The 62,546-nt window shown below is 39.5% G+C and overlaps 1 protein-coding gene and 1 long non-coding RNA gene across 7 annotated transcripts; one reads left to right on the top strand and one right to left on the bottom strand.

The window, feature by feature from the left end:
• Nucleotides 1–1,847: 1,847 nt before the first annotated feature.
• pde7a (phosphodiesterase 7A) lies at nucleotides 1,848–53,637 on the bottom strand. 6 transcript variants are annotated; one of them, XM_017716790.2, is made up of 14 exons: nucleotides 52,669–53,637; nucleotides 18,349–18,409; nucleotides 15,454–15,486; nucleotides 14,811–14,900; nucleotides 13,389–13,540; nucleotides 10,818–10,881; nucleotides 10,276–10,371; nucleotides 9,084–9,184; nucleotides 8,855–8,986; nucleotides 7,937–8,028; nucleotides 7,400–7,544; nucleotides 7,086–7,182; nucleotides 4,351–4,431; nucleotides 1,848–2,964 (listed from the first exon to the last, which is right to left on the bottom strand). In XM_017716790.2, exons 1-14 carry the CDS (start codon nucleotides 52,804–52,806, stop codon nucleotides 2,756–2,758), a joined length of 1,491 nt encoding a protein of 496 aa, XP_017572279.1. In that variant the 5' UTR covers nucleotides 52,807–53,637; the 3' UTR covers nucleotides 1,848–2,755. The 6 variants fall into 6 exon arrangements, with proteins under 6 accessions (XP_017572279.1, XP_017572302.1, XP_017572293.1 ...); XM_017716813.2 differs by lacking the exon at nucleotides 52,669–53,637 and adding an exon at nucleotides 29,818–30,076; XM_017716804.2 differs by lacking the exon at nucleotides 15,454–15,486 and having other exon boundaries at nucleotides 14,811–14,897.
• LOC108438790 lies at nucleotides 53,405–54,255 on the top strand. Its single transcript, XR_001858718.2, has 2 exons — nucleotides 53,405–53,493; nucleotides 53,631–54,255. It is a non-coding gene; the product is annotated as an uncharacterized LOC108438790 (long non-coding RNA).
• Nucleotides 54,256–62,546: the final 8,291 nt, after the last annotated feature.

The raw sequence follows: 62,546 nt of genomic DNA on the forward strand, positions 1-62,546 counted from the left end.
GCCAAACCCAGACTCATCCATCGGATTGTCAGGCGGAGAAGCGTGATTTGTCACTCCAGAGAACACATCTCCACTGCTCTAGAGTCCAGTGGCGGCACTTTACACCACTGCATTCGAAGCTTTGCATTGCGCTTGGTGATGTTAGGCTTGGATGCAGCTGCTCAGCCATGGAAACCCATTCCATGAAGCTCTACGCTGTTCTTGAGCTGATCTGAAGGCCAAATGAAGTTTAGAGGTCTGTAGCGATCGACTGCAGAAAGTTGACAACCTCTTTGCACTAAGTGCTCAAGCATCCACAGATTCTGCTGTCATTTTATGTGGCCCATCACTTTGTAGCTGAGTTGCTGTCGTTCCCAATCGCTTCCACAATTCTCAGCTCCTGAGAGTGACCCATTCTTTCACTAATGTTTGTAGAAGCAGTCTGCAGGCCTAGGTGCTTGGTTTTATACACCTGTGGCCCTGGAAGTGATTGAAACACCTGAATTCAATTATGAGTATGTGTGAGTGAATACTTTTGGAAATATAGTGCATCTGTGAACTGGATTTAAGGCCTGGCAAATGGTGGCCAATTTGTATGTGATTAGCTTAGAAAATGCCAGTCTTGGAAATGAGCACTTCAAGACATTATTGGCTGAGGGCAGAAGAACCATGCTCTTAAACATGTGAGCAAAGTGAATGTGACTAACTATGACTACCACCATCCACAGGGGGCGACACTGAATGAAAGCATCTCTAAACAAACCACAAGGTAACGGAATCGTGTCGTCCAATAACTGAAACATTGTGTCAATTTTTATTCATCAAAAATGCAACTGAAACGAGCACGTATCAAAAAGTCTGTACGACAAAAGCCTTTACAAAATGGCTTGACACTGAAGTCTTCTCCCCAAAATGGCTGTTACAACAAATTGTAAACAGTTTTGAATCAACAGTCTTACAGCACTTACAACAGAAAATACAAATCAGCTAAAATAAAAAAAAAGCACCTGCTCTCTTTCGAACCTGAAAGAGGAGCACAAAAACACAACTGCGCCATCTGTACAGAGTAAAAAAATATACACAATACGCAAAACAAAAACAATGGAATGTTCAATGTTAAAAATCAAAATCAACTTATCCTCCATATATTTAAAAAAAAAAAAGAATCTTTTTGTTTGTTTTTTCCTTGCATGACAAAAGGCAAAGGGCTGGACAATGCATTAAACAGATGTGATGCACTTCAATGAAAAATACAAGCTGGTTTGGTCACTTAGCTTTGTGCATAGTTTTAAGGCATCATTTTTAGCAGTCTTCTGGAGAGAGAGAGAGAGAGAGAGAGAGAGAGAGAGAGAGAGCGAGCGAGAGCGCGAGAGAGAGAGAGAGAGAGAGAGAGAGAGAGAGAGAGAGAGAGAGAGAGAGAGAGAGAGAGAGAGAGCGCGATTGTGGTTGAGAGCGAGAGAGAGAGAGAGCGCATGATTGTGGTTGAGAGCGCGAGAGAGAGAGAGCACGAGAGAGAGAACGATTGTGGTTGAGAGTGAGAGAGACAGCAAGAGAGAGAGCGCGAGCGAGAGCAATTGTGGTTGAGAGACATTCTGAAAGGGAGTCTATATACTTTTACAAAATGATAAGGAAGGGGTCAGCTACCTATGAAAGGCACCTTTTAGCTTCCTCATTCACTCCCAGCTGATAGATAAGCAGGTTGGCAAGACCCTGAGCGAATTTCATGGAGATTCTGGTCAGCTACATGTCCCGTGTCAGGATGCTTGTTCCAGGGTTAGGAGGGTCGTCCCATTGTGGTGTGTGAGTTGGGGGGTTTGGGGGGCGGGGGGGATGACATGGGGCAGGGAGGGAAGCCGGTCCCTGGTCCTTTCAGTAGCTGCATGTCCGAGTGGCACCTTCTATGTTTAATCTGGAGTGCAGGGAGAGGATACACAACGGAGCACAAAATGGCATTTCGTATGGCATCTGGCGTGTGTCAGACTGACTGAGGTGCAGTCCAATTGTTTGTGTTTTTTTGTTTGTTTGTTGTTTTTTTTTTGTTCAGTACATCAGCAGTAGGACAACAGTTCAAAAACATGTAAAAGTGGTTCTTCACATCTGTGCTTAAAGGCAAAAAAATCACAGAACCAACATGATTCATTTATAACAATGACAACAAAAAAAGACATCTGTAAACAGTCTTTATAGAGGCAGCAAAATGACTGGGCTCTTCACATTTGTCTTTTTTTTTCAGTTGTGTACACAAGGAAGAAGATTCATTTGCAAAAAAGGAAAAAAAAAACAGACACACTCACGTGCACACACACAAACGCGCACACACCATCTCTGGGTGCAGTCATTAAAAAAAGAAAACAACTCATGAATACTCTTGGTGTTTACATCTCACTTGTGGAGCAATTCAAATGGGATGAAAATGGCACTTTTAACCCAACAAGAGGGGATCCTTCCTCTTTAGCACGTTTTCCAGTCTCTAGCTAAATGGCCAAGTTCAGTTTTCTTATCCGTAATGCTCCCTCAAAAAAAAGTTAAATAAATAAAAATACAATGACAAAAAAAAAAAAAAGAAAAGAAAAAAAAAAATGCAGCAGTAGCCGAATGAGGTATCCATGTATTGCTCTATGTCAAGGGGAAAACAAGGGGTTAAAATTAAATAAATTAAATAAATCAGTGGTTAGTTTAAGATGGGAGGCGAGCAACTCATATGTGGCTTAAGTTACTGGGATGGGCGGGGGCTGTAGGAGTGTTCCTGTCCCCGCAGCGTGTGAGTGAGGGGGTGTCAGGATTGCGGGCTTCCCTGAGGTAAGGCTCTGGAGCTGGCCTCTTGCTCGCTCTCCAGCTCCTCAGAGCTGCCCGACGCTTCGGGCTGCATGGCGTTCCAGCTGGCTTTGTTCAGGCACAGGTGGCCCAGCATGGTCTGAGAGAGCCGCGTGTCTGAGAAACGAGCCCACTCGGCAAACAGAGGCTCCACCACATAGGTCATGAAACCTGGAAAGAGAGATGATACGACTTACTGAGAGTGCTGGAGCTTAAAAGGAACATATGGGTGATTCCACTGAACTAGTTCAAACGGTTCCACTATTAAATATCCAAGACAGATATGATACCTTAGATATTACTAGGATTACGTTATGATTAAACCCAAGGCATTAATTAAGATAGTAACAAGCTAAATATATACAAAATCATCATGTATAAGGTGCTTTTTCATAGGGAGAAGGTTTTTAAGTTCTGCTCAAAATTACCTGAAATTCTAAAAACACACACTTCCCAAATATTTGATTAAATTTATGTTATGACTTTTGTTAGTGACAAAATGTTCAGTCATTTGTTTTAATAAAATAAATATAATTAAGGTGGGGTCACTCAAAGAAAAAGGATTTTAATGTACAGTCCAAGCCAGTTAAAAGTCTGTTGAACTCTGACTTTGTTTTGTTGATTTTCCAAGCAAAAATGTCCACACATCTTCTACAGAGAACACACTTTGTACACTTTTTTGTATTTGCTGAATTTAAGGTGCTGAAAGAAAAACTCTCTGCCCATAAAAACGGACTAACATTAGCAAAAAGACTCAATTTGGTTCATTTAAAATAACCACATGTGAAAACAATTCTAACATTTGGCAGCTGCATTAGCCTTGTAGCTCCAGTGCAAAAATAAAGAAGCAAATTTCATGGAGCTCTTCAGGGTGACTTCCTGTAAATAAAGTCTGAAACCGTCATTTCAATCTGCTGCCATACACCCTAATAAAAGTACAGGTACTGAGTGAAAGCTGTGATTATCTTTGCATTGAGTGTCAGTTGTTGTCTTTTAACTCATGTTCTTTTGACACTGTTTTCACTTAGTACTTTTAGCTCTTTGTTGATAAGATCCTTGGAACTCATGCAAGTCTTGATTCTGAAACACTTAGAGTATATAGCCATAACAAACATGACAGCCAGAGCTGGGTTAAACTGTGATAAGATCCCCCTTTATTATTATTGCTGTGTCTCTCAGCCAGTCAGAGAACGGTCTGTGCCATCTGACAATTGCAGGGCTGGAGGTTTTAGATTGTTGGTGTAGGCGCCAACAGCTTGATAAACAGGCCAGTAAAGTGGATTAATCGGATCACAGAAGATATATTCAGTGTCCCCTCCTGATACCTGAAATGTGAAGGACAATAACACAGCATCTCCTTGCCTTGTTAAGACCTATCTTTATCATCTAGACTGTCTGCGGTTTGTCGCTGCAAAGAACTAAACCTTGGTGGAAGAGTTGGCTCCTGCATTTTGTCAACATTCTTGAGTTCACCAAGTGAAAACACTGCCAAGAGCACTGCATTCGTCTTGAATGCGTGAGAGTGAACACCAGTAGTCCAGGAAACCAGAAGCTTACCAATCTGAACATCGGCTATCGAGTTAGTCTCGCTGTCACACAGTGGGCTGACTTCAAGTTTGTGCTTCTTCTCAATGTCTCCTAAACATTTGGAGTGAAAGGATAAAAGTTGTCACATTATCACATTTGCAAAAAAAACTGGTAGCACTGGCTGGTCAGACTTTGATGGTCCCTTTAATTTTGTCCACTGTGGCTCACATGTTCAACTAGCCAAAAGCTAGGGTTAGCATGAGAATTAGCATGAGAGTTCGAGCTAGGTTTATATTTATATTCTGAGTTAAAGTTTAAGGTTAGGGCTAGAGTGATCAGTTTAGGATTAGTGACATGTTAAATTTAATATACAATGTATTTAACTTAAATGTTTAAAAAAAGGTGAGCAGCAACAGCTGAGCACCAAAATAAAGTGTTACCTCAAGCTGTCAAAGTTAGTAAGTTCATAAGAAATTATGAAAATCCAAGGAAACAGTAAAATCTAAAAAAAAAAAAAAAAAAAAAAAAAAAAAGTTTGTATGATAGTAAAACCAAAATATGATAAAACAGGTTAAGAACTGCCATTCTGACATATTGGATAACTGTGTGGGCGTGGCTAATGATCAGTGTGAATGGCACTTGCCTGTCCAACACTTCTAGCCAGCTCTGCTGCTCAAACAGAACTAATTCTGTTATCTGCTAATTCTGTTCATTATTTAGTGCTTTTATATGATGCTAACTGGATGAAAAAAGTCACAAACAGGCAATACAGACGAAGGAAGGAAGGAAGCAAGCAACGGACAACATTGGTGTGTGGATAAAGGAATGAACGGAAAATGAATTTGAAATAAGTTTTTAAATGCTAACACATTTTCCTAGTTTGACCCTTCAAATCACTTCAATCTACACAGTGCTTGCTGAAGACGAGCAGTCAATTAACAAAAGCAGTAGCAAAGTGAAAAGCTCCAGTTCCCCTCGAGAGCCTCCCTGAGCTGTGTGAACAAGAGCGAGAGATTACGATCACTGAGAGGTGGAACCACTGACTGTATGTCTGCTATATGACTATATAACTGCTCAGTGAAACATGCAGCCACTGCTGCTCTCTCTGAACTTCGGTGATGAAAAAACTGTTCAGGCTCAGGAAATCTTGAGGCTTTACTGATCAGGTTCATGTGAACCCCCGTGTTCAGATGTTAAATGTTATTGATGTAACAAACACAATAAATACAGTGGGGCAAAAAAGTATTTAGTCAGCCACTGATTGTGCAAGTTCTCCTAATTAGAAAGATGAGAGAGGTCTGTAATTTTCATCATAGGTACACTTCTACTATGAGCGACAAAATGAGAAAAAAATAAATCCAGGAAATCACATTGTAGGATTTTTAAAGAATTTATTTGTAAATTATGGTGGAAAATAAATATTTGGTCAATAACAAAAGTTCAACTCAATACTTCCATGGTATTCATGGAGCCACTCCTTTGTTGCCCAAGCGGTGTGTTTGGGATCATTGTCATGCCGGAAGACCCAGCCACGTTTCAGCTTCAATGCTCTCACTGATGGAAGGAGATTTTGGCTTAAAATCTCACGATACATGGCCCCATTCTTCCCTTAACACGGATCAGTCGTCATGTCCCCTTTGCAGAAAAACAGTCCCAAAGCATGATGTTTCCACCCCCATGCTTCACAGTAGGTATGGTGTTCTTCTTCCTCCAAACACGATGAGTTAAGTTTTTACCAAAAAGTTCTATTTTGGTTTCATCTGACCACGTGATATTCTGCCAATCCTCTTCTGGATCATCCATATGCTCTCTGGCAAACTTCAGACAGGCCTGGACATGTACTGACTTAAGCAGGGGGACACACCTGGCACTGCAGGATTCGAGTCCCTCTCGGCATAGTGTGTTACTGATGGTAGTCTTTGTTACTTTGGTCCCAGCTCTCTGCAGGTCATTCATCAGGTCCCTCTGTGTAGTTCTGGGATTTTTGTTCACCGTTCTCATGATCATGTTGACCCCACAGGATTAGATCTTGCGTGGGGCCCCAGATCGAGGGAGATTATCAATGGTCTTGTGTGTCTTCCATTTTCTTACAATTGCTCCCACAGTTGATTTATTCACACCAACCTGCTTGCCTGTTGTAGATTCACTCTTCCCAGCCTGGTGCAGGTCTACAATTTTTGTCCTGGTGTCCTTTGACAGCTCTTTGGTCTTGGCCATGGTTGAGTTTGGAGTCTGACTGTTTGAGGCTGTAGACAGGTGTCTTTAAGGTCAAACAGGTGCCATTAATACAGATAATGAGTGGAGGACAGCAGAGCTTCTTACAGGTCTGTGAGAGCCAGAAATCTTGCTTGTTTGTGGGTGACCAAATACTTATTTTCCACCATAATTTACAAATAAATTCTTTAAAAATCCTACAATGTGATTTCCTGGATTTATTTTTTTCTCATTTTGTCTCTCATAGTTGAAGTGTACCTATGATGAAAATTACAGGCCTCTCTCATCTTTCTAAGTAGAAGAACTTGCACAATCAGTGGCTGACTAAATACTTTTTTGCCCCACTGTACATTCTGATGAATCCTATTATGTCTACTCAAATAGCTATAACATACAGCACTGCTTTCAAATGGAAAAAAGTATTTAGGGTCAAATTTGAAAATGTGATTAATTGCAATTAACCACACAAAACAATGTGATTAATCACTACTAATTAGTACTACTTTTTGACAGCCCTAATGTTTCCCATTGTCTTAGTAAGTATAACATACCTTGGTGGAAGAACTCCTCTGTCACCTTTTCACTCCACTGTTTACTGAGCTCCCACGGCCTACACGGGTTACAAATATCAGCACACTTCAGGGCCATCTGCACACAGAGAGATCACACACAGACACACACAGTTATTACTGTTTTGAAACTTGTTTATTAAAGCTGAGATGTTTGCAACTGTTGCAGCTGATTTTCAAATGAATTGCAGGACGCTTCACTTATTATTACACAACTCAAGTGTAATTTGTTTAATGTAGGTTTCAAACCGTGCTGCTCTGTCCTGTCAGTCAGAATCCTGTGGGTGCCTCCTCACCTGTAAGACGAAGTGACGATGCGAGGCGTTCCCCAGACACAGGTCCTCCTGGTCAAGGTGTGTCCTGAACTTGGACAGGTATTCATTCTGCCTGCTGATATCTGTGGCCAAAATCAGAGAGCCCAGCTGCCTCTCCATGTTCAAACTGACAAGAGGAAAAAGGAAAACTTTATTAACCAACTTAAATGTGAAAATGCTATTGACACAGTGAAAGTTGGAACACTAGAAGTGAGCAGGAGTGCAGGGATGTCTCCAACATGACAATGATTCCCAATTTTTGATTCAGCAATTCAAATTTCACCATATTGACTGTTTTGGCACAAATTAAAAATGAATGCTGTTTATACAGAATATGTATTCGCACAGTAGAATATGAGTAAAACGATACATGATGTATTTATTAGATTGGCCCTAATAGGCCTAATTTTAACTCATTGTAACAATCCAAAATCAGTGAAGATGATTTATTTGGATCTTCAGATCTATATTTCATTCGTTTTTACACACCTGAACTTGAAAGCATTTTGTGATACACACCTGTCCTCTGCAGGAAGATGAGAGAAGAGCTCGGTTTCTCGGAGCAAACCCACTGCAGACCTCCAGTGGTGGTTCTCCAGAACTGAGGTATTCTGCACAGTCAAACACAGCCAATTAGATAGTGCTGGTTTGAAATTTGGATAAATATGCTGAAAAATCAAATGTTCACTATTTTCCCCCCTCAGCCCAAGTAAAGTTGATCACTCAAGTGATAACTGACCTGAAGTTTGCACAGTTGGTACAAGGCTAATAAAGCCTTCAAAGTAATGAAAGCTTACACCCCAAAAATGTAAACTGTGCTAACCGCCTGTCTAAATCAACATGCACCTACTTCAGAGTTAACCACAAATAGACTTGGTTATTTGGCTCCTGACACTGTATGATATACATTGCTGTGCAAGAGTCAGAGATCCTTCAGTTATTTACTGTCCAGTCAAAACAGATATTATGTAGAAGCTCTTAATTTTTCAGGAAATATTTCTGAGGACATTAAAAGAGGAAGAATGGAAGCTATAATAAAAAGTGGACACAGAAAATACTGAAAAGGTGTATATTTAGTCTACAAAGCATCTATGCAATTTTCTTTTAAGTATACGTTTTCTGCTTTTTCACCTCATGCTTAAAAATGAATAACTTGTACATTTTGACGAAACAGATAAAGTGGTCTCTCACTTTTTGCGCAGTGCTGTATTACCTTCTAAAACATGGAAACTGGAACTGTGGAAAAGCTAAATGATACTATTTTTGGTTATATAACAATTTTCCCATTTTTACAGGCAACATGATAAACAGCGTCAAAAACCTGTGAGTGAGTCTATTTAAGATCTTCCTGATTGACTACATATGGCACAAGGGGGGAAATTTAATAAATTCGATGATTTAGTAAACAACCTCTAAAAATAAGAGTGCTGCTCTCACCCTGTACAAAGCGGCTAGGTAATGGTTGGTTTTGATGAGGAAAGGTTGATTGACCCCTGGGTGGTCCAGATCATGAGTGACCGCTGCCAGAAGGCCCAAGAGTATATCACAGGAAGTGAGGGATTTGGCAAGCTACAGAGTAAACACAAACAAAAGACACAGAGTAAGATCAGGTGAACAGCTCTGTAAAGTCATCCTTGGGGAGAGTTGGTTTCTCCTGCAATCGTACCTTGGGCTCTTTCAGGTAACAGTGCATCGCCTGGGTCACGTCCGCAGCGTGGACTGAATTATGGTAAGGATTATGATTGTGGTAGTCCTCTTGAACCAGAACTGAAAACAATAAAACATACAGCAAGATCAATTCAGGAAAAAAAAATCTGACTCTTTTGCTTGGCAACCAGAGAACACTGACTAATGCAATTAGCCTCTTCCTCAGCTTTAGTCATGCTGTATAACTGATATGGTATAACAATCAGAAGAGACAATCCCCCAAGATCATTCACCAGTTACCAAGAAACATACTTTCCAATCATCAATTGAAAAAAAAATATCTATATATTTTTCCACTTACACCAGATGTAGTCAAGACATGCTTAGAGTCCAAATTCTTTAAGTTTTGCACTGGACATATGGGGCTAACAAACATTACAAGTGTTTGGTCACCTGGATCTCATCTGAAAATGCATCCCCAAATGTTCCCTCACCTTTCATTTGGCTCTTCATTGAGGTTGTGCAGACTTAACCGTTTGGATTTAGGCCACAGTATGACTTACTGTGAACTATAAAATGGACCAAAATTCACTGCGTAGCTGACTGCAACAGTCAAACATTTTAGACATCAGGTGTTGCACCAAATTTCAATTCCCTTGCAGAATCTAACTCTTCTTCAGTACAGGGACTTCACCGAGGTACATGGACACTAGATTACTATCACATTTGTTGCTCCTATTTAGACTTTTATTTAGAATTTTAAAATTGGCAGATCTGCACACAAATTTCATTTGTCTAAAACAGCTGTCCACTGCGTCCAGCTACGCAGTTGTTTTTTTTTTTATGGTTCATAGAAAGTCAGACTGTGTCCTAAACCACATCAAGTCTAAGCAATATTAATGAAGACCTAAATGTTATCTGAGCTGGTTAGACAAGTACTAGGGATGTATTTGTGGAAAAAAAAAACTGGGTGACTATTGACTTCTATTGTTTGTTAGCAATGTTAGTCTCATATCTCCAGCATTAAACTGAAAAACTAAATTATTCTTGGCATGTCTTGTCTGATCTACCACATCTGGGGTAAATGGAAAATGATAGAAATTTGATTTTTCACAGCAGCATTCCTTTAACCTTAGTGATGGACTAATGTATGCTGGAAAACGTTTACATTGGAACTTGTGCAGTCTCAGATCATATGTACAATGACTCACCTAAAAAGCGATGCACTTTAACCATGTCTAACTGGAAGAGCTCAATTAAGCCATAATGACTCAGCAGATATAACGTCAAGGTGACAAGACTGTTTCCTGAAGACAGAGAGAACACGTTTCATGAGAATTAAAAACTGGGCTACTTATCATTCGCATATAATACAGTTCTTACATTAACGCTAAATCTTTACATTAAATCTTTATGTTTAATTTAAATCATATTAACATCACATGAGAAGTTGGAGACTGAAAATAACAGCAACATTTATTGAAAATGAATATAAATTTAACAAAACATACATCCATCATTCGGTAAGGTCTCACAGTAAAATTCAAATGCATTATCTGGCCAGCAGATGGCAGCGCCGACCACAACTCCAGCAGCAAATATTGGTCACGCTCAGTGCACTGCAACTCTTATGAGGGGAATACCAGCACCATGCATGGAACACACACTCACTCTCACTCTCTCTCTCTCTCTCACTTGCTCACTCTGGCGTGACAGACCTGAATGCTCTTCAAAGACACTTTAAAGCATTTACCATTCGTCAGCCTGTCGAAGAGGAAAATGTCAAAATTCCAGCTTCCAACCTTTTCCAACATGCACTGCAAAAGATACAAGAGGCGAATTAAAACACCTATAAAATACAAGACACAGAAAACTAGAAGACATAATATATCTAAATAACTATCAACATACGGCACTGTGCAAAACAGAGTGACTCCCCTCTCCCTCCCACTACATCCATTTCATTTCTAAAATTCCAAATGCTGTCGAGTTACTCATTTTTCTGCATCAGGAAAAAACAAATCACTACCAATCAAACTTTTTCAGTATTTAGTGTCCACCGTTTTTCTTTTATTACAGCTTCCATTCTTTTCAGGAGACTTGCACTCAGTTTGAAGAAATCTGCAGGAACATTTTCCCACATCTCCAAAGTTCACTTGGTTTTTCACATTTTCTGGCTTATCACAATCCAAATAATTCCAATGGTTTTTTTTTTTCACCCACTTATTTTACTTTGACCTTCTACTTCCTTATACAAGTAAAATATCTTGTATCTAATCTCCTGAAATATCTTCTGGATAACGAATAAGAAAATGGTCATTCTGATGGGAAATTACACAAACGAAGGATGAATTTTACACAGTACTGCACTTCTGGAACACACTGTAAACATAGTGGAGAAAATGTGCTAATATGCATAAGAAATAGCAACACAAGCCAACACAATATAATCACTTATTTTACATACACACAAAATGCATGGAGCTACAAATGTTGCTTCATACCTCATACATTTAGGCTGTTGTCAGTAGTAACTGTACTTTTATTTATCTGGTACTTTAGACTTGTTCACTATTCCTAGAAGTTGTTTCAACCAAATTAATGTTTGATGCTGGAAAAAAAAAAAAAGTTAAAACTTCAGCCCACACAGTGCTGCACACAGGATGTAGGACTGCTCAGCGTTATCTTTTAAAATGCAAAGCATCACTTCCCATAAGCTAACGGTCATCGGCTTTGCGTGAAATTTACATTACAGATAAGGAACATGTAAGAGTCAATGGTATAATGACATTTCAGTGTTATCTTGAAGGACACTACAAAGGTTAATCAAGGTTATTACAAAAGTGATAATGGGCTAGAGCTCACAGTTTAACAACATCAGTCCACTAAAAAAAAGTCTACCTTACGATGGTTCCCTTAATAAACCTTCAACATTACACTAAAATTAAGAACTATCCAGGTTTTCCTAATCTCAGATTTTGGTTTTCATGCTTATTCAGTAGAAAAGTCCAAAACAATTGCTTCTGTTCGAAAAACTTGTTTTTCTAGCTAGAGAATGGGAGAGAGCCTACTGTGTATAAAATTTAGCCTCAATGACGTTTCCTGCTTGTGCGCTTGAGCTGGCACACGCAGGGAATGGATAAAGCAGTCACCACAAAATATATTATCGACTGAGATATATAGAAATGAATCATTGGTGCATTCCTAAGCTCTATATATATATATATATATATATATATATATATATATATATATATATATATATATATATATATATATATATATATATATATATATATATATACACACACACACACACACACACACACACACACACACACACACACACACACACACACATTATATATATATATAGCTTAGGAATGCACCAATTATTCATTTCTATGGCCAACGGCTGATTATCATCAGCCCTTCATTAAACTCTAAGCTCACACTGTGTGAGGTAAATGATCACATGAAACAAATTTGCTCACATATTTGCTCTTTAGTTTAGTTACAGCGCACCAGCAAACTGGAAAACTTTATAGGAAACTCTAAAGCTCTGCCTGCCAGTATCACTCTTTATCACTCATTTTTATCTTTTCATTTCTAACCACCTCCGCTCAGCCTGCACCCATTTTATCTGATTAATTCTTTTAGTGATTTTTTTTTTGTTTTGTTGAGTGATCTAATTTGTTAAGATTTTTAGCTTATTGTACCTTATTGTCCATTGTAACGGAGGTAAACATTTACAGTGGTTTGATGTGAAATCTTCCATTGTGAATGACTGATTTCTTTACAGTGGTGGTGATAGAAACCAGGGGTCACAATGTCTACAATGTCCATTTTATTTACTAATGACGAGTACCAATATGACGAGTGAACTCACTTCTAGCGGTGAAAAGAAAAAAAAAAAAAAAAAAAGCTACCTATTTACGCACTATGCAAGTTGCTTCCATAAATGGATTTTAAAAATAGGTCCAGTGCCAAAAGCTTCTCAAAACTACCATAAAACAATGTCTTGGTTATCAGGAAATGTATTACAACCATTTTGTACAGTAATTGATTTGTAGCTTTTAGAGGCATTAAGGCTTTAGACGTCTGGTTCCCATCACCACGTTTCACATACAGCACTCGGAATGACCTTTACCATTTGTTCTTGTAGAAACTTGTTCTACCAAAACAGGGCTATGTGGCAAAAAAGCTAATAAAAGGCTTTCTGATGGCTTTTCTTCAAGAGTTTTAAATATGAATTATCAACAAATCAATGCTGATTTTATTCAGAAAGGAAATGTAATCCAAGTTTAATCAACACTGAACACACCTTGGCTTGGCCGCAGTAGTCCTCGTCCAGAATGTGGAGGGGGTTGAGGTGTGGTGCTCCCCGGAGAAAGCGCGAGGACAGCAGGTGCCGCTGGAAACTGAAAAGCCTGCGGATCCTCCGGGCTGGAATCGATCCTGCCGACTCAGCACGGGCTGGACACACAGGAAAGGACAGTCATGAAATCTCCATGGCACACACACAAACAGCATGACTTTTTAGGAGTGCAAAACAAAAAATAGAGTTCATACTGATCTCCTAATGCAGTTACATCAGGCTGAGATTTGCTTAACTGCTATCCACAACCTGTTAAATCTATGAGTAGCTTTTAGCCGTTGAACTACAAAAACCTGGTCCTATGTAACTTTCTCTCATTCCAGGTTGACAGAGAGCCAGTGATGAAAACCTTTTATGGCAAATAACTGTGGCTGCCTGAAGTTCTTAGTGGATTAAAGAGAACGTGAAAGGTGATTGATTAACAGTGCATTCTCATGCAGACAGAAATGTGCTCGCCAGTGCCAGACTGCTGACGCAGCGAGCCTCTCTCAACCTCCGTTGCCAGGGCACTATAGTTAAAACTCCTGCTCGCTGTGTGCCTGCTGGGGCCACGCTTGGCTGGAGTGTCCAGGCCGGAATGGTCCAGACTAGTGAGGAGAAAGGCCTTTACAATATGACAGCGGCTATACGACAGCAGCTTGGTGAGTGAATTCAGCTTTGTGGGTAAATTAAAACAGTGGACAGCAGTTCATCATATGTGAAATAGCATCCTTAAAACAATACCCTAGAGCTTACTGCAATGGTTCTCAAACCGAGAGAGGTCACACAGTCGTATGCTAAAGCCCGAATAACCCCTGGTCAATTGGCATGTTTTGTCGGCTTTACATGTGAAAATAAGTTAGCACATCTAGTCTTGGCCTTACACGCTCTGCCCACACAGAATCGGAGCATCGGAAATCTTTCATACACTATACGGTATAGTAGGTTGTAGGGTGCTTACACAGACAGGGGACTGAACCCCAGTCTCCATTTTTGTTGCTTTTCAGTTTTTGATATAATTTGAAAATACCCATACTACCCTACTAACCCTAAGCCTATATATTATATTTCATGTGTATATGTGTATACACACACACACACACACACACACACACACACACACACACACACACACACACACACTAGATTGGCTGCTGTTACCAAGCATTGTGTGTTGTGATTTCTAGCCAACTATACTACAAAGCACACACACATCTTGCTTTGTTCAGAATAACAAGCAAATAAAAGAGTTGCAAATGTTTTCATACAATTTCCACGTATACAATCAAAACAAATAACTTTTGTTGATGATCTGCAACGGCATGTACTGTGCATGGCTATGTATGACTGAGTATTGAAGACTGAAGCATTCTTTACGGTGGTACTTACAGTGCAAGGTCCGGAAATCAACACCCAGGTACGGGTGCGAGCCTCTTCGTTCAGGTTCAAAGCCTACCTGGCTCCTCACTCTCACATCTCCTAGAAGGCATCAACACAAAGGCCCTCAAGAGATTTGTTAGCATACACAACTAGCAACTTTTTTTTTGACCCAAGGAGCAGGGCCAGAGCCTGGCAATGAAGATACAGAAGGCACACAGAAACACATGCACACACAGCCAAAACAAGGAGGAGGGGGGCTCGGGGGCAGAGGGAAGTGAGCATGCAGCTCCATGCCGGGAAGAGAAGGCATTAGTATTCAGACTGCCATGAGCGAGGTGGACACGGGAAAGAAAGACAAGCTTGTGCCTCAGTCCAGGTCAGAATGGAGAGGAAATCAGAGGGACTTCAATGAGGCTGGCCAAAGCTCTCAAGTCACATCTGTTAATTCTCATTCAATAGGCCTTTTCATGAGACTGTGTGTTGGGGAGGGGAGGGGAAAAATACTGCATAGACTTCTACTGAGTAATGGCAGCCTCCAACATGTCAGTCACTACTGATTGGTGTAAATGTGCAGTAAATAAGTGAATAAATAAATAAACTCAAATAATAAATAAATCAATAAAGACAGCCTCCCACCAGTACATTTACTTACTTGAAAACAGCTGTTTGAATATTACACAAGCCCCTATCAAAATACCAAAACTGTGAATTACAATTACATAAAAACACTATCGAAAAAAAGAAAATCAGTCAAACAAAGACAGACATGAGTGTAAAAAACAGCATTCAAAGTTTTGACAGAATGTAAAAAAGTGTAGTAGCACAACGTCACGCATGCAAACAGGAAGTACCACACATTAAAAACCAGACTGAAGCTCCTTGGACATGCAGTAGGAGGGAAGCTGCTGAGGTGGAGAAGCAAAGGGGAGGAGGCACATCCCGATTACGGCACCAAAGCAGCAACTTTGTTCTCCAGCCGCCCATTGTGGGCCCTTTTCGTTAGCAGTGGGACCCAAATGCTACGCTACGGCTCTGACTGCCTCCTTGAGGATAAATCTATGAGGTGCTGTCATTTTGTAGCCATTAGCACCATGATGTGTCCCGGCTCTAAGCAATTTTTCTCTATGGGAAAAACCAATGCCATTTTTGAAAATCTCATTTCACACTTTGTGGATAATTGTCACTGTTACGTTTTGTTCTATGAATGTTTTTGACCAGAACATCACTGCAATTTCAATAAGATTGCTAAGTAGCCAAAATACATTAGTACACACTTGCTACATACAAACTAACACTCATGCTAAAGCTGGCCTAAACAGTATTTTACAGGCTTTGAATATTTCCTCTCAAAATCTCATAGTTAACAATCGTTTTAAGCACATTCACTACTGCATTTCAAAATATGCCCAGTAGGGGGAAATAATGTACTATCAATGGGCTCAAGCACTGCAGTTGCTATAGAATCCTCGATTTGTGACGTAGCCATCACATACAGCTTTTATGAATCACTTATATCACCTGTATATTGTTTATCACCATCACAGTTTTAGATTTAGTTTGTTTAAGTAATAGTTGTTTTATTTATCGAGATATTTTATCCGGTTAGCTTGCCTTTTTTTTTTTTTTTTTTTTTTTTTGATTCTTTGTTGATTTTTTTTTTTTTAATAGAAAGCAACAGTGAGGGGGACATACAGCCCAAGTTGAGCTCAGTCACTTTACACAGAGTGTGGTACAGGACTGAGGAGCTCTGGACAGTCTCAACACGATGAGGACCACCCTGGATAAAGCTCAGCAGGTACCTCGTTTGGCTGGTGCAGCTGATAATGCAGTGTAATTTAGGTTATAATTTACGTGGCTTGAAAAAGCCACCAAGCTTTTAAATACAGTTGAGCACTATGATAATGTTTATCGCTGTGGTAAATTACGGCACCATATGCTTTTCTAAGCATATTGATGATATCGTCAGTACTTCTACAACACTAACCACCTGCATGTTTCAATACAAAGTGAGCGTTATTAGTCTTGTTTCATTTGATATAGTGCCGGGCAGTATAATAAATGTCAGATAAAAATGATTTTTCATATATTTTTTAAATGAGGCAATATTGGCTCTTTTTCGTTGGCTTCAACTCATCCGAGGTCAGAAAAAAGAATTAAACACCGTCACATTGTGCGTCATAGTAATTTCTTGCACTACTGAGACATTTTCACCACAACTTCCAAATACTTTACAGGGTATTTCATCATAATTCATTGACATCATAATAATTTTGGCATCCTCAACCAAATATGCAAACCATCAGGCTGAGTCAAATGTGATAGTCATGTGCTGTGGCAGTGACTGGCTACAATCTGAGAAGCAGCCTATGACTGAACGAATGAAAGCACAGGAGCCTTAACTTGCTTATAGCAAGTATATAACAATGTTCAGATACTGACAGCATAATGATCTTGTAATAAGAGCATCTGATGACAGAGTCAATGTGCACATGCGACAAAATGAGCAGGTTTTGTGGCATCTTTGCTTACCGCAGGGGACGACACCGCAGCACATTCATTTTTCCCCATAGACAAAAATTGCTCTTTTGTTTATTCTTACAAAAAGACTTTTATTGCTCACTGATTATAATCAAAATATCAGTCAGAGTTAGGTCACTGATTTTAGCTACATGCCTTGGGGAGGATGGTTTATCAAACATTTTAAAAAGTTCATTACACCTTTACACAGCCTACAAAATGGTAGTTCAACAGTAATGTTTATACAGCTGCGGATTACAGCTCATAAATTCAGGCAGCAAGGCAGAAACAGAAGAAGTGAAGACTGTGGAAATGCAAATCACTTTGATCTGCGCAACAACTGTTTCTTCATCATCTGAACCAAGGGGTTCAATTTAGATATGAAACACTATAGCATTGAGCACATGCTAAGCCTAATGCTGGAGAATCCCCAGTAACAAAGGCTGGGATTAATCATTGGCCAGAAAATCAGTCCACTGTATTCTGTTGGGCTTAGCATAGCTGTGGCAATGTGTAACATGAACAATATGAGGTCCAATGAAGACATACTGCAAATAGCATCCCATTTAAATACTCTATAAAACTGGCCTTGAAATAATCATATTAAGAAGAAACGGCATTTCTAGATGCACAGTCTGCAACTCTACTTGCCATCACGACAAGTCTGCACGTGTTTTCCTATTTGACACTACACAGATTTGGATCCATCACCATTGCACCATTCTTAGAGGTCAAAAGGGCACTTAAAATCTGGAGAGGTTCCAGGTTGTAGTGGGTGGTATCAATGTTAATCAAATCCATGCTAATCAAATCACATAAAATTTCAGGAAAAGGCGAAGTACTTCTAACGAATACTAACGAGATTAACAAAGACTGTGATTGACAGAGTGGCTTCTTTAACAATGTGCATTGTTCAAGTGGTTTAGTGTAAAAAGGGCCTACTCAGTTATATGAGCTATTACGTACTGTGTACAGTGCTGTGTTTAGGGTGATGTTTGTGTTCATGTGTTTCAATAAAGAAGATGCTTACCTAGCATACGAATGTAAAGAGCAGTTTGATCAGAACTGTCATAGGAGATTGCGCCGCGTCTCTGTGGAATAAGAAGATTGGGTCAATGTTTAGATCAAACTCAGACAGACAACACACTTAATGACAAATCCATTAGAGATTAAACCCTATTAGACAACAGGAATGCAGTAAAATGCCCTCCACTGAAAAAAAAAAAAAAAAAATAGGCAAAAAAGATTAAATAGGTCAATGAAATGTGATGGTGTTTCTTTTATTTTTCACTCGGGCAGTGCAGATGTGTTCAAACAGTCTGAGCTACAGCAGACCAACAGCGAAACACTCAAACATGACCCACTGCAGCTGAATTGCCTACAGCCTTTTGCTTACATGCTTTTTTAGAATAAAGTGATTTACTGAGTATTATTTATGATTCTCATTATCTCAATATCTTCTGGTAACTCGTCACCTCTCATTCTGAAAGTTGTTAAAGTGTAAAACCCTGCTGTGCTTCATGGCTGTTTCTTCTCTATATAATGAACACTAAAGACACTTGCATGCACTCACAAACTTCAGACAACTAGAAATGAGCTCTAAAGCTACGGCCGCATGCTTTAGGTAATTTTAAAATGAAATTACATCATTTAGCTGAGTCACTCCGGAATTCGGCTTTAGCTGCACTTGGAGCATCACAAGGTAGTATATTTTTCATAATTGTCAACTTCTTATGTATAAAAACGTTCCATTGAATAGAAAACTATATTGGCATAGTTGAATAAGTGGAGTTCGGTACTTGTAAGCGACGTACAGTGAAGCTCAAACACCGTTCTCCTTCAAATATAAATCCCGCATTTGCAAAAGTGCACACAAAAACAGGCCAATTCAAAATTCCTAAACTGTTACGCAACAGTCTTGAGTCATTAATATTTACGGTACCAACATGTACATGCACCATCCCACGTTCTAGCTCAGCTGGAACGACAACAACGAGCAACAGCAAAGAAAAGGGAGGCTACGTGAAGATATGTACCATTACAGGCTGTGAAGGTGATACCGGTACTTTTCATTTCCTTTCCAAGGAACAGAAATGTCAACAGCTCTGGCTGATGTTTATCTTTAAATGCTTCCTATTCACCAGCTTCTTAATTGAATGTGCCGTTCTACCTAAACGCTACAGCTTATACAGACACCAAAATGTAACCGTCACCATTTAAGGTGGAATGGAAAAAATCACAAAAAAATCTGGAGAAAAGCAAACCAATCTGAGTAGGTGAATGTGATCCCCCACATCTGCAACAGGATCCCAGACAACTTTAAGACAAAGACGCTCTGCACACTTGACTCTGGACAGTTTCTTAAACCTTGGACAACATCAGGGAGACTTTGCTCAGCGTGCGACACTAAAGAGAATGAAGAGACAGGCAATTGATGGTTGAAGCAAGACTGCCTTAAATTGGAAATTTCAACTTTCATTTATTTTGTGCTCTTGAGATCAAAAGCAAGTAGATAGTATAGGTAACGTTAACTGCTAGCAAGTTCCAAGTAACCAGCATAACTAACTAAACAGTATGACATGCTAGCTTATTTACACAGAGGTTTTATTTTTCTACAGATGTCTATATGGGCCCACCAAAAAATAGAATATTTGTGGGCTCTCGAGTGACACAACCGTCTAAGCATTGGCCTCACCATCAGGAGATCACGAATTCAATCCCAGGTGATGCTACAGCCAACCGTAAGTGGAGTCCAAGAGAGCACAATTGGCCTCGCTCTCTGGGTGGATAGGCTGCCCCCCTTTTCTCCCAACTCAACACAATGCTAGTCAGTGCAGGCGTCTGACGTGGTTGGCGCTTTCCTCTGAGTGTGTGCAGCAGTCTAATGACGTTGCATGAGCAGCGGTTCGAAAAGATGCAGCAGCGCTTCACAGGTCTCAGAGGAAGCCTGTGTTGGCCTTCACTGTGCTATTGGGGGAGGCCTAACTAATGGGTGGAATTGGAGAAAAAAAAAAGAACAGATTGACCATGGGACTGTAAACGGGCATGTAAAAGCACATCTGGGCATTTTACATCTCAACCAAAGTCCCATAACTTCTATGTACTCATCAGAGAACAATTTCAAATGCTAAATAAATGCATTCTATGGCACTTTCAAATATTGTTTAGCAAGTTGTTTAAAATGAAATTAATCCTCAGGTTCTCTCAGTTCTCTTTCCCAAAATGATAATTATCTCCTTTGAAGCATTGCCGGCATTTTTGCACTAATACAAAGGCAAAAATGTAACAGCAAATTATTTAGAAAAGAACCTTTTGTTTTGGTTTTCAGCCAAGTGTGTGGTCAGTTTCAGTTAAGAATTTTCTTTCAGTGCCTCACTGATAGTCAGCTTCCCAGATAAGGATTAAGCCTAGTCTTGGACAATTTTTCCTCTCAACTGAGAATCTCCATTTAGAATGCTGAGCGCACTAGGACGAGACTTAATCCCTGTCCAAGAAACTGTCCTAAATGTATAAGTTGCACGATTAAGTGCAGTATCACAATACTATCACACAACACTGTACTATGACAAAACATTACAAAGAGCATCATCATTGTTTACTGGATTTTGACTGTCTGCATCAATATTTGTCAAAAGTTAAATTAAATTACTGAGTAAGTGGCCTCATCCAGCTTGTTTTAAAGAGAGAAATAATGAGATCTCTGAACATTCATCACAATGAGTTTAAAACAAACGCAGACTGGGTTTTATACCTTTTGTTGAATGTTTCTAGAAGCAGAAGGTCAAACCACATATGTGACCTAAGAACAATAACATGAGCAACACGCTGACAAAAGACCACAGATCGATCAATCCTCCTATACATGCTGAGCACTCAGTCAATGATGGACTGGGGACGTAAACAAAAGGCCGATGTTTTACTAAAGTATCTCTAAGGCGCCGTTCATTGGAGTGATAGCATGTGTGTCTTTCTCACATGATTGTACTCCCATAGATTAGGTGTTTGTTTAACAGTCTGGGGTTGGCAAGTCACCCAGCCACTGATCCAGCCTTCACCATGTGTACACACATACACGTTTGTTTTTATCCAGTGTCACCTGTTAGGGTTACACATATGTCCCTTACAGAGACCATCATCATTTTTCAGGAGACAAAGATAATCCACTGACATGAAGCTCAAACACTCCTAACAACCATCCAAACTTGGTAGACCACTAAACCTACCACCAGGTTTAATCAGATAAACCGTGCTTAAAGCTTTCATCTTGGAGATAGAGGAGAAAAATTGAGCTCCACTTTTGCTTCAGATCTGAAAAAAATCCAAACGATTCTCTCCATCCTTTCACTGTGAGAAGACAACAACACTATGGGTCTGAAAGGATGTACAGATGTCAGACGTGCAGAAGCAGCTACTGAGAACAGAAAAAACTGCATATCAAAACAAAGAAGCTCCTGGTGTTCTCAGAAAAATGGACTGACCACCCAAGAGTCCAGACCTTAACATCACTTTCTTGGATTGTGAGGAGCAGAAAATACAACCAACTTCAAAGGCTGAACTTTGGAAACGTGGAAAAATATCCCTGCAGATTTCTTTGGAAAAACTGAAAGCAAGTCTCCTGAAAAGAAGTAGGAAGTAATAAAGGCAAAGTGTGGACACACTAAACACTGAAAAATTATATTATATTTGGTTGTATAGCTTATTTGTTAAACATAAATTTGTCAAATACATTATACATATGTAAGGATGTCTGAGCAATAATAATCCTGTGTGTATATATATATATATATATATATATATATATATATATATATATGGATGCAATAATTTTAATAATCTATGCATAATTCTTCACCTCACTAAGTACACAAGGTGCTTTTAAATAAGCACTTTATAAAACTCAGGCCACTGTGGTCCTTTTGGTTAGATCTGTTTTTCTGGAAAATGTACAACCCCAATTCCAGTGAAGTTGAGACGTTGTGTAAAACAAATAAAAACAGAAGACGATGAATTGCAAATCCTTTTCAACCTATATTCAATTGAATACACTACAAAGACAAGATATTTAAATGTTCAAAAGGATAAACTTTGTTTTTTGCAAATATTCACTCATTTTGAATTTGATGCCTGCAACACCAAAGAACTCCAAAGAAGTTGGGACGGGGCAACAAAAGACTGGGAAAGTTGAGGAATGCTCCAAAAACACCTGTTTGAAACATTTCACAGGTGAACAGGTTAATTGGAAACAGGCGAGTGTCATGATTGGGTATAAAGGGAGCATCCCTGAAAGGCTCTGTCGTTCACAAGCAAGGATGGGGCGAGGTTCACCACTTAGTGAACAACTGCGTGAGCAAATAGTCCAACAGTTTAAGGACAACGTTTCTCAACGTGCAATTGCAAGGAATTTAGGTATTTCATCATCTACAGTCCATATTATCATCAAAAGATTCAGAGAATCTGGAGAAATCTCTTCAAGTAAGTGGCAAGGCACAAAACCAATATTGAATGCCCGTGACCTTCGATCCCTCAGGCGGCACTGCATTAAAAACCGACATCATTCTGTAACGGATATTCCCACATGGGCTCAGGAACACTTCAGAAAACCACTGTCAGTGAACACAGTTCGTCGCTCCATCAAGTGCAAGTTAAAACTCTGCCATGCAAAGCGAAAGCCAGATATCAACACCACCCAGAAACGCTGCCGGCTTCTCTGGGCCCGAGCTCATCTGAGATGGACTAACGCAAAGTGGAAAAGTGCCCTGTGGTCTGACGAGTCCACATTTCAAATTGTTTTTGGAAATCATGGACGTCGTGTCCTCCGGGCCAAAGAGGAAAAGGACTGTCCGGATTGTTATCAGCGCAAAGTTCAAAAGCCAGCATCTCTGATGGTGTGGGGGTGTGTTAGTGCCCATGGCATGGGTAACTTGCACATCTGTGAAGGCACCATTAATGCTGAAAGGTACATACAGGTTTTGGAGCAACATATGCTGCCATCCAAGCAACGTCTTTCAGGGACATCCCTGCTTATGGCAGCAAGACATTGCCAAGCCACATTCTGCATGTGTTACAACAGCGTGGCTTCGTAGTAAAAGAGTGCGGGTACTAGACTGGCCTGCCTGCAGTCCAGACCTGTCTCTCATTGAAAATGCATGGCGCATTATGAAGCACAAAATACGACAACGGAGACCCCGGACTGTTGAGCAACTGAAGTTGTACATCAAGTAAGAATGGGAAAGAATTCCACCTACAAAGCTTCAACAATTAGCGTCCTCAGTTCCCAAACGGAGTGTTAAAAGGAAAGGTGATGTAACACAGTGGTAAACATGCCCCTGTCCCAACTTCTTTGGAACGTGTTGCAGGCATCAAATTCAAAATGAGTGAATATTTGCAAAAAACATTAAAGTTGATCCATTTGAACATTAAATATCTTGTCTTTGTAGTGTATTCTTTTAAATGTAGGTTGAAAAGGATTTGCAAATCATCGTATTCTGTTTTCATTTGTGTTACACAACGTCCCAACTTCATTGGAATTGGGGTTGTATGAAAACAAACAAGCACAACACACGCAGCACCTTTAACCCAACAGAAGCAGACTGACCGCTGAATTAAACATGCCTCATCTCTCCCATTTAATCTGCTCGCCACTTTCTTGCTCTACTACACTGAGCCATTCAGTGATTAACGCCAGAACAGCAACTCACACCTCCACTGATGAAGCGCACAGAGCACGCGACAGGCCCAGTGCGCGTGTGAGAGAGAGAGAACTGTTTCTGAACAGTCCCACTGAGCACTGAACACACAGCTAGCAATAGCTCAAGAGCCTGTCATTTTAAAAACAGCGCTGCAAAAAGACGCCCGGAGAGTGTTACGAAAGGGCTGAGTTACAAAATCATGAGAGACAGAGGGAGAGATGATTCTCATACTATTCCATTGCCTTTGTCCCACTTAAAAAACACACACACACACACACACACACACGCATTTCTACTGATACCAAACAGGCCGATCGATCTGCTTTGTGAATATTCAGATATGTCATTGGTAACTTTGACCACATCAATGATGCAGTGGTATCAGGATGGAATGTGACCAGGGCTGACATCACAGTGACATTGCAGTAATCACACGTCTCGTGTCTTTTTCTCGAAGATAAAAACACAAGTATGGCATGGTAGGCTTAAACAATAAACAGTGCTATCAGGGTATACCCACTAAGCTTTCAAAAATTTAAACCACTATTTTCAATAACATTAAAAATGTTGTGGGTACACGAATAAAATGAGTCTATTATGATACTACTAATATACAACTTCACAGATTTTCACTAATGTCCAGAGGGATGAAAAGAACTGTAGATGGTTCCGTAATAGAACACTGAGAAAAAACAAAACAAAACAAAAAAAAAAAAAACAGGCAAAATACCTCGTATCTGAAACATGCCGTTTAATTTTGAGTAAACTTCTGAAACCAAGAATTTACTAAACTGATAATTATAACATTATTATTGTATTATTATATTATCATTTAACAATTTCTTTATATACCCCAAAAATCTCTATTCTAGTGTCTTGCTTATTTTAATCTTCACTGCATAAACTATTACTGAATAAAATTACTATTAATGCAACGAGTGATTCCAAACTTTTGAACACCAGTACATATAAAAGATCTTAGATGTTTTCAGACTCTCAAAGTTTCATAGAAGCATTTCTAACATATACAAAGGAAAACAATAGACACATTAGCAATGATGGGGTGAAAAATAAAATGTATGAAAAGATAAATACAAACACAAAAAAACCCTAATAACATTTTAGATTTAATGTATTAATGTGGAATTTTACTCTCTTGGTTTTTAGATTATGACTCCTTTAAGATCCGGTTCTTATTGCTTTTCCTTTAACTGTTAACACGTTCTTGCAAGTCTCTCTGGATAAGACCATCTGCCAAATGACAAAAGGGAAACGTTTCTGTCATTTCAAATCTGTTAACAGCGCAAAAACAAGAGGGAAATAACCCTCTAAACTAGTACGAAACCTCTCTGCATGGCGACGGAGGAAAGGAAATGAGGATGGATCTCTGAATCGCTCAGAGCTCAAGACTGGGCTTGTCTTGTGCTGGCTTACCTCTCCGTCTACAAATCACACACACAGTCACACTCTCTCCCGCGCTCACACACACTCCTTAGTACAGCGTGTAGATGGCTGGCCGTGGTGTCCCCAGATGGCATACAATTCAGCGTTTGACGTCAATGGACTGAACCAATTTGCATACTTGATTTTTAGCCATTATCAATCCTCCTCTCGCTCCAGGCTTCTCTCGAATAAAATTACAAAACACTTTGAAGCAGTACATCTTTTTTCTGTAGAGGAAAAAAAGCCCTGAAAATATAGCATGACTTTAACATAATGTGACAATATTGCGCAAAATAAATATACAATCTTACACTGCATTGATTTTATCTTATACTGGGGATAGATGGCATGGCAAAAATGTAATATTGCAAAATGTAGACTGTGTGTTACAATATTCTGTTTCTGTGAGATCTGTTTATATGTGGGACAGAAAAAGAAAGTCAAGCACGCACACACACACACAAACACACACACCCACCCACCCCATACATATAACTTAAAATAATTGGAAATCCAGTATTCTAGAAACACTATATGCAATAAGCTCAAGTATACGTAAACACACACACACACACACACACACACACACCCCTATAACTTAAAATAATTGGATATCCAGTATTCTAGAAACACCACATACATGAGCTTATTGTATATAAACACACACACACACACACACACACACACACACACACACACACACACACACACACACACACACACCTTAAAATAAAACCCAGTATTCTATAAACACTATATGCAATAAGCTCATGTACACACACACCCACACACCATCTATATAACTTTAAAAAAAACTGGAAAATTTACAGAATACAACTGAGCAAAGAAAATGGGTGTTGAAATGCTTTACTGGAATTAAATGACATTCAGGTTAATCTGGCAAGTGCTGAAAAAGCTGAGCTGAACCTGATATTGGATGACTGTAATGCCTTATTGCCTAAATAATTGTGATAATGCTGACATATCCACCATGCTGCCCACCAGTATCCAGGAATGCACATTAAGGTCATATTTAGACCAATTATAGAGAGCCTATAAACAACAACCAGTGTACTGTAAATACACAAACTATATAGTAACAAGTTGATGTTTGGATATCAGTCCAATAGCTTGATTTGTCCTTCTAAAATAGTTTAATTATTTTCCTTTTTATTCATTTCTTTCCCTTTTTTTAACAGTTTTGCTGGTTTCAATCACAATATTGTGAGACATATTGGAAAAATGTCTTCCAAATATTATGAGGTTATATTTTTGCCCTCACCCTTGACATATGACATAAAAGTTACCAGAAGTAGGCCAGAAGCTTTAACGTCGTTTCCAGTCTGAGAGGCCCCTGGTCTGTTTGCGACTCTAGTTAATTACCAGTGGAAAAGATAAACCCTAAAAAATTGCTTGCCAAAGATAAACAGCGAGGTGTGTCCACTGCCTGCCAACACAAACCCAACACCCTGCAATAACCTCATGTGACATCTGACATCAGTGCCTGCAACCGCCAGACTTCAACTGACGAGCAAAGCGTGCATTGAGTCAGCCGCAATTCGCATGGCGTTATTTCGCCATCAACGAGCGCAGTGTTTACACACATCCCTTGGCGTTGGGTGGGTGAGTAATTTCTAGCAGGGGGTGTTGAGAAGAGCATGGCCCATATGGCCTCTGCTCCAGGCTGGCATGGGTACGAGTACGCAAGGAAGGCAGGAGTAGACCAGAGAGAGTCCGACGTTAGCACAAAAACACAAACGCTCTCAGCAGGGCTTGGACACCAACTGATGAGGACGCACCTGTGACTTTCAGAGCGTTGGCTGGTGACTCAGAAAAAAAAAAAAAATCCCTTTCTCAACACTACAAAACAGATAAATCACAGTGTATGCAACACCAGATCACATAATACAGAGTGATATATCATACATACAGATCATATCAGCACTGGTGATTTTTTTATTTTAGCAGTACTGATAGCAAAAACGGCCAAATGCAACATACGATCTTCAATAGGTTTTATAAGCTAAACTGGTTACCATTTACAAAACTGTATAACATTGTGTGCTCCACGTTCTAGAGAAGAAAGCAAAGTGGTTCAACTGAAATTATTGGTCAGTTAAAGATTCTTTTAGTATAGAGTGCACGTAATTAGGAAGCATGGTCCCATTAACTTTACTCATGAAAATTTAAATACCATTTGGTACTGAAAAATGTATAATTTCATCAATATCACCCAGCACTAGTTACGTTGAACAGCTTTGAATACAAGCAGGACATTTCCTAGACTGTAAAAACAACTTAAGAGTTAACAAAAAAAAAAAAAAAACTTAAAAATGTGTGAAATAAATAAATGAACAAACAGACAAGCTGAGGAAAGAAGCAAACATGAGTCACAGTGACTGACACACAGAACGCTACAAAAGGGAAGCATGACTACAACCATTTATAAAGTACATGGGGAATTTCAGCACTGCTTTGAGGGCTCTATTTGAACAAGTTAACCCAACGCGATTTTGCAGACCCACATGCCAATTGCTACACAACATTTGGATGTGAAGCATGTTGGAGGCTGTTGTGAAGAAACAGAGTAAGGCAAAGAGGGCTTCCAACAACACGCCAGAGCCAGCAGCCAATCCAGAGACACCCTATCACGAGAGGATCAGTCAAGGCCCATGGAGAGGCTGTTCAAACACAAAACCTTCATATGCTTCATCATGGCTACACACAGATAATTACATAAAGTAAAAACTCATCACCGTCTCTACTGTTAAACTGCTGAGATAAGGGCTGAACGATTTGGGGAAAACACATAATTGTGACTTAAATGCAATTTTTTATTTCATATAAATTTAGTTTTAGGCCCTTTTCTCCCCTCAAAAAGACCACCCTGATTTTTTGGGGCTTAAGTGCAGACTGCCAGTTCACAAGCTCTGTGTTTTTGGGAAAATTTCCCAGCTTAAAACTTGATGTACTGATAATTAACTATTGATTATAGTGCATTATTTACAAGTGCAACTCTTGCGATTTGAAAAGTGCAATATCAATATAAAATCAATTAATCATTTAATCAGACAGCCTTGTTTCAATCACACAGATTCTGAAATGAGCCTCCTGATTCACGTCTTCCACTATAAGCCACAGACCACAAGTCTGCTCAAAATAGAGATAAGAAGCGTAAAGCTAGACCTGATGATGGTGCGTGCACAAACAGCCATGTTCCAGTTCCAAACCAGTGCTGGTGATATTATCTCATCTCTTGATCCTTTTGATTAATTTTCACATTTGCAGACATGCACACGCTGGAATGGGGTTCCTTTCAAATGCACAGTATAGACGCAGAGCAGGTCTTAAGGGTTTGGTCATACGAAGACGTTTATAATGATTGTATGAACATATTTTCAATATGTTAATATACTGTTCTAAGCATATTGTTGATGTCAGTACATGCAGAGCACTGACCAACCATGTTTAGTTACAAAGACAGCATAATCAGCCCCGTTCCATTAGCATGTAAAACGTTGAATAAAAATGATTGTATGCTTAGTTTTAGACTGTATTTATTTAAATGTGGACCTGTTTTTTTTTTGTCTGCTCCAATTTAATGAACAGAAAAACTAAACATCATATTGCATATTTAATGCACTATGAAAATGTCTTGAAGCATCATGATAAGGCTGAGAATGGGTGAAAAACCTAAGATCTGTATGTGCCTATTCAGGATCTATATGACTGATTTCCATATTTACAAACAGTTGAATAACAATACCACAATCAAAATAATCACACTTCTATGCAAATACACAGAGGTCAATGCACACAATATGTAGGGTTAAACGACTGTATGCCTGAATAAACCCAATTGTGTTTTCTATTCCAAGGAGACTGCTATGGCCGAAGCTGGGGCAAACACAAAGGAACCAGTATTAGGTCTCAGGAGAATCCTCTCAGATCATTTATGCCATTTAGTTACAGGTATTTGACCAATAAATCTCTCAGCAAGCTGCCTTTAAGAAAGAGCCGTTTCTATAAGGACCAATACATATACGAATATGCCAATATTAGTACAGTGCAAGCATATTCCTTTCTCAAAGAGTGGCAAAAGGCTGAGCAGTTCTCTAAAGTCACATTAAAAACTACAATAGCTCTACAATGTTGTTTCAAATTGTCAACTTGTTTTTTTCTGTTTTGATACCATTTAAAAATGCCAGCTGTCCTTTATTTCACGACAAATGAACCAACAGAAATTGTCCAAAATAACCTGGAATAAAATCCCACTGCCTTTTTTCTTCTTCTCCTATTAACCTTCAGTTTCAGAGATACAGGTTTTTGTTATAGCAACAACGTTCCAGTCACCCACTGAAACCTACCTTGGAGAAAATCCATCTGACGAGAATGGCAATTACAGACCAGATTACAGATATTCCCATTGGACCTTACGGACACGGTGGATCATAGTCTCGGTCAGTTTGAGTGTGGGTGTTACTCTCTGTGTCCGTGTGTGCGTGTATAAGAGTGTGAGAGAGAGAGAGAGAGACTCTGTGCTGCTAAAGCTGAGCTCAAGGCCCAGACAGTGTGCATGCTGAGCTTAGTGCAGCTGTCTTAGCCGCGCTGCCGTCACCTGACCACACAATCATGGGATTGGCGCCATGGATGGACACAGACATACACAAACCAGCTGCCCATGATAGCCCTGAACGCCTCCCGTCCTTTCCGGCTCTCCTTCGCTCTCATTCTCGCGCACACACGCGCACACACATGCACACACGCGCACGGTCTTATAAAACTCTCTTTGTGGGGATTTCCTTTGACTCATATATTAATATAAAAAAGCTTGGGTGAGTGAGAAATTAACCAGTGACCAGGCCAAAACTGACTCCAAAAGTTAGAATAATGCCCAAGAACTGTAAAATGGAGAGGCAGAAATGGCCCATTATGAATCCCATGTTATATATATTATTGTTCAAAAGGTCAGAGATCATCATTCATTCAGTCAAAAGAGAATAAAAAACTGAAAATGCACAGAAGCCTAAACAATTAAACATATACATTTTTTCAGTGTTTAGTGTTTCCACACCTTGTCTATTACAACTTCCATTCTTTTCAGGAACCTTACCTTCAGTTTTTCAAAGAAATCTGCAGGGATATTTTTCCACACCTCCAAAGTTTAGTCTTAGAAGTTGGTTGCACTTCCTGCTTCTCAAAAACTCCCAACACATTTAATGAAGCTGAAGTCTGGACACTGAGGTGGTCGGTCCATTGCTCTGAGAACACCAGCAGTTTCTCTGATTGATCGGTACATTTTACTATATTTTTTTATCAATGTCCATTTTGTCAGTGAGTTTCTTGTCAGTGACATCCTTTCAGACCCATAGTTTTATCTACTCAAAGTGGAAAGAAACACTTGTGAATGCTTTCAGATCTAATGCAAGAATGGAGCTTGATTTTCTCAAAGAGGAAATATTTAAACTCTTTCTCTAATAGTTTTGATGGTCCACCAGATTCTTATCTTCTCTGTATTATTTAATGACTTTTTGTATTTCAGCTTTGGAAGCTGTTACCTCTTTTTTTGACTCTCCCCTTCCTCATGAAAGTGGATTATCTTAACCAATTTCCACAGAAACATCTGAGTGATTTCTGTAGAGAACAAAAGTCCAACATGAAGCTCAAAAACACAACTGACAATCCAGACAATCCATAAAATTGATACAAGACAAAAAATGCATTAAAACAATCTGACCCCCTAAACCTAAACTGAAGACTTACCGTTTAAATGGGTCTTTCTAAATGTCTAATTTCTAATAAATAAATAAATAAGCAAGCATGTGAAAAAAAAGGCAGTCCTTTTCAGCCACACGTTCTTGCAGCATCAAAATTCACGTTTTCTTATCATTCTAGGGATACTTGGTACCCACAAAATGCTAAATACATAGACACACACAGACACACGCACACACCATCGCCCCCCTCAAACCCCCCGCAGCCGCCTAGCGACAGCCAACCACATCAGTAGCTCCATTGACGCACGCAGTGGGAGGGGTTGGTAGAGAGGGCACGCTTGAGTCTCCTTATCAGCAGAGCTAGAGTGCAGACTGTACACTCTATTTACTAAATAAAAGACTGCCGGCACCTCAACAGCTTCATAATGAAAGAGTTGGGCTCAAGAACATGGAGCATATTTATTTTTCGTTTACCGTGCTGCAACCTTAGGCACCCACCACATTCAACACAATTCAGGCCTGCCGCAGCAAGACTTCACTGTATAGGTCATTGTTAAAAGACATTATAGGCTGATATTTGTGCAGCATACATCCTAATCTGACAGTCAATAATCCCTGGAATAATTTGCAACATTAAAGCCGCAAGTCCTTGATGATGCATAGCTTCATTGTTGCAAAACAATTCACATATACCAGGCATACAATTTGTTGTTTCCACTTCCATCGCTAAGCAAGTTCAAAATCATTTGCAAGTAACAGCTCTCGGCTTGTAGAACAGACTCGTTCTAAGAACAGGTGTGCAACAAACACACAGACCAAATTAGGCACGTCATAGCATTGACATCACCATACATATCTGTGGAGGAGCATTTCCACAAATAGCCCCACAGCAAGTTAACCGAGCATGCCTCCAAACACCACAGCACGAGCCTACAACACGGAAAACTTCTCACAGCTTCTAACGGCCCACAAGGCCAGTTCTGCATACAGTGGATTCTTTTAAAGTGTGCAAGGTTGACGAGAACACCACTCAGACTTCTACTATCCGTAAATTATCCTCTATTACACCCACCCACCACTGTTACAGTTACACTGACCACATCTTTGCGGAATATGCATTCCCATCTCCGCCTGGACAAAAAGAGAAGCTTAAGATGTTAAACCATATGCTTAGTCAAATAGCAGAGTACTGCAGGCCAGTATAACAGTAACAAAAGTACAAGGCCGTTATACACAGACTACTATTTTTTTTGTGCTTTTTATTCGGATGACAACAGATGTATAACTGACAGTCTCTTGGACACCAAACACGCCTTTTCAGACACCCTGTTTGATTTTTACAACGAAAAACCTCACTGACAAATCAAGGTCATTTCTGGCGTTGACATGACTCCAACCAAGATGACATGGAAGCTGTTCCAGCAAACTGAACTGATGCTAAAAGAATGCTAAAAGAATCAGAATCTTCAAAAAGCAGCTCAAACCGAGCTACAAACATCAGGTTAGATGTAGAAGCACTCAACGTCTAAGCTTCTGAATGAAGTGATAATAAGAGAAGATAATCCTTTATTAGGGTCTCTCTGCTTTCACTTTTCCTAAAAACAACAGTAGCCCAGGGTCACCCTTTGTCAATTCTGCTAGGAGCAAAGAATTGGGTTTTATTTGACCTTAAAGACATTCAGCTCACTGGTTTGGACCTTCATTTACTGTGGAGCTGCATCTGTTGAGTTTGAGCTCCTGAAACAAGGTGAAGAAATGCTCCATTCTTTTTTAATTAAGTATATCAAATATGTATTCTTCCCAACTTTTGCAGCGTGAAAATCACAACAATAACAAAAGTCAGAAAAGTATCATAATATTTCCCATCTTCATGCAAATTTTCTGTGCCACGTTCGGCCTTGATCATTCAGACATATTTTAAAATGATGCTGTCAAATTCCTTTTCCATGTCCGAATAACACAGTCCACCCATTTATATTTTAGAGGGGCTCACTTTTTGATGGTGGGAGCTCACTAATGGGTGGCAATAATAGAAAGAGGGGCAACTAAGCATGATAGCATCTCAGCAACGGCTAAGAGCCTCACACACCACGGAACACACTGAACTTCAATCAGCCTTGCGTTCTCAGATATCCTCTTAAGGTTTCGCTTTAGCATCAGTTACCTGGAACTAAGCCTGTGCTGTGGTGTGGCCACCCTCACCTGCTAACTGAGCTATCATTAGCTTAGCCAAAACACTACTGCCCCAAACAAAGGTTAGATTTTGGCTCTCTCTCACTCCAACACCACTCACTCAGCGTTCAGACTTTAGTTTCTATAATCTACACTTATGTCAGCAGAGCACCAGTTAGTCAGAATCAAACCTGTATTGTGTACTGTTCGCTGATCAGGCTAGAGATCCAAACACCACAGAACAGGTTTAATACCTCCTTTCTGTCCTTTCAGCATCAGTTGGTTGTCTTAACTCCCTTACATTCAAAACAATCATCTTAATTTGTGATGATGTTTGAGGCCCTATTCGAGCAGGATTAGTATTGCTTAGGGACATGTAATTTGAGTGAACACCAACAAGCTCTCTGATTTTACTCTCGTATGATTCTGCCATGTCTATAGCCTGCAGTAATAATTCTGGAGTGAATTTCCTCCAATAATTTGCCAAACTCACGGCTCCACAGTAATAGCAGTCCTTCTTCAATCAGCATCTGAGTAATGTAATAACAAAACTGGGTAAAAGAAAACAGATAAGGCTAAATTTAGTTCCTATCCATCATATTAAATGGTGTAGCAGTTACATTCTGCCGCTTCAAACTAAAATAAATAAATAACTAAATAAATAAAATAAAATAAAATAAAAATAAGACCAAGAAGCTGCCAAATAAGAAACTGACTTTAGCTTCATAGAAAATACTGCCTCCCTTATTTTCTTTTCTGTGACCTCTAGACAAGACTTGCAGCTAAAATGGAGCTCAATTTAACCCTAATCAATAATCCTCACATTCATGACAATAATTCTACAGTCCACAATGTTTGTGGTGATGGGCGAAGCATAAAGAGAAGGAAAACTAACCCAAAAATATCCCCACAAGGCAGTGCGTTATCGGTCTTGCTGGGTGGCACCTGGTAAGTTGAATGAACCCACTTTACTAGCCTAATGCTAGCCTATTTGCCATTTAGCCAGCATGTTGGTACTGTTCAGATGTGTGGCACTTGTCGCACAATTTTGAAAAACACCCATGCATTGATGTTTTGATCCAGAATATTCGGGGTACACAGGGGAAACTACAGAATTCCTTTATCCCATAGAAATCGGCCAGACAAATCACAGTTAAACACAACTCAAATAGGGATTTAGTTAGCCAGAATCTAGTCTTTTATTTAGTGCACACACACACACACACACACACACACACACACACAGCATATTTTTATTATATATATATATATATATATATATATATATATATATATATATATATATATATATATATATATATATATATATATATATAATAAAAATATGCTGTGTGTGTGTGCACTAAATAAAGACTGCTTCTATAAACATTAGTGAAAGAATGGGTCGCTCTCAGGAGCTCAGTGAATTCCAGTGTGGTCCCGTGATCGGACGGCACCTGTGCAACAAGTACAGTCATGAAATTTTCTCGTTCGTAAATATTCCACAGTCAACTGTCAGTGGTATTATAACAAAGTGGAAGAGATTGCGAACAACAGCAACTCAGCAACAAAGTGGTAGGCCTTGTAAAATGAGAGAGCGGGGTCAACGGATGCTGAGGCGCATAGTCATTTACCACAGACCTCCAAACTTCATGTGGCCTTCAGATCAGCTCAAGAACAGCATAGAGAGCTTCATGGAAAGGGTTTTCATGGCTGAGCAGCTGCAACCAAGCCTTATATCACCAAGGACAATGCAAAGCTTCGAATGCAGTGGTGTAAAGCGCCGCCACTAGACTCTAGAGCAGTGGAGAACGTGTTCTCTGGAGAGACCAATCACGCTTCTCCGTCTGGCAATCCGATGGACGAGTCTGGGTTTGGCGGTTGCTAGGAGAAATGGTACTTGTCTGTATAGCATACTTTATATCTATCTATCTATCTATCTATCTATCTATCTATCCATCTATCCATCCATCCATCCATCCATCCATCCATCCATCCATCCATCCATCCATCCATCCATCCACATCCCACAGTTAAACACGCTGGTAACATTCTAACACGATGTTTCAGAACCATCAAGGAAGAATGTTAAAATCACAACTTGCTGTCCCACAAATACACAATATATCTACTTGTGGTTTTAATGAGTGCTTATGCACCTCTGCTAAATTCAGAAATCTGTCATAAGTTGTGCACTTAAGCAAAACCACAAACCACAAGCGTGGACTTGGGAAAGGACACTAATGTACACAGCTGCAGATTCCATGGGAAGTATAAGTGGTCCTCAGAACCTTCAAACCTGAGCCAAGCAAAATCCCTGACAACGGTCAACAGAGAAGCCCCACAACACACTTTCAATAGAGCCATGTCATCGGTCACGAGCCATCTCAGGAGTTTCGCCTCTCTTTGGGATCCACTCAATAAGTCTCAAGTGCATGCCTGCTATTTATTAGCAGCACCGTGGAGGGAGACCAGCTGCAGCTGTGGTCGAAATGGAACGTCACCGGCCAGCGCTCCCCGCTTTAGGAGCCCCTGGCTGTGATTCAAATGGACGATGATTCTGTGGCCAGCGCACTCCATTAGGGTAGAAACCCCTAATCATCAAAGTGCTGAGTGAATGAGTAAGCTGTTTAAAATAAGTCTTGTGGCTGTCAAATGGATCACACTACTGATTAGGGCTATACTGTAGGCATCAGAGCCAGGGTCCAGCCACAAGACTGGATTATCTGCTGTCCAGTGCCAAGCTTATGACCTTAACAGTAAAGTCCAAAAGAGGTCAACCAGTTTAAACAAATTTAATAGTGCTGACTAGGGTAGTCACCATACTCAATCTATTTTTTTTAATTAAATGACTCTCAATTTATTGCATATGCATATATATATATATATATATATATATATATATTAATTACATTACACTTTACGTTCTTGATAAACTATTGTAATTATTTTGGAAAATTTGCATGATAGCACATTTTAAGTCCTTCTACTGGTCCCCAGGCTTGTGTGATCCTGTGCAATACGCTATTGCCTATGGGTGAACGATTTAAATTACGATGCCTCAAGAAACTTTAAGGACGTATGATATTTCTTTCTTCTGATATCTGATAAATTGAAACAAACAAAAAAAAGAACCAGTGGTACCACTGAGAAAATACTATCAAAAACCTAGTACAATAAGTACTAAGTACTAAAATGAGTACAATCATTTTTATTCAGTGTTTCACCTACAATTTTTTTAAGCTCTTTCTATAAACAAACAGTTGGTCAGTACCTACAACATGCACAGTATGCTAAGAAAGCATATTGTGATATAATTTTTCATGATAATGGTAAATACGGTCATATTACCACAGCCTTACTATTGTCCAGTTCCAGCCTGTAGCCATCACCAATTAACAACAGTACTGTATTGACCGTACTGGCAAAAGGCACATGGAAATTGTACAATTATTTTCAAATAAAACTATTTTACATGCAGAAGTAAACCAATTTTTGCAGGTTAACAGCAGCTTATTATTCTGGATTGTCCCTTTGCTCTTAATGGGAACCATTATTAACAATCAAAGACAACCTGAAATATTTTTACTGTGCAAAACAGTAAAAACAAGACTGAACAATATGCACATAAACCTACATCAATACTGCTTTCTAACAAAACACTCACATTCACATATTCATTTCTACATGGCTGAATTTCAGCTCTTCAATATTCCGTTCTGCCTTATATGCAGCCTGGCACCTGCACGGGGACATGGCTGCTGACCCACTTAAGGTGGAACAGGAATTCTGAATAAGAACACAACTTTAGCTTTGTCGCAATTTATCTTAAATTTTATATGCAAGTCCTGTACACTCGTATCTCCAATGGTCAGAAAACATTACAGCTATGTAGCCGTTAGTACTATTTGTGGCATAATGGTATAACTTATGACAAAATTCATACTGGAGTAAGAATTTCAACCAGTATACAAGGTGAACATAACACCCACTGCTAGTTTTGATGTCTCACCAGAAGGACTCATGATTATTCCCCAACAAAGCCCGTTTTAAGTGGAGGAAAAGATGCGGTCCCACTTTATATTAAGTGTCTCCAATAGCTTTGTAGGTACACATGAATAACAAATGCAACAACAATGTAACTACTGCTGATTTAGTCAATTACATTTGTGTTATTACCCTTGTGTAAATACAAGAGACAATAGGCTGCTAAAACTATTAAGACACACTTGTGTAAATACATTATATGGTATACATCTGTAATCCATCTGTAACACTGATTAAACCATTAGTAGTTACATGGTGGTTGCATATGTTGTTCACATGTAACTACACAGTTATTAGAGACAATATAAAGTGGGACCAAACAAGTTTATGTTTAAAATCTGAAACTTGCAGGCTAAATGGTACGGTTTGGTAGTTCCTGCTGTTGGTTTCATAAATCACACATTTACAGCCTATAAATCAAACCTTGTTAAAATAATTAAGTGGCCAACAGGCGTAGTGTTAGGTTACTGTAGCCTGTTTTTATGCACATATTTTTGTTTTAAAATCACTGATGCAACCATAACATCAAAAAAATTGAAGTTAATGTTCTGTGCATGGAAGGCCCTGTGCTGCTACAGTGTGTTCCAAAGTCAGACAACACATTTTGACTAATATGACAGGGATGTGTGATAACAGACAACACAATAAAGAAAATATGATTACTTCTGCGCATCTTGAAGCCACAGACGTCACATTCTGTGATAATCTTCCAATTGTGATAGATGACAACTGATAGTAATCCATTCACAATACCAATTTCAATCGGCTCAAGCTTACCAGTAGAAAAAGATTCTGATGGAAACTCATTTATATGCATCTTAGACCACAATAGCCACGTTTAGATCGGAATAGTCTAGTCCGATTGAGGCCATTCGGGACATTTTCTATCCGATTGAACGAGGTGGGTAAACCTCTAAATAATCCATTAAATAGAAGAATAACAGCCGTGTAAACGCCTGTATCTGATTACATTCCCAATCGGAAGGTGTAAGTACGTTCTGCGCATGCACATTGCGTGACAGTGCAAGTTTATACCGTTCAACATGGCGGAGCAGAAACTGGTCTGCAGGGGAGACGAAGTTTATGCTCTCAGCTTTAAAAGCCGGCGGTGGGACGGACGTCCAGCTTATGTGTTTCAGAACGCAACATCTTTCTTTCGCTGCTTCCTTTATAAGCACAGGTGAAGGATGTTTTTCTGAGTCCGACAACTCATCTCACACTGACTGGACCTCACGTGATGTACACGGTCATGGTAACGTTTACTTTAAGCGTTACCACACGCATGCGCGTCATTTGGCATCAGATTACTTGTAGTGAGCATGTAAATGAAGATTTTCCATCAGATTGTTGGATAGTGTGTGCATATAAATTTTTATTCAGGTCATGCTTTTGTCCATAGATCTCACCAGTCTGCTGTTAAATTAAGGTAAATTCATCTCGCATGGCTCTGTAGAAAGGCTAGGAGTGTCATGCTAAGGTCTTGGGAGTGGGTCACGTCCTTTCCTTCAAGTTCCTGCTGCTTTCCCCGCCCTTTAGACAGATAACAATCAAGCAGTTCTAACTAGTTTCTTCCTCATATCTAATTGCAGGCAAGCTAAAAAGGGAAAGTGTCCATGACAATACCGGCAAACAGAAGAGGAAGCCGGGCAGATTCCCATTCATTCTTATCCTTAAAATGCAGAGATTAAAGCGACAGTGCTCAGCGTGGCCTCATAAATTCAGAGCTTCCTCATGAGTTACAGCACAGCACTGTGAGATGCTGGACAACAGGACCGCACATTCCAGTAAGCGCCAGGCCATAAAAGCTGCTTTTACGGTGTGGGTTTATATGGCCGAGCAGGTCACACTACTCAGACAAACCTACTGACTGAGCTTAACCCAAATAAACCCTTTTTTTTAATACCAAACGCAATTCACCGTCTGTGAGCAATTAGTGGGCTTCTATAACATTATACTCTAGGGAAACAGCGCTTCAGAGCAGTGGCATGCCAGTTTTATGCCCAAACTGTGCCACTAACATCTAAAAACACGCTTTTTTAAACATCAGAAAGTTCTGACCATTCTGAAAACTTCCCAATAAAGATTATTCAAGATACACTGCAGTCCTACCAGCAGCGCAAGCTTTAAACTAAATAAACCAAAGACTCTGACAATCCAGAAATGAAAAGTGCTGGCAGATACAAGTGATTCCTCCAAGTCCATGTCATCTGACGATAATTCTATTTCAGCTTTCTGAGAATAAGCCCAAATGAAAATTGGCCAAATTAAACAGCCTGGCTATAACAATAAACAATCACAAGATCAACTCAGGATTTACTGCTGAAACGTCCATTAATTCAGCCTGTGAACCAGTGGATGCTCCAAATCCACCTTAAAAGCAGTAACGTCTGACTCAGTAAGGTCACTAGTCCATAAAATCCAGATATTATTGAGCGTCCTTAAATACAATGGATCATAAAAACACTGACCGCACCGAGAGGAAAAGTGTAGAGCTGTGCAATGGTGGTTGTGTCATTTCCAAGGAAGGCTGAACTATGAGGTGTTTCCTTACTAAACACATTGGACAAGAGCTAGACATGACTAGGGCAGAGTATCATTCAAAGTTTTTCGAAACCAATGCAAATGCTTTAATTTCAATAAAGATTCCTGAACTGTAGCAAACTGCCTGTAGTAAAGGTGCTGGAAGTGGGTATATTTACAGACAGTGAGTGCTGTTTCAGGCTAGGTTTGTTACAGGATATGATCAGGTTCATTCCTTTTTCCCCCTCTTAAATCTAAGGCTGGCCTGAATGATTCAAAGACTCGAGTATTTGTTCAATATGTTCACATTTGTGCCCCTAACTTAGTTTTTGGTAGCTTCATCTTTTGTTAACACTTTAGACCCGCCTTGAATTCTACAACACTCTTGTGGATTTCTGGAGATTTTCAGAGGCTTACTGTTCACAGCTTTAAACAAAACTTTAATAATAAAACCATAAAAACTGGAAATTACTTACAGATGGACATATTGGGCTATTAAAAAAAAAAGTGTAATACCCACGACATACGTAACGTTACATAGGCTGAACACAGCCACAAGTCTCCCCATTTTTTGGAGGCCTGAAGCAAAAAAAAAAAAAAAAAAAGGTTAGCAAAAGATGCTGGAAAAAAAACAATGTTAACAAAAAGACTTTCATTTGTTTAGCTGTAGTTTAACTGTTAAACAATATTCAGGTGAAGGAGCTTATTTAGCCGCCGCAGAGCGCTAAGACAGAAACGGATAGAAGGCCCTAGTGTAAAACTTTAAAATAACTTGAGTCATCAATTCTGAACGAGAGTTATTTCACTCACACACTTGGAGCAACAAATTAGTAATGGAATATGAACTTGGCTATCAATTAGACGTTAAAAGACTCAAGTCTTGACTTCTGTATAATTGCTACAATCTACGTATCACTGCTGTCGGAACAAAATCTCGTATCTCCATTTTTGTCATTTTTTAAATACTCTGGAAGCACCCATTGGCCTTTATATTGTGTGTAAATTTCATGATGATCAGACCAAAAGAAACGGTCCAAATGATGTGGAAAAATGTCCAGTTCCATTGACTTACGTTAGAAGTAAAGCAGGTTTTTTATTTCTCCTGTAAAGTTAACATTTGGGAGATATGAGGTTTTGAACCGACATCAGACTCCTCAGTCTCATGTTTTATCTGACCACTACAAAAAAACACTACATCTATGGTGAAAAGGGGTCTAAACATGCATTAAACTACTTATAAAATCAAAAACTGAAAACTATATCAAATGAACTACATAAAACAAATGGACATGTAAGCTTAATTATGAACTACATAAAACACATGGACATGTAAGCTTAATTATGAAGATGTTATGGTTTTCAAGGGAAGAGAACCGAGAAAGAGTATTTGAACAAATATGCAAAGGCTGTAAAAGCTTTACAACCAGCTCTGCTGACGTCCAACTCGGATTTTTTTCTGATACCGGCCTAATCCTGACACCTGGTATTGGATCGGGGCAATCTATACGCTTTACTGTATCAGCGTCAGCCTTGATACTGGCACCAAAGCACATGATGAGAGTCTGTGGTGGGCTTACCGATACCACAAAGCAATTTCTGATGCACACTTGTGCTTTGGCATACATGTGCGTCAGCAAGCAGAACTTAGCACGATGTGGGAGTGGGTTGACAAGCCGCAGTAAAAATGCTCATGGCAGAATTTGTAACACCAGTATTTCATGGAAAGGCAGTAGTAGGGGGTGATCTACCAGTTGGAATTCTTCCTGAACTATTGGTTTCAACCAATGTCTCACAAATACAACAGATAACGCAACATAAACATGCTAACAGGAGCCCCTTCCCTCAACCGGCGAGCCACTTTTCAATGATCCCTCATCTGCTGCTGTTTAGTCAGTCTGATTTAATATTAGTAGGGGTTGTTATTGAGGGAGTGAACATAGCATTTAGCACAGCAGCCCGTTAGCTGGGCCTGTGTCCACTTGCCCTGTCTGCAGTGCACCTCCTTCGGTCAGCTGCATTTCACGGCCCTTTGCTTCAACAATACATGTACACACCATATGTTCTGTTGTGTATTTAACTGTTTTGCACAATAAAATATTTTACATTTAATACATTTTTTTAACTACGGCTCGTACTACTAACGGTATGATAAATACTAAAGTCTTATTTAGTGAAACAGAACAAGATCCAGATGAAATATTTAAAAAGTGGAACTGTACTAATAATTGAGTTAGTATCAGTACTCAGTATCTGCTGATACTCAAGGATCAGGTTTGGAAAGGAAAAAGTGGTTTAGGAGCATCTCTACTTTACAACTAATGAATATGAGTGCATTAACAAAGCGCCATACAGGACAGGTAGTTGTTTAGATATTGGAATCTATTTTAGATTTAGACAGAAGTTCCAAATTCAAAACCATCAGGTCCAAAGTTGCCTTAGCCCTCGTCAAGAAATGCATCATGCAAGAAAGGCCAAGATGCTTCCAGTTATGCTGGAGTTAAGCTGAAGTCTAGTCTGTTCCATTACACATGAAATCCTAGTTTTGCTTTGTCAACCCTTCCAAAATTACACAATCATAAGCACAACAAAACATCAGTGTATCATGAGAGGAACCAGGACACATTCTAGCATCTGTAATTCGCTCTTGGATTGATAAATGTCATCACAGATTATTTATGAGCTGAGCAATAATGTAATTATATGAAAAACAAGAAGGAAGAGAAGGAGTAAACAATGAGTAAACACACATTCAAAAAGTCTAAATAAGCCTAATAGATCCGTGGTTGCCCGATTACGTTATTTACAATGTGAACTGAATTTTGAATACATTTCATTTTCAGGCTCAAGGATCATTCAGGGTCATGGAAAATCCCCAGTTATGAGTTAGGTGGAGCCCCCGTCAAGCACCATGAGAAACAGATGTCTGCCCATGATCTCAAATGACCTGCTACTTTTTTTTAAAATAGTTAAATCAAGAGTGATTTGCCTTCTCAAAGAGGAAAAAAAGGCACAAAAGAAGTGAACAGCACTGACTTTGTGTGTCGCTAGTATGTTATTTATATTCAAGCTTATTAACAGCAAGCCTAACTTTATTTCTGTTTATTGTTCAAACATTACCCAGACGGCACCCATCACTAAATAATAAACTACATGAAGTTAAATACAATAAACTATTCTGCTTAAACAGACAATAATATACAGATATATTTCATCGATTTTACTCCAGTACATAGTAACAAATAATGGAAACTCTATTTAAAAAGGAAAAAAAAAAAAAAGGATAATTTTTTTATATGAAATTTTGGGCGCCCCTGGCCAAAATGTGAAAAAGAGTTAACATATCGTCTACAGAGAAATCTACACATATTAGACATTCATTGCTCAATTTATTACATTTTGGGCAAAAATATTTAGATTTTATTTTTCAAATATGTTTGCACTCAAACAAACAAATTATGCACTAAAATCTGCAAAAAAGGCATATTTTAATGAGTTCTCTGTAGAGGATACGTTTGTGCTTATGCTTATTTTCACACACACACACACACATACATATACATACATACATACATACATACACACACACACACACATATATTATATATACACATACACACACACACACACACACGCATCAAAACCCTACAAAATTATATGCGTTAACCACGTTCCCACGGCCCCCAAAAGGAAAACACAAAAAAAATTAAAAGATTTTAAAAGTACCGCTGTAAACATGCAGCACAAGACTGCTTTTGGTTTTTAAGTGAAATATGTTGTGCACAGGCCAAAGCAACAGACAGCTGAAGAAAATGAACAAACTTGCAGCCCACGTCTGGTGAAATTATTGAGACTTTGTGATGATACGTTATTGTGATTAATGACATCATAGCACGGCGTCCCTATAATCAGTAAATCTAAAAACTCTGGCCAAATGCTATATAAACAGAGACTCCGACTAGGCATAGAGAGCCTGTAAACAACAAACAGTGGAGTTTTGTTTTTCAGTTACTAGTTATTAATTTGCCAGTCAAAAAACTACTTGTGAGATACACAATATAGATCATGAAGATCCTTTAAATATAACAATATCAAATCACAAATTAAAATGATTAAAATTTCTTGAACTTTCATTTTAAATTCACAGTGCATTTAAATGATTAAGACATTGAACAAAAATAATGTTGGGCAGATGTGCATAGCATCATGTTATGTGCAAGTGCAAAATTGCAGTAAGAGGTTGCGCGCACACACACACACACACACACACACGCAACAACTTGTGAAACGCTGAACAGCTCCTTCAGCATTCTTACCACATCCTGAAACTACGTCAATCCAGCAGCTTTGCATGAAAACCTTATCGCCCCAGTTAAGATAAACAAAGTCAAAAAAGAACACCCTCCTCACTCACCCTACCCACATCACCAAACACCAATGATCTGGCCTGTGACACCACCACTCTGACGGCTTTCTACAATCTGGTTTTGGCCATCAATTCACATACAGCAGATGCTAAGTAAACATACTGTGTTAGTTTTGTTAGCAGGGGCATGTACTTGTGTACAGATGTGCTTTCAAATACTCTTAACTATTTGAAATATTAGTATTCTAATGTTAAAATCACTATTTGCGTATTTGTTAAGTTTTACTGGAAGATGGAGAAAAAGTTCAATGGGTGATTTGGTTTCAACAGATCTGTAAAATATGAACGTTTTTCCTCACACTTGTGAGTATATTATGTTATACTTTGCTACTCCAAAATGCAAGAGCCTCACTGAGGGCACACTGCCAAGACTGCGGTGTTAAGGATGTGCCTGAGAAAGCAGACATCGTGCAGCTTTTATCGCACAAGCTAGTCTGTGTTAGGTAGGTCCAGTAATACTTCAGAAATATTTGATATTTAAACCAATATGTTGCCATCCCAGTGCTGTACTTTTAGCTCATTAGCGCATCTAAGGCAGCTTCCATTCTGTTCCAAATCATACAATATGAACACATTCATCTCCCTCACCTTATGGTGCAACAATAGTATTGTTAAGCCATAGCTCTAGGCCAATTTTAGCTGAAACCCATCTTTTTCATTCAAGACCTCCTGCGGATGCTAGAACATTAAAATTAGTCAGAATGGTCATCTCTAGTCAGAGAGCCTCAACATAATGGTGGGTGAAACCCACGTCCCCGATGTTTGAGATAGAGGTGTTGGGGCTACATGGTCCTCCAAATGGAGGTTTTTCAGAGGCAAACTCCAAACAGGCTGAACAAGACATCAAAAAGCCCACAAATGTGAGCATGTTCTTTGTTAAAAATTACAATAACTATCGTCTTGTCTTGGTTTGACATTTCAATGTATTATGGTTCTTTTCTTCATAACAATAATAAAAAAACAAACATTGCTAGGATCACGCTGATGTCTTAGAGAGCCTGCTAAATGTTTAACAAGAAACCAATTCTTCCATTCACTGAAGGCATACGGTTCCCTAAATGTAACTAAAGCCCAGCAGTGAGTTTGCTGAAGTTTACCCTCCTCTGCCATCGCTGCAGAGTAGACTGGTCATGAAATAATATTCTTTTTTATTTGGGGGTTGTCCCATTTTGTAGGGGAAGATTTCAACCACTACCCCTTATATCCCAGTTCCAAGGGGAAAGATGACACTCGAAAACAGGAGGTAGGGGTACAAATAAGAATTTGGGTCTTAAATACCTGACATTGATCACCCTCCAACTTAAATGCTGTTATAATGGCAATATTATTACTTGGCAATAATGAGCTGAATTGATTTTCTGACGCACAGTGATTGTAAATACATTTACATCATATTTTATATTGAGTTGTGAATTTTCTTATTGTCATATTTAGGAACGCACTGAGGGCTGATGGCAATATTTTACATACATATCAGCATTGCAGAAACATAATGTTAAAACTGGGACTAGATTCAGCTGGCATAATGGAGAGATGTAACACGTATTTTCATCAGTATAAATGCTACAAAAACAAATAAAACACAGATTTGTTTAAGCACAGAAGCCTAAGAGTGCCTAAAAGGTCTTCCCTTCTGCTTTTGATTGTACTCCTCAATAAATACGGTCACCAACAGTCTGCAACATCAGACAAATCTCAAGGATCTTTCCGATGCCGATATTTTTTTAAAGCAATTCTCAGTGCATACTGAAATCATCGCACATCTTTGGGCAATTTTTAATAATCACTAAGGTGACACTACCCTGTATTTACATTCCATAAAACCTGATTTGAAGGCAAAGCATGCGAGACAGGTAGAAACTCTAACATGACACGCCAGGATGTTTCAAGGCACATGACCACATATGCCAGCTCCAGCCGAGCGCCAAGACAGCCACAATAATACCGTAAGCAATGCCAAGTGACATCACACTCAAGAGTATTTAGATGACAGAGTGGAAATCTTTCAAGAGGTCAGCTCAGATATTATTCTAAATATGGATATTATGCAGTTTTCTCTCCACTGGTAGTTTGTTTGTGAAACATCTTTTTCCACCAGGTGGAAGGGGGTGGTTTTCTTTTTTTTGAGCAATCAGGTTGGGCGACACGAAGATGTGTTATCATTATCATGATAAACTTCATCACACAAAGCATTTCTGAGTACTAGCAGTATGTAAGGCACTAATGGTTCACTAAAGCAGTTCAGAAAAGCATCCAATGTGGAGTAGCTGTTTAAACCAAGGCATTCACTGAAGCATTACAGCCCAACTTTAGGATCCGTCTGCATTTCAGCTTCATCAGCCATTGTGCAGGGGGTAGCGATGCTCAAATAAAGAGCTCCGATACGCTGCATTGTACTACCTGCTCCCCCGCACCAGAAACCTTCTGCTGGAGCAACACTGTGTGAAAGACAGTCAAGAGGAAAAAAAACTCACTAAAATATAGTGTGACGCTGCTAAGACTCACCCTGTAAAGCACCGAACCCTGGAAAGCAGTCATTGAAAAGTCAGAGTCAAAGGGTCAAAGGAGTTTTTCCAGGTCACACACCTTTACGTGTTAACGTCACACGCATAGGCTCAAAAAGAAGGTCCAGCTAGATGTTTATGTCTCAATTACAAAACCAACGACAACAACAGTAGATAATTCACTTAAATCCTCTTTTTGAGTGAGTTCTCTTTCAGAATATTCACAAACGTTAGATTCAGTACACCACAGGGGGTCCGAAGCACAACTTGCATTACAAAATGCTCTCCCATACGTTGTGTGTAATTACACCTTTCCACCAGAGAGGTCTCCAAATCCCCAAATCCTACATAGTGCAGCTTTAAATGTGATACTACTGGTATATTTGGTCTGTTCCAACTTACTCAACAACAGAAGTTTTGTGAGGCATATCATAATAATTAAAAGATTCTACATATATTGGAAAACATCATGAAAAGTGTTGTGTGATACTGAAATTTATATTAATAAAGTTAATGAACTCATGCTTCTTGACTACTGCTATGCAATGATAAAAGAATGTCTTGGCTTCTCTTAAAAAAAAAAAAAAAAAAAAAAAAAAAAAAAAAAAAAAAAAAAATCACACTAAAGGGAACCTCATTCAGTACTGTAAATGTTAACCAGACACAAACCACATTTCCAAAAAGGAAACTGTTGGTAATTGTGACTCGCCTCAATGACAAGTGGGTGTTTCATGTAATTGGTAGTACCATTTAGTGGGTTGGTGGCTAGAATGCTATTAGCATGCTGAGGAAGGCCATGTGCCGGATTGCATCTGTGCTTAATCTGCGAGTTTAATAAACATTTTGGCAATTACACACGTGCTGTACGAACTTTTTTTGTTGTTGTTTACCTGTTTTTTGGATTCAGCACTTTGAAGAGTAGCCTGTTCATTTTTTTTGCTGAAAAGAAAACTTCCAATTTGTCTAGTTTTACAGTATTTAATGAATTTTAGTTAATGTATTTCTTTCTGAACTATACTTTTAACTATAGCATCCATCAAATTCGCCACAACAAACTGCTTGTCAACAAAGACACCACTCCATTATGAAATAGAATGTAATCATAGATACAATGCTCTAATTTTTTCAACTAAGCTAAAACTGAATCAGACAGACACCAAAATGTTATAGCACATTACTTGAAAATGTCACGGATCATTTTCTAAAGATTCACTGCTATTGGAATTTGTGGACTGAGGTAGACATCAGATATTTTTCAAGTACATGTCTGCATTTACATTCGCAGCATTTACCCAGAGCGACTTGCAAGTGCGCCGTCTGCCAATGGCAATGCATAAACGTTTATAAACATGGAAAATGGGACCAATCATTGTGCATCCCTAATATTTTTGCCATATTGCCCAGCATGTCATTAATGAACATAGAGACATAATGCTTTGTTTTGGTGTTTTACTGTGAAGCCTACACTCTTGCCCTGCCTCTACTGGGTAACATACTGCTGAACACCCCCCGCTCGTGAGAAGACATGTTCTTTCACAAAAACGTGCCTGTTTGAGAAAAACAAGAGTGGGAGAGTAAAAGGTTGAGGGAGGACAGAGCGATAGTAGCAGAACAGTGTGAAGAATGCCGAGAAGGAGCGAGTGAGAGAAAGAGAGAGAGAGAGAGCAAGAGAGAGTGTGAGAGAGAGAGAGAGAGAGAGAGAGAGAGAGAGAGAGAGAGAGAGAGAGAGAGAGAGAGAGAGAGAGAGAGAGAGAGCGTTGTGGCCATCTGTGATGTTGGCAGCTGGCCAAACCACTGCCCCTAAAGCCCAAGCACATGTTTAACTGTCTCCCTCTGCAACGGTAGCCTACCTCAGCCCTGACAAACACAGCAGCGTGGAGCAACCACACATACGCTGCAACAGTCTCTCGCGCTTTACGACTGCGCATGCACGCACTCGTCATTGCAACAGTCACTCACATTTTACGAGTGCGCAGACAGGGAAACACAATGTTTACAAAAATATAATTGCTCCACACAGCCTGCAAAATATGCAGTGCAGATCTGCTTTTTTCCCTTCAGCTTTAACTGATCAAATTTGCGCAGTTAGGCACTTTTGACAAGATGGATGGCCGAAAAACTTCTGCACGCGAATGTGGTTAAGATCAGAATCAGATAAGAGGATTAGATTTGACTTCTGTTAAGCATCACATGTACATGCATACACAAACATACTGCATTGTGGCCTATCTAAATGAAGCCTTTACATAACTGTACTGCACCGTTTTATGCAAACACCAACAAGATGGAGAGATTTAAGCTTCACTTAGCCTTTGACAAACGCAAATTGCATGTACATCCGGATCGAAGTTGAGTAACTGCTAGTCACATGGTTTGTCACATGGTGTGTCACAGTATCTGAAGAGGAATCAAACCCAGTTTAACCTTGATCACCCACTGCAAGCCTTACTATGATGATTTTTAAACCAGTTAGGCTTCTTGGAGGACAGCCTTACTGCTGAAATCGGTTCCAACCCAATTACACCTCATCTGGCTAATTAAGGTCTTCAGAACCTTTAAATATTACTCAAGTTGAATCTACAGGTAGTAGGGCTGGGAATCTCTAGGCAGCTCACGATTCGATTACGATTCAGAGGCTGTGATGCGATTATGAAACGAATACTGCAGCATCTTTTTTATCTATACAGGATTTCTTTTTTCTCACTCTGTGAGAACTTGGTACTTTTAAAGCAAAGTAATTGTAATAACCAGTAATGAATTTACATGCAATATGCTTTATTAATAAAAGAAACAGAAGTGATGTGGCAAATGAATGGGAAGGATCTCATGCACTGCTCTTGTCTGGAGCACATGAGACACTGGCTGCCACTAATCTGTGATAAAATACAGTTACGGTGACATAAGGTCCAGTGGTAATAGACGTCTACACAGCGCGTTACAGCCATCCTACCCGTTTTCTTTTAGATTTTTTTTATTCTGTATCTTGACTCCAAAGTCTGCAAGACAGCGCGAAAGCGGTGGTTCTCAACGACTGAGGACTGGCTACAGACTGCAGGTCACACAGTAGCACAGTGTCACCTAGCCAGCAGTTTGTCTTAAAGAAATTTAAGACAAACGTTTGAAGATGAATGGACTCATTTATAAGCAATGCAGTTGGTTTCCCGGAATGTTAAATCTGCAACAAAAGACTGTCAAACACTAAAAAGTTGTGAAGCTGAAGTCATTTCTTGTTAGAATTTTCCCGTTCCACCTTAAATGGTGCTGCATTTACATTCTGTCAGAATTTAAGGTGGAACGGGAAAATTTTACAAGAAACTATTCAACTCTTGAGGAAAAAGTTTTCTGGTGGGAATTGAGAAAATCATTTTTTGAGCACTCGTGAACCGATTCAGATTTGTCCATGTCCTCATCGTGATGCATCTAAGAATGCATCACCCCCCCCAACTGCCTGTAATGTTGCAAATGTATCCCAAAACAAGCTAAGTAACTTAAATTTGGCTTCATTATACATACACTACTAGAGAACTTCTTGGTGACCAAGGCCTCCCTTATCTAACCTGCTTCTCTTTTCATAGCGTTCCTGCCTATCTGATGGCTTTGAAGGCCAGTCACAGTGCACTGCCCGAAAACAGGGCCGCTAATGTGACCTCGGAGAACAGGCCCCTTCGCCATAACAGAATCGCTGCACATGCATCATTTCCATATGGTGGGAGCACAAAGGCCTGGACAAGTCTGTGCTTGGACAGAAGGGCCGAAGAGCCACTCTGGGTCTACCCCACATTCCAGTGACAGATGAAATTCCAGCTAAAAGCCAGGGAAAGCCTTGGAGGCATTCCCATTTACAGGCCTGGCTGAGTGGGCCAGAAAGCACCATGTCAGTCATTTGTCCTGATTTGTCAGTGCTCTAGGAGTCGGGCTGCCAAAGTCAGATCCATTTTCGCCTTTAACATCTTAACATTAACATCTGGACAGGGGTAAATTACCCATAATCCTGCTACACTATGCTAGATTAGTGGGCTACTGTGTTTTCAGGGTGGATAACAGTAATACGGTATGGGCATGCAGCCTAATGAATTATGAAGTCTAGCAAGTCGATAATTCTAAACACCAAAACCCAATACAGGAGACAGAAGTTCAGATGCTTTAGCACTGACAAAAAAGCTTGGCGACATGACTTCTTTTACAGTTGCAAGTACTTTACAGTTCTTTTACCACTCTACAAGTCAATGCTTCAAGATTCTTACAGCATACAAGAACAATACTTTTGATCATAAGATAAATGCAACAGCCTTCATTAGGAAACACAAGCATAAATATTTATAACTAGAGGTGGACAGTATAAGACAAGATATCATGTAGTGATGAATGTCAGTGTACTTTCTTCATCACAGAGTGGATACTGCAGTTTTAGTACAAGGACGGCTTAATTAGCAAGGACACACAAAGACATCAGAATTATCAGTATTGTCAGATAATTGTTAAAAAATTAGCAGTATTGGACAGATGGTTAGATTTGACAGATATTTCAATCTGATATTTAACAAAGTATCTAATTTACTCCATATGAGGAGAAGATTTAGTTGACTCTGGACTCCTGTGCTAAAATGTCAGCATTTTATTCAATGTACTGCATTTCTAAGCCTTTACCAATATATCGCTGCTGTCGGAACAAAACTTTGTATCTCCAATATGATAACTTTACAGGAGGAGGAAAAAACATACTTTACTTGTAATGCAAGTCAATGGAACCAGACTCCTCACTCCCCCAAACCCCCCTCCCCATTGTACTTTTGGGCCATTTCTTTTTGTCCATTCATCAGGAAACTTACATACAATGTAAAGAGCATCAGGCATTTTCAAACTATCAAAATCTGAAAAACAACAGAAACGGAGATACAAGGTTTTATTCTGACACCAGTGTAATGTTTCTCCCTAATCCTAATCCAGGTGTATCTAGTCCCCCTACAATTTTTCCATGTTTTCAGGAAAAATATCAGGCATGGGCATTAGCCCAAAATTCCCACATTGGTGCATCCTTAATAATCAGTCCTGTATAACTGGAATTACTGCAGCAGGTTTAAATTGAAATGTGGCACTAGTGAGGCTTTTTTGCTGTTCCAGTTCAGCAAACCTGAGAAAACTGAAATATTGTAATACGCGAAAACGTCTTCAAGTATCGTGAGGTTGTGTGCTTGCCATAACAACCACCACTATTATTACCAACATGAAGCGTCCTTGGGTTTGTGAAAGGCGCTATATAAACTGAACTTATTATTATTCAGCCTAAAGAAAGCTTGACAAGATTAAGTTTCTTTCTACCTGTTGGCTCCAATTTGAGAGAGGAATCATTTCAGTGAGTGAGCAACTAGAAAATTCTACAGGAGCTGATTCTACTCCTTTAATGCCAGCAGGCGACAACCTGCAAGAGGGGCGAGAAACTACCTCTTAAAAACTCGCCTTATCTTGGGCCATAACTGTTTAGAGGTAGACAAACATCTGATACGGAACATTTGCTTGGACAGGTCAATGGCAACAGGCCATGAAGAAAAACATCTGTGACTTCTGTCCACTTCTGTTACTGAAGGCCCACAGGAACACAACAGGGCATAAAGCAGTGTTTCCCAACCCTGGTCCAGGAGGCCCGGTGCCTCATTTTAGTGCTTTTCCTGACACTTTAACTCAGTAGTGAGCTGTTAACGAGCTGATTAGTTGGACCAGGTGTGTTGTGAGCAGGGGAAACACTAAAAAGTACAGGGCAGTGGGCCTCCATGGTCACTGGCATAGAAAACAGCCCCTGGGGATAACTAACACACAGACTGAGGGTGGTGCCCTTACCTGCGCCAGCTGTCTTGGGTCCGGGGCACCAAACAGAGAGGAGCTGGAGCTGAAACTGATGGCTCCCCTCCGGCTGAGAACATGCTTGGGAACCGGCCTGTCTAGAGGCAAAACCGGCAACTGATAACATACTTCCATTGAACACTATCAACGCTGGATCCGGATCAAAAGTTTAAATTAAAAAAAGAAGAAGACAAAACAGTAAAATCACTAAAAAAAAAAAAAAAGAACGCGGAGGAGGAGGAATGGTAAACTTCAACGTTGCCTTTCTGCAAGAGCGAAAACCAGATTTCTTAAATCTTGAATGCAAATGGGGAAAAAAAAGAAGAGAGAGCGAGAGAGAGAAAAAGAGAGAGAGAAAAAAAAGAGAGAGAGAGAGAGAAAGAGAGAAGCGAGATGTTCACGAAGACAAGTACTTCATTTTGTTCGGATGAACGTGAAACTCGCACGGATACTGTCCGTGTTTCCCCGTCGTCCACTCCATGATTACGCTCTCTTTACTCGGGTTGTGCGCTCACCAGGCTCGGGCCCCTTTCCTTCTTTTCTCGCTCGGCTCGGGGCCTGCGGACGACGAGGCCTGTGTCTTTTTGATATCTTTTAAAAAACGCTTCCTCATTTTTTTCCCCCTCTCTCTCTCTTTTTCTCGCTCTCTTTCTCTCAAACTCGTCTCTCTCTTTCTCAGCCGTGCCTCATCGTGAAATGGTTCCTCGGCGTGTCAACACAAAAGGCATGAGCACTTCTCTCCTTCACATCGGCAGCGATGCTCGAAAAAAAATTTAAGTGTATAAACGGGGGGAAAAACAAACACGAGCGAACCCAGTAAACGTGCGTCCGTTTTCTAAATAGCTTGACCGCTTTTCACGGCAGGTCAGCGGTGCTCGTGTATTCAGTCCTTCTCTCTTTCTCTCTCTGCCTTTCTGTCTTTCTCTCTCTCTCTCTTTTGCTGTCTTTCCTCAATGCAGACACGGGCAGCTGCCGTACTTCACCACGCACCGAAGCTCAGTCGATGCAGCGCGGCGGTGCGCTGAGCAGACAGCGGAGGCTGGAGGAGGAAAACAAAAACACCCCGTGCATCGGGCTTGGCACATGCTGGTCGTATCAAAACCGAAATGGATGAAGTAAAACAAGATAACTGAGTAGAGAACACCTTAGGCTAGCTAACTTAGGCTTTCCCCCTAAAAAATACTGCAAAATCTGCAGCACCTCGCCAGAGATGGAGCTGTTGGCTGAAGTCCCCCCCCTGAAAAAAACGTCCCCGCACCGTTTCAGCCAATAGCAGTGCAGCTGTCCATGTAAGGCCGCCTCGGATTGGACGAAGCTGGTAAAGGGTTTTGCTACGAGCCGTCTGACTGGGCGAATTTTGAGGGGCGATTCCAGGACTGATTTATGCAAGTCTTTCACCGACTGCATGGACCTCCATGAGGGTATTCCACCACAACGGGGTTTGCCCTGCAGCCCGTCTGCATCACTGCCCGTGATTACCTTTCCTGCATGAGTCATCCGCTTGTTCGTGAGCAGCGAGCCTCACTTAACTGTAATACGTGTGTACGAGGGTGTATAAATGTATTAAACGTCATTTCAGCGCCATGTCCACTGTCTTCACAGGCCTTGACGAGTGCCTACTAATACCTATAGACACTACGTGGCCAAATGTATCCAGACACCCTTTCTAATAAGTGAATTCAGCTACTTTAAAGTGCTGACATAGGCCCTGACGCCCCATGCCTGATGCCAAGCGTTGGGCTGTTGGGCTGTGGAGCTACACTCTTTGGAGAGGCCATCCACTACCTTTGAATGAGTTTGTGATTCAGAATTAATCATCCAACATCAGTACCTGACCTCACAAATGTTCTTGTGGCTGAATAGTCAAATCCTCACAGTTCCATCATCTAGTGGAAAGCTCTCTTCGAAAGATAAAGGCTCCTACTGCAGCAAAGGGGGATAAGTTCTCTATGAAATAACTTTTAGTTGAGAAGGAACATTATGTTTGTAGACAGATGTCTACAAAGTTGATTTGGCCCCCAAAGAATTGCTATAGTCACATCAGTAGGGTCTGCTTAACATGTTTGTCATGTAATGTTGACACAGTCCGCATGCATTAGGCCTGCAGAGCTTATAGTATTCACGCTGGCTTTGTGATATCTGGAGCCTTAGATATATAATGCTGCTGAAATCACAATGGAGGCCCCATTTTCATCCAAACTCTGGATGGTCGCATTGCTCCACCATCTTCCTACTCTTGCACAACTCAAAAAGGGAAAAACACTGAAATGCGCAATGGTGTGACCCTTTGTGAGTTTGATATCCATGGCTTGGGGTGATCTACACTGTAAGAAACATACTAACCCAGATTTCTTTACAGTGGTGGTGACAGGAAGCAGTGCCTGCAATGTCTACAAAGCAAATATGGCCATTTTATTTACAATCGAAAACTTCTGAGCTTTTATATGTACTGATCATGGTAAAATAGTGGTTTATGTGGAAAACAGTTTTTTGGGCTCTATTTTGCTCCATAACGTCTTGCATGTAGCTCCTTCACCATGAATGTATTTTCAAAGATACATTTTAGACCAAAACCTTATCCTAAAACTACCATAAAACAATGTCTCGGGCATCAAGCAGCATATTCGTAACCATTTAATGTAGTAACTTTCTCTAAATGTTTCTGGTTCCTATCACCATCATTGTAAACAATTCTGAGTCTGTAGGTTTCTTTATAACGGAGCATTTCTCATCAAACCACTCTGAATGGCACTGTTTACTTTTTGACCATTTAATTATCCAGACATTTTGTATAAATATCAGTGGAATGAGCATAAAAAGGTTTATAAAAACCCACCCTTCAGTTTAGCAAATTAACCTTTTCTTCTGCATTGAAGTCTCAATTGTAATGTCTTTGGAATATGTTCTTTTTGGACTCATTTCTGATTTGTTTGTCCTGAATCGACCCACAGACAACCTGTGGGTTTATTTACCTGGTACACTTTCATATTTGCATGTCAGCCTATAGATTGAGTTTGCTTACCCTGAGGCAGTGCTTACAATGTGCATGTAATTGCTTGCAGTCCAAGTCATCACTCAGGGTTTTTTGGGTGGGGGTGGGGTGGGGTGGGGGGTTCAAGTTGTTGTGAAAGCATGACATTAGTCATGTTTCTTATAATGGACTATTTGTACCTCTTGACATATTAATTACAAGCAGATATTAGAGCAGCCATTGTTTGCACATTCATGAGTTGATTTCCATCTCCAGTTTCTTCATGGTTGGTTTATTGTTACAGTATAAACTGAGTATGCTATTCAGCTGTCTAATCTCCTGAACTTCCAGCAATGGACAATAACACTAACACATTGTTTGTTCTTTGTATACCCAACAAATTCTTTATGCATACAGTTACACTTCACTTACAACAATATAACAATAACTCATTGTCTTATTTAGGATCTGAGGCTCATTTAGCTTAACAAATTAATCTTTGTCAGGCCAGCCTATGCTTTGAGCGCACTTAAATGGAGCAGAAATGAGATACAGCTTCAGAACGGTAGAATGTTTTAAGTTGAATTGCAGGAGACCGAGGGGACAATGGTGAACTGTGCCATGGCAACAGTCAGGCTGTATGCCAGTAGTAGGTACAATGACTCCCTCCCACCTCCTCCCCAACAGCTTAGAATACAATTCAGCACAACCCAGCCCCCTGCCATGCAATCCTAAGCCTTTTCCAGGCAACCTGGCAAAACAGTGCCAGATCAATTTCACCCTGCCATGGAGCAAAACCTGGACCAGAACACATGTTGGAATACTACACAAACCAAACTATACATTCACTGTCAGAGAAAAAAGCTACTGTGCATTTACATTTTTTGTAAGTACAGACAAGGTAAATGTTCCCTAAAAGGTACAACAGTGGTTTTTAAGGTTCAACTGTGCGCCTTAAATAAGTTTTTCCCAGGAGAAAGGTGTGTACTTGTGTCTTTTTATAACCTAATGTTTCAAAACAGAACAAAATAATAAAAGGCCTGGAGACAAGATGAGGTGTAGAGACTCAATACTACTTAAAAATCATAGTTTCAATGGATTATGGTGCAATTATGTTCCCTGTAAGGCATGGAAGATACACACTCAAAAAACTGAAATGGCTCTGTTGTTGGTTTGAATCAGTTTTCTATCACTGATATTCTTAACAAAAGCATGCAAATCAGTGAATCTAAGTTAGTTATGGCGTTTCAATAAAATTAAAGCAGCAATATGTAATATTTGTTCATTATAACAAAAGTAGCATAGAAAAAAGAACACGCTAAAATATGGTGTGTGCGCACCGCTGCGAGTCATCCAGTAAAGCCTGAAATAATGATTTAAAAGTCAGAGGTATCAGGGCAGATGTTGCAGTAGTTTTTTGGGCCATCTTTATGCATTAACTTCACATGCACAGACTCAAAAAGAAGGTCTGCCTCGATGTTTAGGTCTCTAATGCAAATCACCATATTACTGATGAAGATATGACAATAGCAAATTATTCACTCACATCCTTGAAAGACACGTACTTAACCAAGTTTTGACTGAGTACTCTTTGAATACTCTTAATACACTTGCAAAAGTCAGTTTCATCTGCTTGTGGGGGTCCGAGGAACAAGCCACATTACAAAACTTGTCTTCCGAATGTTGTGTGCAGCTACAAGTTTTCACCAGCGAGGTCCCTAAATCCGCAAATTCTACATAGTGTTGCTTTAAATAAACATTTTTGCATTTTTTTGATTTATAGATTAATAATTTAAAATGTCACTGTTTTGCTCTAGACAGCTGGGATAAGCTCCAGTACCCCCACGACCCAGAAGGAGAAGTGGCTCAGAAGACGTGTGTTTGTGTGCGTGTGTTTTACACTATAAAGAATTTCTATAATTTCTTCAATAATGTACTGTACTCAAGCCAAGACGATAATGTAAATGTGTTTTACAGTTTTGTACAGCATCCCGTGTTGAATTCTGGGGCAATATATCATCGCTCTCCAAAGAAAAACATGTATCTCCATTTTTTGTCATTTTTTTCTATTAAGCATCGTTTGAGCACAGCAGCTATCCTTTACATTGTATAAACATTTAATGAAGATTAGACCAACAGAAATGCTCCAAAATTGCTTGGAATAAAATCACTTTTCATTGACTTACATTGGAAGTAAAGTATGTTTTTGCCCTCTCCTGTAAAGTTACTTTAGTTAGTAAAGTTAGTTAGACACATGTTCTTCTCCGCAAAGAAAAATTGTCAAGGCTATGCAAAGCAGCCATAAAAAGGGGCTCCTGGGAGACATTTACTGTAGTTAAATTGTGGATGTTAGTTTCACATGTGTTTAGACGTTATGTGTTCTTTATTTTGCTGGGCTGTGGGTAGTTGAGTGGGTTAAAGTGTCTATCACAGAATGAAAGCACATGGCTAGAAGTTATCTGAATGCTATCTTAGGTACGTACAGGTTCTAAACTGTACCTACAGTTAACTTTTGGTTAACCTTTAACCATTCAAGGATGCAACAGCACCACAAACCTTCTGTTCTTCCTCACTGATAATGTAATAAAGGTTCAGCAGTGGCTTCTCATTTTAGGGAAATATGAGAGCACCAAAATGATTAGCTTGAAGGTTTGTGCCAAGCACTTCTACTTGAAGTACCTCACTATTAAGCAAAAGGTGAAAATGGGCTATGGACCCCATCTCTGAAGCTGGATGCCCTACCCAACCTGTCCAAGGATCTTCCTGTAAGTAGCACAGCTAAGCAAATCTTTATAATATGGCCTGCTTAACTGTCATTAGCTAACCTAAATTTGTGTGTCCCATGGCTTGGTGAAGTTACATAAAATTGACTGAGGTGTCAGCTTATATAGCAGGGCTGTGGACCTGTACTTAAAGGCTAAACATTGTAAGGCACAATATGTTTTATTTTAATTTTTATAATAAGACATTTACACTTCAGTTAACATAAGCCTAGTTAGTTCACATTAGGTAGCTATTTAATAGCACGCTTGCTTACCTACCCCGTACCAGCAATAAAGTAAAGCATGGAATATTCAAGTAAGCTCATATTTTAATTTTTGTCATTGTGTCATTAATGCTATACAGCACCAGCAACCATGTAACAATATTTGAAGTGAATACTTTTTTTCTACACTCACTGTCCATTTATCAGCTCCATTTACCATATAAGTGCACTTTGTAGTTCTACATACTTTAGTCCATCTGTCCTGCTTAGGTAGGTGGACTATTCACTGTTCAGTAGTAACACTAAGTTGATAAAAAACTCCAGCAGCACTGCTGCATCTGACCACATCATTGACACTGCAGTGCCACGAATTATCTAAACTTCAAAAAGTGATTTATATTATTTTTTGCATTAATGGTTTTAATTGCATATATCCATCTACTTAGCTTATAGCAGTTTAGTCCAGCCCCCTTTCATACTTGGAGTGGGCCTGACCACTTTTTGAGTAAGAGGCAATACAGGGCAGCCAATTAAAACAGAGGTCCTTTACATAAATCACTGCTATCAGAAGAAAATCTCATATCTCCATTTTGTTTTTGGCATAATCTGAAAATGCCTGTTGCCCTTTACAATGTGTGCAAATTTCATGATGTATGGGCCAAAAGAAACATCTCAAAATTACTTGGAAAAAAAGCCTGGATCCATTTACTTACATTAAAATTAAAGTACTTTTTTTCCTTCTCCTGTTACCATTTTGGAGATACGAGGTTTTCTTCCAACAACACTAATATGAGTCTTAAAAATGGTAAAAAAACAAAAACAAAGGGGGGGGGGGGGGGGGGGGGGGGGCTTAACAAATCCTTACGATAGCTGGTGGTATCCAGAACACATCCATAACCAAAAAGAAAATCATTACTTTTCACTGTATTTCTGTTCATTTGCATCAATTATAGTGTCATAAACTATTTTTACCAGCACACTCATTGCCGGGATAATTAGTTTTAAACAATGTGTTTAGGTGTCTAGGACTTTGGCACAGTACTGTATGTCCCTTTATTCACCCTATGGAAGCTTAGCACCCATTAGTGTTGAAGTTATAAAGAGTGTTTAACTTCACAGACACAATGCAGTACAGCCAATCAGAACCGTTTATTTGGGGCGAAGACACAGTAACAAAAACGGCCTGGGATGAGTGAAGTTGGAAAGTGGTCATGTTAAAGTGAACTGGTACATGAACCCTTACAAATGCCACGTTTGCTTACTATGTTTATACTTATGTTTATTATATCAGCGACCATGCTAAATTGTTCATTTCCATCTGCAGTCCCTGTGCAGATAAACATGACTTATATTAAAAAAGACAATATACAGCACAAAAAATGACAAAAAACCCAAATATCATCTAAATATATTGCCAACTCAGCGATAAGACAAATGTAGGATATGGGCCCTTTAATGCAGCCCACTGTTTAGACAGTGTCATGGACAACATCATCTGCTACAGTCTCCATGTGCTGCTCGCTTGGGACTTCTCTCATTTCCCAAGCAGGAGGAAGCCATTTATTAATGATTTGTTACTGAAGCACTGTTTGCTGTACTGCTGTTCCTCTGAAAGACATGCTTTGTGAGATCTGTCCCCTGGTGGGCTCTGGGGGAAACTGGCTGCCATGAGAGGAGCTAGGCAGCACACCTGCTAATTCCCCCCGAGACGGCAAGTATCCACTTGCAATCCGACCTGCACTATGTGCTAGTCATCAGGAGACCATAAACACAGGGAGTGCCGGCATAATTGATAGTGCTTGTTTTACGTCAGCAGTGGCACGGGGCCCAATCCCAATTCAGCCTCTATTCACTTCCTTTCGCCACATCCATTTGGGGAAAAGCTTGTGGGGGTCATCAAATGCTCTTATGTAAGAAGCACTCCCCATGTTATTCCCTTCTTAAAGATGTCACTGTGTGCTACTTTGGCTTAGCCAGCACTCTCATTTAAAAGACATTACCTCAAATGTGCAGATGGTCTACCATTTAAAAAAGACAGCTGCGCACCCCTTCTTGTTGGATGTTTCCAACTCGAAATGAGTAGTGGCTGAATGAGAGGCACTTGTGTTGAATGTGAGCAGAAAAGTTGAATAAAAGAGGTCCTTTAACACAATTAAGTCATTTTTAGAGGGAAGAAATGGTATGTAGTGAGAGGAAAATGCATGGCCCTTTGTTTGCGTTGCTTCTTTTTTCTATATTTTCATTTCGGTTTGCAAGGCAATTTACAGCTGTGTGCAATGGTGAAAGGTATTTGTGTCATAGTATTGTTATTTGTCACACAAAGGTCGTGAGTGGGCTGAAGAAAAGGAGAAATAAAATAAACAATGGAAATGAGGTTTTTCCTCCAGGCTTGCAAGACTAATAAGTGTCCTCAGGTGACACCTAGTGGTAATACAGGGTCAATAAAGAAAATATTCTTCTATCAGGTGAACATAATGAACGCCAGACACAGTGTGGATGCGCAGCATGGTGAAGTTATGATCGGATATTAATGCCCATATTTAAGATTGCTGCCACAACAAAACCTCTTATCTCCATTTTTTTTACTTCTCTTTGCATTGTTTCAATTTAATGATGAGTGGACCGACATACATGGTCTAAAACCACTCGAATTAAATATAGTACATGAACTTCCATCAAAAGTTCTAAACACATTTTCATCCTCTCCTCTATGAGGTTTGGTCTCAATGGCAATGAAATGTTCTCCGAGCAATTTTTCACATTTTGAAATCAATCAAACTCATATGGTTATATCAGTTCACATAATATTCATATACGTGAATATCACATTTGCCACATGAGAATTTTCTTTAACATATTAATAGAAAATCCAAATTGGATTGTAAATAAAAGTATAAATGGATACGTTTAATCTACTAATCTAATGGACTCTGTTAGTTGTCCATCTAAGGCATGACTACATAAAAATTATAACAATAACATGTTCTGTTTAAAATATCATATTAAACATAGCTTCTGGTGATGAATGGGTTCATGTAATAAGAATATAACATGACATGTGCTGTATAATATGCTACAGGCCCTAAATTGTGCCTTTAGAATTCAATTGTCACTTCACATATTTCTCACGTATATAAATCTAAATGCATGTCAGATCTGAAAAATCCACAGATGTTTCTGTCTATCCTTCCACTGTGAGAAGAATATGTCCCTGAAAAAGTGAAAGCAGGTCTCCAAAAAGAAAGGAAGCTGGAATAAACTGTAAGAGTGGACACATTAAATACAGAACATGTTGTTGGGGCTTCTGTTCAAGTTATGTTTTCATCATAACTTGTAATTAGATGGCAGTTTTGACTGGAAATGAAATAAATAAATGGTGATCTCTGACTTTTGCAAAGTACTGGATATTTTACTGTATACTGGCTATTTAGTATTGTAATTTTGGCATAGCTCGCATCGTTATATTTAGTAAAGATCTGTCTTTTAATATATCACGTTCACGTCAGCTTCATGAATAAGTACATTTGGTAATGACCAATGCAACAATACAGTCACCGCAGATTTGTTTGATATGATAAGGGTCTTTAGCTAACTTGAAAACTGCTTTTCAATAGGCAAAATACAAACCAGAGAGATGCTGTACTCTAACACACCACAAGATGGTACTGTTGTATGCATCTATAACATTGCTCGACAGACTCTCTTATACTTCCAAGATGGGTACAAAACAGAATAACTGATATGATGTTAAGTATATAAAAGAAAACAGGATATAATTTATTGTGTGATGGGTCAGATAGTGATCCACATACAGCGGTCAGCCAAACATCACAGCCTTTCCTGCTAAAATAAAGACCGTTAGATTCATTAGGACTAAAACTGGATCGTTTTGCTTTTCAAAGAGAACTGGCATAATAG

The sequence above is a fragment of the Pygocentrus nattereri genome, chromosome 24, assembly GCF_015220715.1.
Source record: "Pygocentrus nattereri isolate fPygNat1 chromosome 24, fPygNat1.pri, whole genome shotgun sequence".
NCBI classification, from domain to species: Eukaryota; Metazoa; Chordata; class Actinopteri; order Characiformes; family Serrasalmidae; genus Pygocentrus; species Pygocentrus nattereri.

Excerpts from the sequence above, each read along its gene's own strand:
- pde7a (XM_017716790.2), bottom strand. The coding sequence starts at position 52,806 with ATGGAAGTATGTTATCAGTTGCCGGTTTTGCCTCTAGACAGGCCGGTT. Across the intron at positions 8,029-8,854 it reads ACCTAGCCGCTTTGTACAGG|AATACCTCAGTTCTGGAGAA; the intron begins GTGAGAGCAGCA and ends TTGACTGTGCAG. Across the intron at positions 2,965-4,350 it reads GATAGCCGATGTTCAGATTG|GTTTCATGACCTATGTGGTG; the intron begins GTAAGCTTCTGG and ends CTCTCTTTCCAG.